This window comes from Balaenoptera physalus (genome assembly GCF_965194825.1).
Source record: "Balaenoptera physalus genome assembly, chromosome: 16".
Taxonomy (NCBI): domain Eukaryota; kingdom Metazoa; phylum Chordata; class Mammalia; order Artiodactyla; family Balaenopteridae; genus Balaenoptera; species Balaenoptera physalus.
This window is the reverse complement of record NC_138898.1, coordinates 699,759-756,240: the sequence shown is the minus strand read 5'-3', so window position 1 is coordinate 756,240 and position 56,482 is coordinate 699,759. Positions and strand designations below refer to the sequence as shown.

The following is a 56,482-nucleotide window of genomic DNA, read 5'->3' as shown; positions in this document are numbered from 1 at the left end:
AAGAGGCTGCGGGGCAGCAGTCCAGGCCCGGTCACTGCCTCTCAGGGTCCTGTCCTGCCGAGCTGCTCTTCCCACTCAGCTGACCCCCGGGAGGCCCGGGGAGGGGGCCAGTGGGGTGGAAAGTTCCAGAAGGCAGTGGGCAGCAGAGCTACACACACACAGGCTCAGCTCACCACCGTGTCTCAGACCCACCCGCAGCCGGGCCCTCGCTGCAGCCCTCTGGGTGGGAGATGCGATGGCCTCACCCACCACCCTCCAGCCCCTCCCCCCGCTGGAGAGAAGGTATGGGCGCATGACCGAGCAGGTGCCACGCCCAGCAGGAGGGGCTCCGAGGACATCGGAGCCCAGGCCGGGCACTAGCAGCGAGTTCTGGGTCTCCACCCACCGTGCAGACCCACGTGCGCGGAGGCCAAGCCCGAGAACAGGGCCCCGCACACGGGCACCCCACCCACCATTTCCTGAGGGCCCCAAGCTGGAAGGTCCGGTCCCAGGGCCCCTGCCGTCCCAGTGGTGGAGAGAAGGGCCAGGTGGGGAGCGCGACGGACTCAGGCCCCAGGCCCAGCTCCGTGAGCGTGGGTTTCTGTTGTGTAAGCCACTGGCTTGTGGTCCTTCATTAAGGACCTCAGCAGTGCCCAGCGCCCTCACCCTGGAGGGCGGAACCCTGCGTGAGCCCTGCCACAGGCCAGCAGCCCCGAGACGCAAGGAAAGAGACCACACACTGTCCAGGTTGAATCACTGTGTTTTACTAAGTGCACAGGTCCACTGGGCATCCAAACTCGTCCCCGTGGCGGTAGAGCTTTCCAGAACTTTCCACATGCGTCCCTGCCACCAGATTCCACACCTACAGTCCCCCGGCAGACCCGCGCTGGGCCCTCCTGGCGGCACAAGTGTCAACCTGACAGTGAGTGGAGTGAGAATCTCGGCTGGTCCATAGAAAACTAGAGTTCTTTCCCTGGGCGTCTGTCCCTAGAAAACGGATGGCGCACACGTCACCTGTCACGGGGCGGGGTGTGACACATCCAGGAGAAGAGGCCCGGCTGTGCTGCAGGGACTTGAGTGAGACGGTGCTCATCAGTACCGAAGGCATCATGACATATTCTTTGGAGCATGAACATGAACAAAAGTGCAAAGACAGCCAAAGCAACAGCGCAGATGAGGGGCTGCAGCCGCCTTGGGGCCGGAGGGCGATGGCTGTGAGGACGGCGTGGGATGGGGGCACAGGGACCCCCGGGCGGGCGGGTGGGCTGGGCCCCTGCAGGAGTGATGCCGTGAGGCCCGCCGCCCGCTCTGCGCTTGCTATGGACGTGGTCCTGCAGACCCTGAACGGAGATAGGCAGTGGGGTCCTGTGTTGGTGCCTGGAGGAGGCCAAGGGGGCAGGGGGTGACCTTGGTGAATTTTCATCAACGTGCATTAAGGCAACAACTTCATGAAACCCAGTCAGAGCTGGACATGCGGCGTTTGGCAAAGTCCACGCACCCACCTGGAAACCCCAGGACCGAGGACCACCCCCCAGGAGGGTCCTCTCCTCTCCTGGCACCTGATCTGCCCGTCCCGAGGGTGCCTCTGGACAGGGCCATCCAGCCACCCCTCTGTCGGGCGGGGGCACCCATGCAAGTGTCCAAGACAAGAGACCACCCAACTCCTCCTCTGACCCAGAGGGGTCTCTCCCCCGTGGAGCATCTCTTTCTCACGCTCTCTACCGGCTTCATAAGCTCCCCTCCCTCCAGCGTCCCCTCCTCTGGCGTCTGCCGCCAGCCCCCACCCCTCACAAGATGGCAGAATCCAGCCAACTGTGGGCCCCACTCAGGCGGGGAAGGTCCCAGGGACTACAGTATCCGGGCCTGGGCAGCAGCTCTCCCAGATCCCTTGGAGAGAAGGCAGGCATGAGCCCCCGATCCCAGCACACCGCCTCCTTCAGGAAGCCCTCCCTAGTTGTCTCTCCCACTTGGCACTTGGTGGCAAGCGGCCCCACTGGAGCCTGCCCCGGGGGCAGGAACACAGGAGGCAGCTGTCCTGGGACAGCCACGCAGGCTCCCCTGGGCACCACAAGCAGGCAGCCCAGCCCCGCAGGGCCTCACCCAGCACCCCTGCCCCACACCGAACATCTGTATATCCAAGCAGGCGGCCTGGAGGTCTGCTCAGGGGTCTCAGAGAGCAGGGCTGTCCACACCACTGCTGAGGGCAGCTGAGGACCACGCGGGACAGCGCTGGCCAGGGAAGGGAGTGTTTGATTGGGAACCAGTGTGCACTGGGGATTACGGGGTCACGAAGCCCCTCCTGTTGCTCAGAACTCCCCGGGCACGAGGTGCACCAAACCCTGCAGGTGGGTCCTCACTGCCAGACCCGCCCTCTTCACACCTTGTTTATTCAAGGGTCTGACATGGGGGCAGAACCGATCTTGACTTTGCAGCAGGAAATCCGGGCCAGATGCCTCCACGAGCGCCCAGCACCTTCTTTACATTTGGGGCGAGTGCGAAACAGTACAAACAAGGTTCCTACGGAGGCCTCCCCGCAGCCTCCACCTTTCAGGGCTTCGGAAGCATCCAGAGACGTCCCAGCGCCTCGTTCTGTCCACAAACAGCATGGACGGGGGGGTCTGCCTCACGGGGCGGGGAGCAGGAGAGGACAGGACGCTTTCCCCTCTCTCTCCCGTGTTTACGTCTCAGATCAGTGACCACCAGGGGACAAGCCCAGGGAACGGAGAAGTTAAAACAAACCAATGTGTGAAAGCTGTGAGGAACTGCCTAGCCGGTGCCTCTGCTCCGGGCTGGACGTGGTGATTACAGGTCAGTTGCTGGCTCTTCGTTCTAACCAGGGGGGCCCCTCGTGATGTGGACTCACAGGCAAGTACCCCCAAAGGAGGGTGGGGCCGCTTTGGTCTCCCATGGGGAAGCGCCAGGCCCCTGCCACCTGGCTGAGGTCCCTCCATCCTCCAGGAGAGCCACAGCTCACGCTGTCACACGGACAGAAGAAAGGGATGTTGGACCGGAGAAGGGAGAGGGTGCCGGGGCCGGGCCACATGGCGAAGGAGGGCAGAGGGAGGCGCCAGAGACCCCGCGTCACAGCTGGACGCCCACGGATGCCAGGACCTCCTTGGCCCAGCCAAGCTATCTTGGCCTCTGGCTGACCCGACATCCTGGACGGCCTCCAGGGCAGCTGAGGAGGAGGAGGGGGCAGGTGGGACCTGGATGGGCTCGAGTGGACCGTCTCCGGTGCTGCCCAGAGGCCTGGGACAGCTGGAACCCTGACCCAGGGGTCAACGTCCCAGGACCGTCTGCAACTCCAGAGTCGTTCATTCCTCTGACTTAAAGCAGGCAGAGACACAGAGCCAGACGAGGTGTCTGTGCACGTGGGCGTGTATGAGTGTGTGTGCGTGGGGGGGTGTGCACGTGTGTGGGGGGGTGAGAATGCGTGTGCATGACTGTGTGCCGGCATGTGTGCGTGAGTGCGCGTGTGCTGCACGTTCACAGGCGTGAGTGTGAGCACAGGCGTGTGTCAGGGGCTGGGGGGCGGTGCGTGCTCTAGTAACTAAAACGCTTGTCCTGGGAAACGTTCGCCACACCTGCTGAGGAGCAGGGCGGGTGTTCAGGCACAGTCACACACACGCGCGCCCAGGAAGCACGCCGACTTCCCAAAGCGCCCAGCCTCTTTCCTTCTCCACCTCCTGAAGGTGGGGACCCCGGGGCAGTGGACGGACGCCGGGAGGGTCACGCACTGCTCGGGTCGGGGTCTGGGGGCCCCTGAGAAGGAGTCTCTACCCCATCATCTCCCAAAACTGCACCCCCAAACCGTCCCTCAAGCAGAGACATGGGTCTCCTGTCTTCCAAGGGGCCGGGATTTCACAGAGGAGACGTCACAGCCCCCTTGCTAAGTGCAGCACGTCGACAGTCTAGCCTCAACCCCTCCTGCCGCAACCTCAGAGACCCTCCCTGCAGTGGCCTTGGTGCCCGCGTCTGGCTCAGCAGCTCTGGGGACAAGAGGTATGTCTGGGCTGGCACCTCCCATCACCAGAGGCCCACGGCACAGGGAGCGTGTGGGACAGGACACGAAACTCTCTCCAGTGGCCAAGGGCCCCTCCTAGTAGGGCCGGGCACCCACGCCCACCAAGATCCGACGGGAGGGTCCCTGCTGCTGGCGGCCTGAATCTGACTCTCCCAGGGCCAGAGAGCAGGGGCTGGGACTGGGCAGGAAGTGGACGTGCTTGGCCCAGGGGCCTGCAGCTGGGGCCTCCCTCTCCCGCAGCAGGAGGGCGAAGGGGGCTCAGACCTCACGCAGAGGAGCGGCCGCTTGCCGGGGCCCCTTCACGCCAGCCACACCAAGCACTCGCATGTCCACACTGGGAGGGGCTCTTCTCACCACTGAGGGTCTGAGGTGGAGACACATTGCCTTCGAGAACAAGAGGGGGCGGAGCGGACACGCCGGGCGGAGGGGGCCGGGGGGCCGCGTGGAAGGTTCCACGCCCAACCCCTCCCAGGAGGCCGGAAGAGAGGGGTGTCCTCGTGCTGCGGCCCTGAGCACAGACCACGGTTTCCGACTCCGAGCCTGGGTCCTCCTGCACTGGGCCCAGCCCACCCTCCAGCCGCCTGGCCAGCAGCCCCAGCAGAGAGGTGCGCTCGGGTGGGACCCTGGGTGTCCCAGCGAGGGCGGGGGCCACGCGCAGAGGCTACTGCAGACCCTGCTCCCCAGAGATCTCAGAGCGTCAGGACCCTGACAGCCAGGGGCACGTGATTCTGCTTTCAAAGTCCTTCCCAGAGAGCAAGCGGATTCCCTCACCGACCAGGACGGACACACGCGTGCTGAGGAGACAGTGAGGCTCTCCCTGAACCTCGTGTTTCGGGGCAAGTCGCTGTGTGGGGGGCTCAGCGGGCCCAGCCCTGGTGCACAGGTCACTGCCCCAGAGGGCGCTAGGGGCCCAGGCTTGCTGTCCTGTCACCCCAAATGCCAGAGGCCCCCGTGCACTGACAGCTGGGGGCCCGGGACGGGGTCCGCTCCGCCTCCTGGGGTTGGAATCCCAGCTCAAAGCTGCTGCCCCACAGACCCCGGTGCCCGGGACAGGAATGATGGGCGCCACTGCTTCCCAGGATACAGGGTGGGGATGGGCGTCTCTGACCCCAAGACACCAAGAGGTCACAGCCAAGGGGCCGGTCAGTGGAGGGGAGCAGGTGGGGGACAGTGAGCTCTGCGGGGACAGGAGAGACACCTACAAGACAGCGCTGCCTTCGTCTCTGGGCGGCGCGGGTTGCGCTACTGAAGATGTCCCCGATGGCTGCGGCACTGTCCAGCCCGGGGTCCATCAGGGGCCGATGGGGGCAGGCGAGGCAGGGTCCCCAGAGGAGGACAGCGTGCACACCTGCTCACCACGACCCGCCCGGCCCAGGGCCCCAGAGCACAAGGCCAGCCTGGGGCAGCGCCCCGGCCGCCCAGCACCTCTCCCCGCAAGCAGGTCCATATCGCAGGGCTGGCCACAGCCTGGCGACCCGCACCCGGCCAGGGCAGGGGGGAGAGGACACGGGGCACACCCGCCATCCTCCACATCTGGAAGGGACCCCAAGAACCCCCTTCCAGGTGCCTGTGGGGCGGGCCCCTCCCCCCAGGAGCTGAGTTCGGGAGGCCCGAGGGTTGCTCTGCTCTGGGGTGGTCCCAAGCCCCGCCACCCTGCCCCCTCCAGGCCAGGGCACTGGACTCGGGCGGCTCCCATCACAGGACACTCAGAACCCACGGGAAAGAGGGCGACACTGACCAGCAGCTCTGGGCGGGCACCCAAGACAGATGGGGCAGGACAGGAACGGGGGGCGGAGACAAGCCACACCCGAGGGGCCAGCCAGCGCCCACCCAGGCCTCAAGGCCGCTGAGCCTCACGAGACAGGCCTGCCCCTCGCTGCCACCCTCACCCGGCCCTGCTCCCAGCCCACGCCCCGACCCAGCCGCCAGGGGCCCGTCCCCAGCCTCGACCCCGGCCTCTGTCACGTGCAGGCCAACAGTCTGCAGAGTCTGCAGAGCGGGCGCGGCCAGCCTGGCTGTCCCTTGCTGGGAAAGAACTTCCTCCGACCTTCAGCGCGAGAGGCCAAGGGCGCGCCTGCCCAGCACCCCACACGGGCGCCCGCGCCGCGTTACTCTAAGCAAAGGGCCCCGGAGGGTCCGCCTCGAGACCGGGAGGCCAGGAGTCGGGGCAGGCCGGCGGGCGGCCTCACTTCCGGGGCCCGGCCCAGCCCATGTCGCCGAAGGGGCCCTCGCCCGTGGCAGAGCGCGGCGGGGGCCCGCACGGGGTGCAGAGGTCCGAGTCCGTGTCCGACTCGCCCTCCGCGATGTAGGGCCTGACTTTGGCACACGGTGCGACGGCGGCGTAGCAGCTGCCGAGGGCGTCCAGGTTCTCCTTGGACTGGGAGATACTGAAGCCACTGAAGGAGCGCTCGAGCTCCTCGTGGTCCACGGACGGGATGGAGATGGACGTGTCGCTGTCCCGCAGGGCGCCCTCGTGGGGCCTGCAGGCCGGGGCGTCCTCCGACCTCAGGAACTCCGTGCTGGCCCGGTGGCCCCCGCTGTAGGCGGACAGGGACCGCTCGTGGGCAGGTGGCGGCGGGATGCGCACCAGCGAGCCGTGGTCCCCCACGGGTGAGGTGCCGTGGCCCTGGCGCGGGTGGCACTGCTGCTGCCACGAGGTGGAGGGCGGGCACTGGGCGGGCGGCGCGGCTGGGGGTGCCGAGAAGTTCTTCTGGCCCATGGAGCTGGCGGAGCGGATGAGCTTGATGATGCAGCCGTTCCTGCCGCCAGGGTCCCGGCTGTCCTCGGGGCTGTGGTACGGCGGCGCCGGCTCTGGCTCCTTGGCCCCGAAGTAGGCCTCGGTCTCTGTCGGGGGGACGCCCATGCGCTGCGTGTAGATGTTCACCAGGAAATCCAGCTTCTTCTCCATGGACAGGACCTGCAGGAGGGGCTGCTGGGCCACGCTGGGCTGCTCCCCGAGGGGGGGGACCTGGGCTGCTCCCCGGAGGGGGGGGACCTGGGCTGCTCCCCGGAGGGGGGGGCGGCCCAGGATGTTTCCCACAGAGGTGCAGAGGCAATGGAGGGCAGACCCCCCCCCCCACAGCAGCTCAGCCTCTGACCCCACCCGTCAGTGTGTGTGGCCTCAGGAGACTTCAAAGCATGGACCCTCCTGCTTGTCTGGGCCGCCCTGTGTCTGCTGTGGGTTCACCCCTTAGAGCAAACTCCACAGAGGGAAAGAACTGGCCATTCCTTGCCTCAGCTCCCGTCAGGGAAGTGCCCCAGGCCCGGGGGGGTGCTCCTGGGGGCCCAGGGTCCCAACACAGCAGCCCTCCCTCCCCCCAAAACTCAAGCTCCCTCCCCCAGTGTCCGTGCCGACGCCCCAGGACCCCAGCCTCGCCCACCTGCTTCTCCACCTTCCCCAGCCGTCCCATCATGCTGGGGTCCTCGGGCAGCTCCGCCTCAGCCGGGCCCTTGCCTCGGTCTTTGTCTGCTATCGCTGGGCCACGCCCCACGATTTGGTCCACTCTGCCGGGAAGAGACCCCGTCCCCAGCGTGAGTTCAGGTGGGATCGGCGGAGCCCGTGGCCCCCTCCTCCTGGGCCAGGCCGCAGCCGCCAGATCCAGGCTCCGGGCTGAGTCCAGAGCCGACCGGGGGGCAGCGAGGAACCAGGACAGATGGACCCTGGGCGCCTGGTCCTTGTCCTGCTCTCCGCCGCCCCCGGGGCCTGTCCCCCGACCATTCCATTCCAGTGGGGCTGGCACATTAGCAAGGGGTAAAGAGAAGGGAGTTGGGGCCAAGCACCCCTCAGCTCCCCCGCCCCCACCCCCGAGCTCTGCTCCTGGATAACGTGCCACTGTGGCCCCTGCCCACCCGGGGTCTGGAGGGGACCGAGTTAAACGTCTGCAGCGGGAACCACAGAAGCAGGGGGGACGTGAGGACTTCGCGCCATGCGCCAGACGGGGGAGGGGACACAGACCAACACAGGAAACCAGAACGCACAACCAGAGGAGGGGACGGACAGAGCCACTGGCAACCAGAGAGGGGGTCCGTGTGTGCCCGTGCGTGGGCACGTGTGTGCTGACTGCGCGTGCCTGTGCGTGCACTTGTGTGAGTGTGTGTGGGCCTGTGTGTGCGCACGCACGTGGGAGATGCAGAACGCAGCTGAGGTGACCTCAAACGAGGCCATCGATCACGAGTGCCAACAAGAGGGGAAGGAGGTCTCCTTCAGGGAGGGGGGCTTCTGCTTGACCCATGCGGCATCCCCTGTCCCCTGTGCTGAACAGGAAGGGCCACTGAGGGGCTCGGAAGGGACCTTGGGAGTAGCAGCGTGGGCGCCCGACACTCTGAGCCCCAGAAGTGCAGCCACATGGACGCTGGGCAAAGGCACCAGGGCCAGGGTGCAGCTGGGCGGGACGGCCACCCAGGCACAGGCCACACAGCCCCGCCGCTTCTCTGGAGCCTCATGCATGAAGTGTGCCACCCAAGCTCCCGAGTGGGGAGGGGCGCCGGCTCCTACCCCCCCAGGCAGTGCCACGGGGGCTGCCGGCCTGCTCAGCTGCCGTCCTCACCCACAGGACCGCCCTAACTGCCTGTCGGGGCTCAGGGTGGTCTGTCCTTTCTGTCACAGGAAGCAGGAGGGGATCAGGCTTGCGTCGGCCACGGGGCGTCATGCTTGATCATGCGGCGGCAGGGCGGACGTGGGGCCCTCGGGCTCCACGCAGACGCCAGTGGGGGCAGAGCGGGAGGAGGGTTCTCTGGTGTTCCAGGCGTCTACACAGTCCAGGCGCAGGCACGCAGCGCCTTCACCCCTGCCACATGACGGGCCGCCCTCCTGGCCGCTCCCCTGGGAGCCTTGGCCCAGGGTCGGCCTGGAGCTGCCCCTGGTGGGTCTTCCGTGGAGCCTGTGCCACCCCCCCCCCACCCCGGGCCTCAGGCTGAGGAGTCGGGCTTAACCCCTGTCCTCTGGCTCCTTCTCTGTGGGCATCTGGCTGCAGTGGTCTGGGAGGCCTGCGGGGTTCCAAGGGCTGGCAGGGCCTTCCCAGCCCGTGGCTCTGAACGCCCAGCCCCTGTGCCCTGCAGCAATGCCCAGGAGGGTGGGCTTCTGTCTCAGGGTACAGCTTCCTTGGGGCTGGAGGACACGGGCAGAGTGGGGGACGCGGCAAACACTGTCTGGGCTGCCCTGCTCCCCCGGAAATTCCTTTCTCATGGGAGAGCCGCCAGGCTGAGATGCCCAGAACACACTGACCCTTGGCCTCACGCACAGAAACCCTGGCACACAGGGGTCAGGCACCCCCAGTCGCTCCAATGGCCCAGCTGCCAGCATCCCTGCTGGCCTTCGGGACGCCCCTGAGCCCCTCTGCCCGCTCGGCCAGGCGTGTCTGCCCTCACCCCACATCCTTGCCCTGGGCTCTGCTCTCCCAGACCTGCCAGGGGGGCGGGTCACAGCCATCATCTCCATAGTCCAGGGGAGTAGGAAGGCTCCGAAGTCTGAATTCATCACCAAAGAGCCTGCTTCTGCTGACTCACTGCCCGCCCCCCACTCTGCCCATTGGCTGGGACCGTCTTCTTCAATAACCCTGACCACGGTGAAAACTGGAAAGAGAGCCACCAAAGCTCTGGGGACTCCCCGGGGGCTGGGCTCCCGCCAGGACCCTCTCAGTCCACACAGCAGCCCAGGTCGACCCACCGGCAGGTGGTGGCGGGGGTCTGGGTCGGTGCTGGGGCAGGGCCCCACGTCTGAACACACCTGATCCTTGGGGGGCTGCCGCCCTTTTCTGCCCAGGGAGCCCCCACCCCCCGCGGACACCACACAGGTGTCGGTGGAAAGGAGCCCCCCGACAGCCTCCGCAGGACCCCGCCAAAAGGAGCAGCTCAAGGGCACCCCACCCAGCCCGCCAGGGCCTGCAGAGGACGTCGTTTTGTCAGGGACAGAGAAAGAGCCCCTCCGTCCCGCGGAGCAGAGCGGGTGCTGCCGTCGTGTGGCTGGAGCGAAGGGGGCTGGCCATTCCAGAGACAGGCGGGACGCTCGGCATCCTGACCTAGGTGAGTACTGGGGTGACTCTCTCGGAGGGGCCGTGGGTCCTTTGGTGGGGTACTTCTTGTGCCGGGGAGTTGAAGGGGGTGGGGGGCCCACAATCATATCTATCCTGGCGAGTAAACAAGAAAAGAGACACCAGGAAAATGCATCGTGAAGCAACATGAAAGGGGAGGCAGCCGGAAACTTGCAGAGACAGAATGCACGACCCGCTGAGAGCAGCCGTGACCTTTCTTACAAACGGGACGCAGGGACACTGCGCTCCCGTGACCTCAGATGTGGTCAAGCGAGCACTGTGGGAGGCCACGAGCTCGCGGCGCCCCGTCTGCCCGGGCAAGGGTGCACGTGCAAGGACACGTGGCAGCTGGCAGCAAAGTGCCAAAGGGCCCCGGGAAAGACACCAAGGCCCTGCCAGCAAGCGACAGACGTCTGGCTCCCGCGGGGGTCGGTTTGTCTCGTCTGTTTTCCAGACAGAAAGGGAGGGAGAGGGGACGGTCTAGGACAGAAGAGCCTTGTGAACAAACACCGCTGCCGTGAGCGGAGGCGGGCCAGCCGTCGAGACCCGGGGCGGCCTCTCACGCACACACGTGTGCTCACACCTGCACACACACGTGGATACATGCATGCTCACACACATGTACACACCCGCAAGTTTACACGCACAGGCACATGTTTACATACTCGTGTATACACGTGCACGCTCTCACACGTTATTTACGTGTGCACAACTGCACGCACATTTGCGCAGACACACAGGTCTACTCGATGCTCCAGGAGGATGCTGGGCGGTGGGCCTCCCGGCCTGAGCCTGGGGACAGGAAGGGGTTGTCCCCTGGCCTCACCCAACGGGAGCAGCTGGAGGCCCAGAGGGGCCCCTCCCCTGGGACGCTGAGCAGGACGGGGAGACGCCACCTGCCACGGGGCCGGGATCCGGGCTGACCCCCAGGACTGCCCCCACCATCCAGACCCCCCACGGCCAGGGCCCAGGCTTCCGGCCAGAGAACTGGCAGCCGCCTCACTGCAGGGGCCCTGGCCGGGAGGGCTTGACCAGCGGGAAGGTGGGGTCCGTTCCGGGAGAGACCCACGGCAGCCACGGGCCTCCTCACGGGCACCAGACACACGTGTGTGCGCCCGCCCGTCTGTGTATGGATGGCGTGTGCCTGTGAGCACACACGTACTAGGCGTGCATGTGTCGGTCCTACAGGACACACACGTGAGCACAAGCCTTAGAGCATGGCTATGTGTGTGCACATGCGTGTTGGCACACGTGGGCATGTGGGAGCGGACATGGGTCTGCGTGTGTGCATGTCTTGGGTCCTTGCTGAGTCTGTACACACGTGTGTGCGCCCGCCCGTCTGTGTATGGATGGCACGTGCCTGTGAGCACACACGTACCAGGCATGTGTGTGTCGGTCCTACAGGACACACGCATGAGCACAAGCCTTAGAGCATGGCTGTGTGTGTGCGCATGCGTGCTGGCACACGTGGGCATGTGGGAGCAGACATGGGTCTGCGTGTGTGCACGTCCTGGGTCCCTGCTGTGTGTGTACACACGTGTGTACAGCTGACTCCTGGGTGAGCAAGCCAGTGCTCACGTGGGGCCAGAGATGGCAGCGTCAGCATGTGCCCGGCCACGGCCCGCCAGGCACACGTCCAGCCCCGCTGCCTGTTCCGGCCGTGGGAATCCCTCTGTGCGGTGGGGAGGGGGGACCAGCCCCTCTGTTCTGGAGGAAGAGGTGCCACGTGGCCTAACTGCTGCCTGAGGGGCCCACGGAAACCTGCACCTTCACCTCTCAACAGAAGTAACTTCTCTCCCCAACACACACGGGTACACATGGGCAACATACGTGCATGGACACGACACACATGGCACAGCACAGACACGCATGCACCCACACGTTTGCCAAAACGTGTTGCACCCGTGTGCGCACATGCACATGCATGCACTTGTACACATACACGTGTGTACACACACGTGCACCTGAGGCCTGAACACGTGCAAGCACACACGTGCATTCACACATGTGCATATGCACGCTCGTGTGTGCGCACAACACATACACGCTTGCCCATCGCAGCACAGGCAGGAGAGAAGAGAGAGACAACAGAAAGGTTAAAAACAGACCACACAAGCACATGGCAGAAAGCCCACGCGGGGCCGGCGTGGGGCCGGAGAGGAAGGGCCCAGATGTGGCAGCTAGCAGGGCCGGCCGCTGCGTCCACAGCGCGTCACCGCCCCACCTCTGGCAGGAGTGTGCAGCTGCGCCGCGCCCGTCCCCAGCCCGCACCCGGCTTTGGCCCAGAGGACCCAGCTCCCCGCCCCCGGGGCCAGGCAGGCAGGGGAGGTGCTCTTGCCTGGACTGCAGGTTTTTGATGCGGGACAGCATGTCCAGGTGGCCAGCCGAGTACTGCTCAATCACGTCCATCACATCGTAGGGCCGTAGGCTCTCCTTGAACTTGCGCTTGGACACCAGGAACCGCATGACACTAGAGGGGGTGGTCAGGAGGCTGTGAGCCCTGGGCAGAGACCACCAAAGGCAGCCCCCCAATGTCCACCTGCCTTGGGCCGCCCAGCATCTCCGAGAATGTCTGCTGGATGTCTTGGCCCTGTCATCGGGGCCACCCACCTGTCTCGTACCCCAGCCACCCTTGGGCCCCACTGCGCAGAGGACCCTTGTCCACCCGGGAACCCCTGTGCAGTGGCAGCTCCCAGCCGTCCACTAACAGCCTTGGGCACCCGGCACCTGGGACAGCAGGTGCCTTGCGAGCCGCGGGGGCCGGACTGAAGGGGTGTCGGCCGTGAGGCATCCCTCCCGAGCGCGTGCCCTCACTCTGGCCCCCCAAGGCCCCGCGTCCGTGGACGACTGCGAGGGAGCGCGCCGGGTCCTCACCACACGGCCCGGATGCTGACTTTGAGGCCCGGGGTCAGATCCTCCGTCACAAACTCGCAGTTGCAGCTCTTGTTGTCGTCCACAATGTCCTCCCCTGGGAGACTTGCTTCTGGGTGGAAGGACACAGCCCGTGAGGGGCCGGGCCACCCCCGGGATGGAGGGGGCCTAGTGCTCCGGCCCCGCAGCGCACGCGTGTCCGAGGGGCCTCCGCCGGGCACACCCACACTCCAGCCCGCCCCCCGTCCTGCTTTCCCAGCCTGCTCCCCTCCACTGTGCTCCTCAGGGAGCGGCCACCACGAGGGTGTAAGAGGGCATCCCTGTGCACAGACAGAAGGACAAAGTGGGCTACGTCCACACAGAGTACTCGGGGAACGTCAGCCGTAAAAGCAGCGATGCGCCGGCACCAGCTCCACGGGTGAGCCTGGAAAACACGGAGCTCGGCGAGCAGAGCCCGACGCGGGAGGACAAGCACGTGTGGCTCCATCGCATGGAGCTCCGGGACAGCAAACCCCCACTCGAGGGCTGCCCGACCTACCTTCCGAGTTCTGCCGGGAAGCGGCGCCCCTGGCCCGGAAGGCCTGCCGTGCGCGGCCGCGCTCCCCGAAGCTCCAGCTCTTGGGCACCTTGCTCGGACTGTCCTCCAGGCTCTGGTCGGCGCTGGGCGACCGCCGGACGGTCTGGGCCTGAGGGGACCCCTTGCCCTTGGCAGCCACGCCGCGGGGGCTGGAGAAGACACGGTCTTTCAAACTGACCTTCTGACTGCTCCCGCGAGAACCGACAGACGGACAGACACACAGAAAGACAGCAAGAGAGGTCACTCTGCAAAGAACACTCGCTCCCGCTGGCTCCTGGCGGGTGGACGGGGTGCCCTGGCCATGGGATGGAGCACGGGCCGGGGCGGGAGGGTCGCTAGGGTGAGCGGGGACCGGTCAGCTCCACCACAGGCCCCCCGGGGCCCGCTCAGCGCTCAGCCTGGCCGGGGAGTGGTCAGTGGACTCTGAAATCACCTTCAGCTACCACCAAAAGGTGCCTGAGACCTCGCCACACTGTCAGCAGGGCTCCCTCTTCAAACGCCCTGGGCGATGACGGCTGTTCCCTGGGCACCTCCTGAGGGCCCCCGGCCACTCCAGCAGTTACCGTGCCTGCCCCTCCACCCCCGTAACTGCCCCAGGTCAGGAGGGTGAGGTCTGCAGCTGACCCCGGGCTCCTCGGCCGAACCCCAGGGAGCTGCCTGGCGAAACAGGTCGGGGGGAGGGGGAGCACGGAGGGCCAGGGTGTGCCCACCTCCCCTCCACCCAGGGCGGCACAGGCTCCACCCCCACCAGGACACGTCCGGGAACAACGTCCACACTTCCGGAGGGATGATACGGGTGCCGGCAGAGCCCCGGCCCGAGGCCGCAGAGAGGGGGCAACCACGGCCATCCAGCCACAGCCCCGTGAGGGTCTTCGGGCCTCGTTGCCCCGTCTCCCGGTAACCATGGAGACGGGTCTGACACCCCACGTTTGTTGCTTCTAACACCCTCCAGGCAGCAGGCAGGAGACAAGGGTGGTCTCTGGTCAGGGTGAGGTCAGGCCCGGGGCCAGGCGGCCACTCATTTCCTCCCGTGGACAGTTTCCACCATCTGCCCAGGAGGAGAGCGAGGCCCCCATGAACCGTGGACCCACTCACGCGACCACGCTCAGGGGCCACACTCAGAACCGCCCGAGGGGCCTCTGCGCTGCCCTGGGGCCTGGGACCAGCCCACAGGGGTGCCTGGCAGGGCCTCTACTGTCGCTGGGAAGCCGCTACCACCAGCTAATCCCTCAGACAGCGCCAGCCCCACCGCAGATGGCCCAGGTCAGCTGCTTCCATCGGCCCGAGGGGGACCCACAGCAGAGACACGTCGTCAGACGGCGCAGAAGTGACCCACCATGGACAAGAACCGGCCCGCACGTGGCGGCCCAGGTCGGTGCCCCCGCCCCGCCCCCCCAGGCAGCTAAGGCCATCTGCGCTAGTTCTCGGGCCCGAGGCATGGAGCTCACTCAGAGGGGTGGCTCCTCCAGAGACCCTGGGTGTCCCGTGTCCCCAGGAACACAGGAGCCGGGGTGTCTGCTTGCTCAGGACGCTGGCCCCAAGCCTGTAACCGCTGCGCCCGGCACGAAGCCAAGACAGGGCTGGGGGACCGAGGGGCAGCCAGAGCCAGGCTACGGGGGCTGCTATGAAGATACCCCTCTCCTTCCTTCGTTCCCGAAGGAGACCACCAGCTGGTCCAGGGAGACCATGAAACAAGGGCCCCACCAAGCCAGGACTGCTGGGGACCCCTGCTGGACCTGCTGTCCCGTGCACAACAGGGACCCCCAGAACTCGGGCCCACGCGGCTGACCGCGATGACAGAGCCACAGGAAGCAGCCTTGCCTGGCCTTGGCCCGGTCCTGCGTCCCCGGCTCTCAGCCTGCTCAGAGTGGGGAGGGGTGCCCTGCTGGAGGAGGCCACGGGTGGCTGTCTGGACTTCCACGGTCATCACAGCTCAGGGCTCCCAGGCACACAGCCCCCAGACACCCCACGCCTGCCTCAACTCCAGATGCCCGACCGCCGACGGTCCTGCAGGTGTCGAGAGAGACCCTCCCTCACCTCACAAGCCAAGGACAGAAGCACACGCAGGATGGGGCCCTGGCAGCCTGCCCCCAGGGAAGGAGCACAAGGCCAGCCCACCCTCCGAGTGGGAGGGCATTTACAAGGGGCCAGGGGGCAAGCTCAGGACGGTCTGGGAGAGGAAGCGAGGCCCAGCCTCTCCTCCCCTGCCTGCCACCCTCCCCAGGGCAAAACTCCCAACAGGTGAAGCCAGCCATCAACAGGGACAGGCGAGCGGGGGCCCCGGCGGAGCTCGGCTGCACCCTGGTCTGCACGGCCGGCCGGGGCCCAGCTCAGCGGGGAAGGAGGCGGCAGCCAGAGAGAACCGCCCGGCCCACAGCTGGACCGCGGATGCCCAGGAAAGGCGGGGGTGGCGGGGAGATGAAGTGACGTCCGTGAGACGCACACAGCAGGGCCAAGTGAGGCCTGGGCTCCTGGCCCGGCCGTGGGCACCTCTGGCCCTTCTGGTTCCCAAGCAGCCTGAGCACAGCCCCAGACCCGACCGGCCAGCCTGCGGCCAGAAGCACCCTGGACGCCAGCGCTGGGCCAGCAGGACGGCTTCTGCCGGGGCCCCACATCTCCCCTCCTGGGGCTGCAAAAGCCTCCCCCACGGTGCCCTACGTCGGGAACACACAGGCAGCACGGGCAGGTGGGGGCAGGCGACCCTCCGGGCCCCTCTCGAGGGCGAGAAGGATTCAGAACATGCACGGATGCAGGTGTGCCAGCATGCCGCCGCCCTGGAGCCCCGACCCTGCTGCCCGGCCCCTCCCCATGCCCGCCGCTCGGCACCCCTGCTTCCAGGGCCATCACGGACCACATGCACACGATGACCGGTGAGTGCAGCTGCCAGCGCCTGCAGGGCCGCACGGGGCAGGGAGGGGCGGGCAGGAGGGGGCCCCAGAGCAAGCAAGGGGACAGACGCTTCCACACCCCCGAGAGCAGAGAGGGGACAGAGAGAGGAAACGTGCCGGCAGTCAGGGAGCCCACGGGGCAAAGATCGGGCGGCCTTTCACCGACCCGCTTCCAGCCTGCCCTAAACCAGGCCTGCACGTGGGAGGGGGAGCCGTGGACCTCTGGCTTTCCGGTGTGTCTGGTGTGCCAGGACCGCGGGGAGCGGGCACACACACGACAGAGCTGCCTCCCGGTGGGCGGCCGGGCTCCGGGTCGAGGGCAGTGGCCCTCCCGTGCGTAGTAGAGGTGCTAGATGGATGAGCCGCGGAGCAAAGGCTCGCGGGAGAGCAATCAGGCCCCTGAGGGCGCCCTTTCTGGTGTTCAGAGCCCCTGGCCGGCCCCCCTCCTGCTTGGAGCACAGCATCGTTTGGCATGGGGAGAAGGAGAAGGGGTCAGCTCCACGGCCACCGTCACCCAGGCGGTCGTCTGGAGTCAGAGGGGGCCGAGGGCTCCACCAAGGGGCCGGGAGGCGAGCTGCCAATCAGAATCGGGGCCTGGGGGGCCGGGCGGGCGCCAGCCTCTCCCTGGCGCATCTAGAACCTCTAATAAGCAGAGTGCTTGGAGCGGGAGGGGGCAAGAGCCGTGCAGCAATGGCCGCCCGAGCGGCGTGTCTGGTACCTAGCGCGTCCTGGGCAGCATCCACACAGGGGCTCTGTGCGCCGTCTGCCTTTACTGGAAATGAGGAGAGGACAGTTAGTCCCGGGGGCGCCGGCGACCGGACGCGACCAGAGGGAGCCCGGGCCGCGCGCGCGGGCAGGAGGCGCAGGGACACGAGGCCCCGGCCCCCCGGGGCGGCTCTGTGCTCAAGCCGCACCCGCTACAGAGATCGCGTCTCAGCGAGAAGAATGAGGGAGCGGCGCGTAAAGTCCTCCGCCGGCCTGGAAAAAAAGTGGTCCCTATTTTTGGAGAAAAAAAAAAAAAATTCCCTGTTTTTTACTCCAAAAATACCTTTTCCTTCCAGCATCAGTTTAGGGCCACATCTTTCAAAAGATGTATTATTTTTTTGCTACATTCATGCCAACAACAACAAAAATAATACATGGGCTGAGGCTGTGCTGGTTCCAGAGGGCCAGGATCCCAGAAAGCTCATGTTTTCAGAGGAAAAACGTGCAAGTTTGGCTGCACAAACCAACCCAGCCAGCGGCCCGATGAGAAGTGGCCTCGGTTTACCCAGAAGGCAGCAGCTGCCCCTCCCTGGAGGGGAGCTAAGGAGAAGAGGGCTTGGGGCTCCTGGACGTGAAAGGGCCGCCAAGGTCGGACCTGGGGTGAAGTCCACCCCGTGCTGAGGGCAGAGACGGACCTGCGGGCGGCTCTTCAGGAAACGCTGCCCGTGGTCACCCTGCCCAAGCACCTCCCCAAAGGGCCAAGACTCAGCGCTGCACTAGAACCTGAAAACTTTTAAGCAAAAATGAAAAGAACCAGCAAGAACTTCAAGAAACCCTTCACTTCCCTGGGGCCTCGCTCTCTGCCCCCACCTTTGTAGCTGTTGCTGCTGAGACAGTGGTTCTCAAACTCTGTACCTGAGGAACCCAGACGCGGCCAACGGTCTTGACCCACAAGTGTTCAGTGTCCACACGTTCACTTAAACACCGATGGCACCTGCCAGTGTCCGGACAAGGATCTCCCCGCTAAACGCCGGCAAGCCAAGGTCAAGTTTCCTCGAGGAACCCTCGCTCGGCTGGCCCGGCCTCGCCCTCCGCGGAGCCCCTGCGAGCGTGTGTGCCTCCCCAGCGGGACCTTCCCCAGTCACTTCGGGTTGTAGGACAAAACTAAGTAGAGGTCGATCCCGGGCGGAGGGAGCTGGGGTCCAGCTGTCCACCGAGTGCACCCACACAGGGGCAGACCTCCCCAGGACTTGGACCCCCCGCCCAGCAGGGGCCCCTCAAATTCAGGGCAAACATGCTCTTCCAGGGTGCACCCCCGAGGCAGCCACGGTCCCACCAGGGCCTGCAGGACAGATAAGGACCCTAAAGACCAGGACCCCCATGGCCAGCTCCCCCCAGGGGTCCCCAGGCCTGCACACAGGACCCGCCCCGCCCCACCTGGAGGCTCCTCCCCTGGGAAAGAGGACCAAGCGGGGCGGCGTCTTTGCCCTCCGCCTTGACCAGCTTTGCTGCCTTTAAAACTCCCAGCAGTCGCCTGCCCACAGCCCAGCACCGCCAAACCCACCGTCTCCTAGGCGACCGCCCCACGCCTGGCTCCCAAGCACACGAGACCGGGGAAAGGCTCTCTAACCGCAGTGACTATCTTTAATGTTAACGAAAATATAAACAGTCTCACATGGCCAGCAGCTCCTGCATGAGACAGCGCAGCCTGAGAGCGGGACAAGAGCGGGGGGAGGTGGGCTGCTGGTGGCCTGGCCCCCCCGAGCACTGCCCCTCCGCTTCGGGGGGGTGAGGAGCCCCAACTCCAGCCCGTTGCCTCTGGGTTCCAGGCTTGTGCTGGGGTTTCCTGCCCACAGCAGCCAAGTGGAGCTTCACCCCATCAGAACTGCCGGCAGGCAAGCCCGGGGGGCCCGGGCTCGAGAGGGTGGAAGAGGCGCCCACGGACACTCACGAAGACCAGACTGGACAGACACGCACCCGAACACGGCACACAGCCCCCCGCGACGAAGAGGGGGGCCACAGGACAGGGGCAAAGCGGCTGGGGCACAGGGGTTCCTCCAGGCACGGGAGGGGCGGGGGCAGTCAGAAATGGGGTGGGTCAAAGGGCAGGTCAGAGCCACACCCAGAGCAGCACAGCCCGAGACCCCCGCCTGCCCCGCCCCCAGCCCCACGCCTTGGTCTGACGCCCACACAGCCACGGGGCGCGTCCCCATCCTGAGCCGGGACCGGGGGTCTCACGGCAGCTGAGGGAGGGTCCCTGCGTCCACCCCGTCCACCTGCGCTTTACGGAACAAGGTCCCCTCACCAGGCAGCCCAGGGACAGGCCCACCCTGCCGTGGGTCCAGTGGCAGGATCATTTCCTGCAGATCTACTATGCACTGGGTGCTACAAAGGGGCTCATGGCTGCTCCAGTCAGGGAACAGAAATGCCACCTGTTACCTGGCTGACAGGTGTGCATCCAGGAGAGGCAGGCCCTCTGTCCCAGGGCCTCAGCCCGGGGCCCCCAGGGGAAGCCGCTGGGTCACAGGCAGGGACACACGGACACAAGGGGAGGGAGGGAGGAGCAGGAAGCGGGGGGGCAGGGGGTAGCCACAGAACGTGCCGGAGAGCCGGGGGGCTCCCGCGTATCCTCACCTTGAGTCCTGCTTTCAGGGTCAGCCACCTCATCCCCAAAGACAGAGCAGACGTGAAAGGGGCCCGAGAAGGGCAGTAACATGATTAAAGGCACTTGGGGGGCAGGCAAGATTTTCCAGATTGGGGGAGGGAGGGCAGGAGAGGAGAGAGAGAGAGAGAGAGGCTGAGACGAAAATTGTCGGGAGAGGAGATAAAGCAGGGCGACGAGCACAGGAAGCCGCGTCAGGCCAGAGGGGCCGGACGGGTGGGCGGGCCGCGCTGAGGGCCAGAGAGGCGCCCACCCTGGCAGAGCCAAGGGCAGCCGCGCCGCCCCCCCGGCCTCAGGGTCCCGGGGCTCCCGGAAGGGGCAGATGGCAGCACCGACAGGATCCCACAAAGCACGCGAGGCCCTGCTGCACGCCCCTCCCAGCCCGCCCTGACCACAGCCCCGTGTCGGGCCCGCCTCGCTCCCAGCCTGCCCAGGTCACTGCCTGGGCCGAACCCACTCTGGTCCAGGTCTGCCGCTCTTCGGGCTGCTTCCGGGCAAAAGCGCTGCCCACCTTTCCAAGCCTAGGCCCCAGCTGACATCCCCCTCTGGGGACTTGGGGGTGGGGACACGTGCCCCCTTCCGATGGACGCCGAGGGTGGGCTCAGCCCAACGCCTCCCCAACCGGGCAGCCAGCCGAGCCGCCTTTGATCCCGGAGGGCACTAATGTGGGCAGGCAGCGTCTCTGGCCCACGGCCTCAGGGACAGGGCTCCCTCCGCAGGTGTAGACGGGGCGCCGGGGGACCCTGAGCTCAGAGGTACACAGCGATACACAGACGGGCTGGAGGTCACCAACTTGAATGTTGTGAATTGATCTGGATTTTTTTCTCAACACTAGGAAAACAGCAGGGTGCTATCGTCCCTCCTCTGCCCCCAGCAGAAGTCATCCCTGGGAGTCCCCGTTCGGGGTCCCAGTCTCGAACTCGCCTAAAGCAAACAGAACCGTAGGGGCCTGGACAGACCCAGGGAGGGGGAGACCGGTCCTCACCGAGGGGTTGTAAAGCAGGGCAGGAGACCCTGCCCCAAAGGGGACCCTCTCCCACTCCTCCAGAAACCTTCCACAAACCAAGACCTGACAGGGGTGATGCGAAGACCCCTCCTCAGAGCTGCCCCTCCTCCCACCGTCTGACCCTGACCTGCAATGTCGGGGGGACACCCCGTGGGAGTGTCCACCTGGGTCACCCTCGGCTCAGAACAGCCCAGGCCCTGTGCTGGAGCTGGTAGGACTGCTCCCCCAGAAGCCCCCCGCGTCCGGTCCGAGGGGCTACAGTCACGGGAGGGCAGGAGCTGCCCCTCAGCTGCCGAGCAGGCCCGGGGCCTGGGAGGGGGCGTGGACCCAGGAAGCGTGATTTAAGGGCCCACATCGCCAGCAGGCAGGGGTCCACCTTCAGCAGCACACAGGAGCATGCACAGCCCCGAGGCAGCCCGCGCTCCCCGAGGACACACAGGGCAGGCGCGGAGGCAGCGGGAGAAGGTGGCACTGACCTTGGGGATGGCTCCGGCTGGGGCTCCTTCCTGCAAACAGAAGCACAGGCCTGTTCGCGGCCAGCCCTCCGGCCGACCCCGTGCAGAGCCCAGCTGACCCCCCCCACGCTCCCACAGGCCGGGGGCTGCGTGTGCGGGGGCAGGAACAGCCCGCCCACCCCGAGAGCCCCCTGGGGGCCGGAGGAGGTGGGTCCCAGGGGACAGGGGATCCGGAAGGGGTCACGAGAAGTTCTGAGGCTGCGGTTGCTACCGCCCCGTGTTTATGGACACGCGCTTTCATCAGAATGGCCGACATTAACAGACTTTCAGAGAGGAAGCTCCTCCACAGCCGACGCTCAGGATAGCTGAGGCCCTGCGCTTCATCATACCCACGAAGACTTTTCCAGGTGAGGTCACGTTCACAGGTTCCAGGGCATGGATGTGTCTTTGCGGGGCAGGCGGGGGGGCACCATTCAACCCGCTCCAGCCGCTCCGCCCACTGAGAGCCCCTCCGTGTCGGCAAACAGGCCTGGTCACGGGCACCCTCCCCTGCCCTCTCCTGCGGCCCAGCCCGCCCCCTCCACACGCCCCTCCCCGCGTCGAGCGCTCGAGGAGCCGCAGGGTTTGCGACTGGGAGAACCAGCCGGTGCCACCGCGTGTGTCCACCCGACGCTCCAGGGACATGCCGGGTCGGACTCTTCTTCCCGCCCGAGGCCAGAGCGCCAGCCTCCCGGCCCCACGTGGCGCTCCCCTCTCTGCGCCCACCCCGCAACCGGCCGCCCTCAGGATGGGAGCCGATACCGGGGTCAGCAAAAGCGGAAAACCACCAGCGTCACCGGGTCCCACGGCAGCCCGGCCACCAGCATCCTGCAGCTGCCAGCGCCTTGCCAAGCCCAGAGACGCCGTGCCCCGGGCGCCAGCCCAGGCGCCCCCGCTCACCTGAAGGTGAGTCCAGACTTGCTCTTGAGGTTCCGAAGCAGCTCTAGCTGGTTGAGCGGCGGGATCAGTCTGCGGCAGGAGGACAGGCGAGTGGGCCCCCGCCCGCCAGAGCCCCGGGGGCCCTCCGTCCAGCTCTCACAAGCACCCGCGTCTCACACGGGGACACGCGCTGTGGCCCGTCACAGGCAGAGAGGGGAGGAGCGCACGGCGGCGGCAGACCCCGGGGAGCCCGGGCCTCCACCTCTGGGGCTGGGGCACTGTCTTCATCTCTGGGCTCCCTCGCCCCGGGGACCCCAGCCATGGGAGTGCACGGGGCCCAGGCCATCCCTAGAGGGCATGCCCACGTGGAGCCGGTCCTGCAGGGAGGACGGGGGTCTCCCGCCCCTCCCCCTTCCCAATCCCTGAACACCCCCAGGGGAAGCACAGTTGCAAACCCAGTCCCCAACATAGTGGGGCTCCCAGACCCCTCTCTGCAGAGCCACTCTCCCTGCCAAGGCTGAGCGGGGCCGAGGTCACAGGAAAGGACTGTGCCGGGCAGAGCCCACAGGGCTGCAAGCGGGCCTCCTGCACGGCTGGCCTGGCCCTGCTCCGAGCCCCTCCTCCCAGACGCACTCACACCTACCAGGACAGCCGCACGCCAGGCCCGCCTGCCGGCCCAGCATTCAGTGCCGCGGCCACCAGCCAGGGAGCTGAGAGGTGAACAGTCCCCCTGGGATGCCAGGCAGGGGTTTGTATACCTGGGAGGTTCCTGGGAAAGCCCAGGCCTCCCACCTCCAGCTGCAGGAGACTCACCCGAGACACAAGTCCCCACAATGTCTGGGGACACTTCTGTCCCCCACCCCACCCCACTCTCCACCCTCCTCTCGGATCCTGGCCACCTTCGGCCCTCACACAGCTTCCATGCCATCAGTGACCCTGTGTGTTTCCAGGCACTGGTCTCTCTTTCCTGACTCAGCCCCCACCTGCTGTGACAACTCCGCCTGCTCTCTGACACCCCTCCTACCCTGTGACACCCCACCTGCTCTGTGACACCCACTGTCTGTGACACCCCTCCTACCCTGTGACACCCCACCTGCTCTGTGACACCCCACCTGCCCTGTGACACCCACTGTCTGTGACATCCCCACCTGCCCTGTGACTCCCCACCTGCTCTGTGATACCCCACTGTCTGTGACATCCCCACCTGCCCTGTGACACCCCACCTGCTCGGTGACACCCCACTGTCTGTGACATCCCCACCTGCCCTGTGACACCCCACCTGCTCAGTGACACCCCCGCCTGCCCTGTGACTTCCCACCTGCTCTGTGATACTGCACTGTCTGTGACATCCCCACCTGCCCTGTGACAGCCCCCACTCAGCCCCAGCCCCCAAACCCAGTCCTGAGCCTCAGGCCTTCTTGACCCTGGGGACCCCTGTCCCTCCTGGGCACCTGTGTCCGAGCCATCCTGGGCACCCTCACCCGGTCCACAGCACCACCACCCGCCACACACACAGCCCTGGCTCCAGCCCTCACCCGCTCCTGTCCCCTCCCCCATCCCCCCCCCCCCCGTGTCCTCCTCTCCCTGGGTGCCCGCCCTCCTCGTGTGATGCCCCTGCACCCACGGCCCCGCCCCGCCCCGCCCACCTGCCAGTCCGGCTTTGCTCTGGTCCCTCCCGACACCTCCTCGACCCAGCCACGCCCCCTAGCGCCCATGCGAGTGCCCCCTCCGCCGGGCCTGCCCCAGTCACTGCCATCTCCAGGGCCCGCAGGGGCAGCCCCGCCCCTCTCTTCCTTCTGCAGCCCAAGCCCGGCCAGGCCTGGACCCTGGGAACGCTAGCCCTCTCTCTCCCCCTCCCCACTCCCCCTCCAGGTCTCTCCTGTCCTCGTAGGTCCTGACCAAGCAGGAGGCCTGCGCAGTCAGGTCGGCTCACGCCATGGGCGCAGCAGAGCCCCAGGACTGGACACCAGGACAGAGCTGGCCTCCCCATCCCCTTGGCCACCCACCACGGGGCCTGGAACAGAGACCCTGGGCAGCTGGCCCCACTCGGCCGCCACACGCTCAGGTCCAGGGTAGGGGCACGCAGTTAGGACGCCATGCCTTGGACACACAGAGGCAGGGGACAGAACACGGACGGGCGGGGCCGCGGACAGGGACGTGCAGGCACCACACACGTGAGGGCCACGCCCACACAGCCCCAGTCGTGGAGGACGAGGGTGCAGTGGGCGATGGGAGTGGGGGACACATCGGGGGGCATCCCCAGGAGCGAGCAGCGGCTAGTCTGGGGTCAGACGCCTCCGGAGGACGAGGCCAGCCCCCAGGCCTGGGGTGGGGATGGGGTGCTTCCACAGATGTCGGAGGATGGGGGGCTGCTGGAGAAGATGGACCGAGGGGGCCACCGGGTCTGGGAGGAGCCTGTCGGGCTCTGAAGCAGGGTCCCCCCAACTGCCCGGCAGCCTGGAGCCCCAGAGGTCCAGGGCCAGCAGACGGGAAGGATGCTGTGCCCACTGCCACCTCCGCCTCTGAGTGAAGCCCCTGGGGCCCATGGCCAACGGTGAAAGGCAGGTACCGCTGGGGCGGAGATGCCGAGGGGTCAGGACCCTCCCGCCCCTGGAGCCTGGCCCTACACTGCCCAGCACGGCACCCTCTTCCCTCCTGGGAGCGGAGGGGTTAACTTTCTAACACGGTTCCCACGCAGGGCGCCAGGGGAGGATGAGAGACCGCCCCCCGCCCCGGCTCTGCAGGGCGCAGCACGGTGCCACCACTCTGAGGGGAAGGACAGGGCCTACAAAGGGACCTGGCCCCGGGCATGGGGGTCCTCGTGGAGCAGTTCAGCGCCCGTCTGGGCACGGGGCCCCAGACTGAAAGTGCAGCAGGAAGAGAGCCGTCCGGGGCAGACACGGTCAGTGGGGCCACACGGATGGACCGCAGGCCCCCTCTGCCCAGGGCCTCACGTCTCCCTCTCGCTGCAGTGAGAAGACTCGATGCAGAGAGGGAGAGCCCAAGCCCAGAGCTGCCTTCCAGGACCGGGGGCGGCTGGCTGGGGTGCCCCCGAGCTGGGATGGCCGATGCCCCACCTCCACCACCTCTGCACTGGGAGTAAGTGGGGCCCGTGGGGCGGGACCCCAGCCACTGAGACAAGGCAGGAAGCAGGACAAGGAACGGAGGACACCTGGACAGACAGACCCAGCACGAGAAAGCAGCTGGTGGGGAGGGGGCGGTCGGGAGGGGGAGCCCGGGCAGCGAGGAGGGCGCACGTGGCTCCAGGCGGGGGCCACAGGCTGGGCGGGGGGGGCTCGGGGTGGGCCCGGAACAGTCCCCAACAGAACAGAACCACACCACACCACACGCTTTCCGCCCATGCAGTCCTACCTGGAGGCCCCGTAGGTTTGAGTTTGCGAGCTTTTTCAAGTGTTTTCACACACACACAAAGGGAAAGGAATGAAAGATTTTAAAAGAACGGGATAAAAAAAAGAAAATGAAAAAAAAATAGTCCAGGAAAGTGGGGGAAACAACAGAACAAAGAAAATTAGCACGAGGGTCAGTCCTGCCTCGGCCGGAGGGCTGAGGGCGCAGTGCCTTCAGCATTTCCGGGAAGCGGGTGGCACCAGGCCCCCACCACTCCGAAGCTGAGCGCCCCCGAAAGTGCCAGTGGGACGGTGCTGGAGGAAGGAGCGGGCAGATCCCGAGAGAGGCAGGTGGCAGGTGGGGACCTGCAGGAGGACCCTGGCCCAGGGAGAGGGCTCCGTGGGTGGGCACCCCCAGGGGCAGGTAAGGGGACTCCCCGGGCTGAGAGGCCCCAGGGCTCAGCGTCAGCCCCTAGCGGGGAGGGCGGGCTGGCAGGGCAGCGCCCAGCCCGGGGGCACCTGACCTGCATGGACGCTGGCCAGCCCTCGCCCGTCTCACCTCAGACCTCGTTCCAAGCCAGAGCCTGGCACAGACAAACCCCGGGGGGCACAAGCAGTGCCTGGAAAGCCGCCTGCTGACCACGCAGCCCCCCAGGGAGGGCTCCCCGGCCCCCTCCTCTGCCCCTCAGGGCGCCTGGGGGTGCCTGTGCTTTGTCCTGTCGGGACCTCGCTGTGGGGTCTGGGGTGCTCTACTTCCTTGAGCAGAGACTCTTGCCCTCGCTGGGGGTCAGGGGGTCAAGGCTATCCTTTTGCTTCGAAACGCGGGGCCCCCTGGAGGGGCTGCGGTCCCCGGAACCAGCTGGCATTTACCTCCGCAAGCTCTGGGGGGCTGTCGTCACAAGGTTTACACACTACGCACCTGACAGCAAGGACACTAAGCAGGGGGCGGAATGAAGGTGAAAAATAAAAGCCGCAAACTATAAAACAGAGAACAAAATTAATAAAATAATCACGCACGATTCCTTTTTGAAAAGTACATACATTTTAAAGAAAAAGAAACAAAAAATAATCAAAATGATGAACGACAACCAAAAATGGGGTTTAAGAACAAAGGGGGCTGCACACAGGCAGTGCTGGGGAGGTGCAGGAGGTACCTGTACATGGGGACGGTCACCGTGCGCTCATAGTACTGCCACGTGGAGTGCAGGTCCGTGCGTGACAGGTTGGTGGCGTAGAACCTCCAGGCGGACTGCGGGGAGGACAGGACGTCAGCTGGGCACTAAGGGGCCCCACCGGCCTCCCCCAGGGCCTCGCCCCTGCACATCCCCGTGCACCCGGCGAGTCTGCAGGGAGCTTCGGTTCTTTCCTTCCATCTGTCCTACCTGACGCTTGGAAGCCGTCGCCCGGCATCGTGGTCACCTTCCTTCCCTCCCCGGGGGACGGGGTGGAGGGCAGAGCCAGGGACAGCCCTCATCCTCCCCACTTTGAGACTGAGCCCCTGCCAGGCGCGGGCCTGCCCTGTACACCAACCTCGACCCGGCCTGGGCTTCTGCTCCTCACTCTTTTTGTTAACTGGGGTAAAATACACATTGACTAAAATTCACCACTTTAAAGTGTGCAATTAACTGGCACTGAGTCCATTCCCGTTGCTGTGCAACTGTCCCCTCCAGCCAACCCCACATTTTTACCACCTCAAAAACAAGCGCCCCCAACCCACCAGCGTGGCTCCCCGCCCCCTCCTGCCCCCGGCCTGCCACCCTCAATCTGCATCAGTCCCTGGGGCTTTCCCTACTCCAGGCACTTGGTAGCGATGGAATCGTAGCGCGTGGCCTTCTGTGTCTGGCCTCCTTCACTTAGCACATTCTCAAGGCCCATCCCTGCTGGAGCCTGCGTCCGGGCCTCGTTCTTTTTAAGGCTGAGCAATATTCAAGCGTATGGATGGACCACATCTGTGTATCCTTTCACCCACCGAGGGACATCTGAGCTGTCTCCACCTTTCAGCTCCTGTGAATAGTGCTGCTACAAACACCTGTGTGAAGCTTTTTGGCTGAACACCTGTTTTCAGTTCTGTTGGGTGTATACCTAGGAGTGGGATTCCTGGGTCATGTGATATGTTTAACTTTTTGAGGAACCACCAAACTGTTTTCTACAGTGGCTGCACCATTTCACATCCCCCCAGCAACGTACGAGGATTCTGATTTCGCCACATCCTCATCAACACTTTTTCTTTTCATTTTAGCCATCCTGGTGGATGTGAAGTGCTTTTGATTTGCATTTCCTTCATGAAGAATGATGCTGAACATCTTTTAATGTTATTAGCCATCTGTGTATCTTCTTCAGGGAGATGTCTACTTAAATCCTCTGCCCATTTCTTAATTGGGTTGTGTGTCTGTCTGTTGTTCAGCTGTATGAGTCCTTCATATATTTTGGATACCAGACCCGTATCAGATATATGATTTGCAAATATTTTCTCCCATTCTGTGGGTTGTCTTTTGCTCTCTAAAGAGACACTATGAATAGTGTCCTTTAACGTACAAAAGTTTTTAATTTTGCTAAAGTCTTATTTATTTTTTCTTTTATTGCTTGTGCTTTTGGTGTCATATCTAAGAAACCAAAGTCATAGAGATTTACATCCACAATTTCATCTAAGAATTTTAGTTTTAGCTCTTATATTTAGGTTTTTAATCCATTTGGAGTTAATTTTGTATTGGTGTGAGGTAAGGGTCAAACTTCACTCCTTTAAACATGGGTATCCAGTATCCCAGAACCACCGTCAAAGAGACTGTCCTTTCCTCATTGGATAGATGTGGCACCCAACTATCGAGACTTGTTTTGGCCCAACCCATGGTCTATCCTGGGGAATGTTCCACGTGCACTTGAGAAGGATGTGTTCTCTGTGGTTGGTGACACATGTCTAATGACAGATGTCTGCAGGTCTAGCTGGGTCGTGGTTTGTTCAAGTCCTCTGTCTCCTTAGGATCTTTTGTCTGGTTTTTCTACCCTTTTTTTTTTTATGTATTTATTTTTGGCTGCATTGGGTCTTTGTTGCTGCCTGCGGGCTTTCTCTAGTTGCAGCGAGCAGGAGCTACTCTTCATTGTGGTGTGCGAGCTTCTCATTGCGGTGGCTTCTCTTTGTTGTGGAGCACGGACTCTAAGCGCATGGGCTTCAGTAGTTGTGGCACGCAGGCTCAGTAGCTCTGGCTCGCAGGCTCTAGAGCGCAGGCTCAGTAGCTGTGATGCACGGGCTTAGTTGCTCCACGGCATGTGGGATCTTCCCAGACCACGGCTCAAACCCGTGTCCCCTGCATTGGCAGGTGAATTCTTAACCACTGTGCCATCAGGGAAGTACCTTTCTACCCATTTTGAAAGTGGGGTATTGAATTCTCCAGGTATTACTGTAGAAATGTCTATTTCATCCTTTAATTCTGTCAGTTTTTGCTTCATATATTTTTAGGACTCTGTTGTTAGTATATAAATGTTTATGATTGTTAATCATCTTTATAAATTGACTCTTATCAATACATAACAGCCTTCTTTGTCTTGACTTGTCTATTTTGTCTGATACAAGTGTGGCCAACCCGGCTCTAGGTCACTGTTTGCATGGAATATCTTTTTCCATTCTTTCACTTTCAGTGTATTGTCGTCTTTGGATCTAGTATAGTTGAATAGATTTTTAATCCATTCCTCCAATCTCTACCTTTTAATTGGGGAGTTTAATCCATTTACATTTAAAGTAATTACTTATAAGGCAGGACTTGCTTCTGCTGTTTTTTTGTTTCTCAATTCCTCCATTATTGCCTTCTGTAGAGTTTCATTTTTTTCTAGTTATTACTGAGTCCCTTCTCGTTTCCTTTTCTGGTATTTTTTAGTTGTTTTCTTAAAGGCTACCCTGGGATTATGATTAATTCCATCTTAAATTTATAAAAATCTAGTTTGAATTAACACCAACTCAGCTTCAATAGTGAACAGAGACTCTGCTCTTGTGTGGTCCGCCCCCTTTATGTTGTAACTGTTACAAATTACACCCTCTACAGTGTGCACCCAGATATACAGATTTATGATTATTGCTTTATGCCTTTGTTTTTAACTCATATAAGGGAAAAAATGAGTTACAAATCAAAAATATACTACTACTCGTTTTCACGTTTACCTGTGTAGTTAACTTTACCAGTGTCTGTGTGGCTTGAGTTACTGCCCAGGGTCCTTTCACTTCCGTCTGAAGAGCCCTCCTCAGCATTTCCTGTAGGGCAGGTCTATTAGCTACAAACTCCCTCAGCTTTTGTTTTTACGGGAACGCTGTGATTTCTCTTTTGAAGCATAATTTTGCCAGACCAGAATTCTGGGTCGACAGTTTTTTCTTTGCAGACTTTAAACATGTCATCCCACTGCCTTCTGGTCCCCATGGTTTCTGATAAGAAATCGGCAGTTACCCTCACGGAGGACCCTTGGGCACCAAGAGTCCTTTCTCTCCTGCTGCTTCCAAGACTCCCCCTGTCTGTGGGCTTCAACAGTTTGATCATAATGAGTCCTGGTGTGAATCTCTTTGATTTTACACTACTTGGAGGTACAGAGTCACATCTCTCATCAAATCTGGGAAGTTTTCAGCCTTATTTTTTCAGGTATTCTTTTTGCCCAACACCTCTTGTCTTTCTGGGACTCCCATTATGCAAATATCGGTACATTAAATGGTATCCCACAGGTCTCACGGGCTCTGCTCATTTTTCTTCCTTTGTTCTCTTTCTGCTCCTCAGACTGGGTGACTTCAACTCACCTGTCTTCAAGTCTGCGATTCTTCCTTCTGCCTGCTCAGATCTGCTGCTGAACCCTCTACTGAATTTATCATTTCAGTTATTGTACTCTTCAGCTCCAGAATTTCTATCTGTTTCCTTTATATTATTTCTATCTCTATGGACATTCTCTATTTGGTGAGACATCATTCTTCCGATTTCCTTTAGTTCATTTCCATGGATTCCTTTCGTCTTTTGTGCATACTTAAACAGCTAATTGAAAGTCTTTGTCTAGTAAATCAAACATCAGGGCTTCTTCAGGGATAGTTTCTATTCATTTTGTTTTTCCTGTGACTGGATCATGCTTCCTTGTTTCTTCGCACGCCTCACAATTTTTTGTTGAAAACTAGACATTTTGAGTATTGTAATGTGGTACCTCTGGAAGTCCAGATTCCTCCCTATCCCTGGAGTTTGTTGCTGCTGCTTGTTGTTGATTGTAGTAGTTTGTTAAGTGACTTTTCTAAGCTATTCCGTAAACGCTGTATTCTTTGTTGTGTGTGGTCACTGAAGTCTCTGTTCCCTTAGCTCAGTGGTCAGATGGTGACTTGACAGACGTTCCCTTAAACCCGAAGAACCAAAGGGGAAACAAATGCTCTCAGCCTCTGCAGACCGGCCCTGTGTTGGGGCACTCCTCCAACATCTGAGAAGGTCACTTACAGCTCTGCCTTGGCCATCACTTCCTGCTTGCATGGAGTCTAAAGATCAGCCTGAGGTGAGCAATTAGCGTCTCCTCCAGTCACTTCTGAGCCTGCGCCCAGCACTGGGCATGTGTGTGCCTCCTAGATCCCCCAGTGTATGGGGGTCCTTCCCAAGCCCTAATTCTTCCACGTCTCCTTCCCAAACCTCCGAGCTTCTCGGAGAGGAGGGGCAGAGGGTAGGTGCTGCGTGTTCAGGCCACGCTCCTTCCCTGGGCTACTCAAACCTCTGAACCACACGTAGTGCTGTGACTTTATTGTCGATAGTGGGTGGGACTGGGGGGCATTTTTGTTCTTCTTCACACTCTTTTGCATTTAAAAGAAGTAGCCATTTGAAGTTCTTATGGTGAAAGACACATGCATACATACATACACAAAAGTAGGCTGCACCCAGGGCAAGACCACACCTTTAAAAAAGAAATGCACTTGAGGGGCCAGGGCGGTGTCCAGCCAGCAGTAAAGGCCAGTCAACTCCAAAGGTCCGCTGGGTCCCCTGGGCTTTGGGAGGGGCTGCAGGAACGCTGGGCCCATCGGGCAGCCTGTGCTTGGGCCCACACTCTCAGGATGGCTCATGAAGCACTGCTGGAGGCCGAGTGGCCGCTGTGACCCCCAGCGATCGGGTGGGCAGTGTGAGCTGGGGCAGCACAGACTTTGCTCTGGCACCTACCTGCGTGGGGATCCCTGAACCCTGATTCCACAAGTGCAGGATGGGTGTCAGCGCTGTGAAGGGACACCTCGGGGGCACCTGTGACAGCCTGGCCCAGGACCCAGGGCCCACAGAGCGCTGGCCAGCACCCGCCTTGCTGCTGCCTGTGCTGTAGCTGCCAGACAGCTGCGGGCATCTAAGCTGGTTCTCAGCACAGACTCGAATCCCCCAACAGGGAGACAGATGCCAAGCAGGGCTCCACTCCAACACCGTGGGCCCAGGCCAGGGGCTCTGCCGGTCTACATGGAGGTCCACGCGGCACTCCCTGTGGGGGGCCACCTGGACTCACCTGGATCAGGCCTGCTGCAGGGTTCCGCCTCTTCTCAAAGTGCTTCTGACGGTGCTGCTCTTGAACCTTCAGGGCAAAGCCAGACCCCAAAATGCCCTGCAAGTCACTGGGGTCAGACGATGCCCCAGGGACCACAGCCCCACACTGAGCTCCTCAGGGTCGGACCACGTCCGGGGGACCGCACCCCCACCCCACCCTTGCCTGCACACTTCTGGCTCCACCTTCCTGCCTCCTCAGCCCCCAATGCCAGGAGACAGGCTGGGGGAAAGACTTGGATTTGGGGTGAAGGGAGCTTCAGGCTTCCAGGAGCCTGGCGGGGCCCACTCAGAACACATCTGGGCCCAGAGATTAATCCTCCTCCCCGATTCGTCCACACTGGAGTGAGTGCAGGGGTGTGGCCCGGGGTCACAGAGAAGGGCCACCGGGAGGACAGCATCGTCAGCCCCGCCCCCGCAGCCGCGGGTAGAGGGTTAACAGGGCCCCTGCCTCTTCTGAAGGAGACCTGACGGGGCTGTGTCACCGTACAGCACCCCTCCTGGTCACAAGGACCCGACTGGCCAATCCCACAAGGCTGGGAGGCGCTGACAGTGACCCGCAGACACAGGTCAGAAGGTACAGCCTGGGGCGGCAGGTTGTGGAGGCTGCCACGTCCACTCCTGGGGCCCGTGGACCTGCTGGGAGCCCTGCCCCCGCCCCACATGGCCCCGAGGGCAGCTGTGGTCACCAGGGGAGCCCAGACCCCATCCCCAGCAAAGGCAGGAAGGGGCACGACTCACAGCAGGAAGAGCAAAGAAGGAGACGCCGATGAGGGTGAAAGTTGCCGCCAGGAGCCTCCCGTTCCAGGTCTGGGGGTACTTGTCCCCGTAGCCGATGGTCGTCAGGGTGATCTGCGGACAGCAGGCCCCATCGCTCAGCCAGGCCGGACAGTGGCCGCCTGGAGGCCCAGGACCTGAGCCGGACCCTCCTCCTGAGGCCTCAGGGCAGCTGGACAAACCCCACCCTGCCACGCCGCCCTCCCAGGGCCCGAGAGGCCAGGGTCACTGTTGGCCGCCCTTCCCCCTCAACAATCACATCCAAACTCGGAGCCTCTGCTCCTTCCCTATGCGCTGGGCGGGGGGGTCAGGCTCTGCTCTCATTTCACACCCAGCCAGGAGCCAGGAGGCTAGGAGAGAGCCAGGGGCCTGAGAGGTGACAGTGCAGAGGGACCTTCCAGGGACGCGGTGAGGGTCGTGTGGGGCCCTTCGGAGGGAGGCTTGTAGGCTGAGGCCAGGAGAGCGGGAGGTGCCGGGGGTGGGGCTGGAGGAGGCGACAGGAGGGGAGAGACTGGAGAAGGAAAAGGCCCCTCCCCAGGGTGTGGCAGGCAGGGCCTCGGAGGCGCTGGGGGAGCCAAGCGTTTGTGTTTAGAATTGCTCTGCAGCCGGGGAGTGGGCAGGGAGGAAGTGGGGCCCGGATGGGCCTTCCCGGGAGCCCAAATGGAGGGGGCCATTTTCAGGTAGCTCCCACAAAACCCGCCAAAGTGGAGACTCAGGCCTGGTGTGCAGGACCACCAAGGCCACACACAGAGGCAGGCACGGAGGCTCAGGACAGACCACGTGGCCGGCTGGGCTGGGAGGCGGGCCCAGGCGGGCCCTGAGTTGGGGGGGGGTCTTAGCCAAACCGCGGGAGGGGCCGAGGTGTGAGCAGGAGCGGGGGCTGGGGGCATCGGCGGCCCTGGCCGGGCAACGGAGAGCAGCAGCCCTTCCTCATCGGGGGACCCGGACAGCAGGGTCAACTGGCCCACGCGCCACCGGCACGGACACCTCTCCACCCACCCACCGTCCACCCTGGGAATCCATCCCCCCGACTCGGGGGTCATGCAGTGAGTCCACGCAAAGCCCACTGTACAGTCTGAGAAAAGTCTGCAAAACGGGGCTGAGGAATCATGGCTTCGCCAGCAGGGACTTCTGTGCCCGTCACCTGCGAAATCACAGCCAAGGCATTCGGGCCTGCGTAGAAGGTTCTGGGAAGGCGCCAGCGAGCTGGGCGCAGGTAACAAGGAGCTGGGTGGAGTGAGAAGGACACTCGCTTCTCACCAGAAACCTCCCGGTGATTGGGCTCCTCTATTCGACTGCTTTCAACAGAAACTAAACACATTTTAAAGACGTAAAATACTGAAAATCACGCCTCCCCCCAGAAAACTCCACAGCGCGACAGGAAAGGCTGTGAAAGGACACAAGCTGAGGGCGAGGGCAGCGAACCGGGCGAGACGGAGGCCGATGCGGGCCTGACTCAGGGCCAGGAGGTGGAGAGGCCCCCAGACCTGGCGCTGATGTAGGCGCAGGGCACGCAGGGCAGGACGGCGAGTCTGTGCCAGGGTGCCTGCACCCGCCCCAGGACCGCAGACCCATGTCCTCCCAACACCGGCGATCACTGGGGCAGTGAGAGGGGAGACCCTTCCCCTCTTGCCCACCCACCAGCAGCCGGGCCTGTATGCCCCATGCCTGGCCCTACTCTTGGGACCCCAGAGCTGGTCAGAAAGCCTCCAACGGGGCAAAGACTTCCTAAAAATTCCGTTATCCCTGCACAGAGAGAAGAAAGTGTATCCATAAAACAAAGAGTCTTGAAAACGAGACCCAAATCACACAGGCTCAGGTGGAAGACACCTCCCAGGATGTAGGCAAAGAGATGAGGAATCCAGACAGGACACGTTCCACGGTCCAGCGCTCTCACCAGCGGCCTCGGAGCCCCGGGAAGGAGGGAAGGAGGAAGCTGTAGACTTCGAAGCCGCAAAGGGCACCAGCCTCCTGGAAGGAAGCCCCCCCCTCCACAGGGCCCACGTTCCAGAAAAGCGTCAGGGAGGGAGGGGCACGGCCGCCAGCGGGACCGTGGAATTGGGGCACCTTCAGACACACGCGTCTCACAAACTTCCTCCCTCAGAAGACTGTGACCTCCAAACCAAGGGCAGACTGGGGGTGGTGCCGGAAGACTCGGCACCTGGGGGCCCAGCATTCGGGGGGCCCAGCCCTCAGGGGTCAGCATTCACGGCCAGCGTTCGGGGGGCTGGCTTGAGCGCGCTGCAGTGGGGGGACTCGCCCGACGCCAGTGAGGCCCCTCCGAGGGCCCCCGGCCCACAGAGCAGAAGAAAGGGGGGCTCGGGCAGGACGCTTTCCAAAAATGACAGGGACAGGGAGGGGGCTAATCGCACCCTATCACGGAACAAAGTGAGCCTCTTAAGTCTAAGGTCACAGGGGAGGGAACTCCCTGGCGGTCCAGCGGTTACAACTCAGCGCTCTCACTGCAGAGGGCCTGGGTTCAACCCCTGCTCGGGGGACTAAGATCCCGAAAGCCGCGAGGCACGGCCTAAAATAAAATAAAAATAAAGCTCACAGAGGAAATCCTGGTGGTGTAGGTGAGGAATACGCAGAAGGGTTCCCCCGTCTTCTGGGGGGGGCACCACAAGGGGGGGATGGGAGTGGGGCACATTTTCACTGTAACACTCAGGCACTATTGGGCATGTTTAAGATTTTGATTCAATTCTTAAAGATGGGGAGGCCCCCCCGGAGGGCCTGGGCAGGGCAGGCCAAGAGAGCGGCGAGACCCGGGCTGTCCGGTCAGAGGCTGGGTGCACAGCGGCTGTGGGCCCTGATGCGCGGCTCCCGGTGCCCGGGCCTCAGCTCCCCTCTCCCACCGAGCCCCGCACCCCCAGGCTCCCGATCACCCTGCTTCCCACGTGGTCGGTAGAGGGACACAGACTCCGGGCCTCGTGGCAATTAATACAATAACTACAAGTAAGTTGCTCTCTGGCTTAAAGGCCACGTGAAAGCAGGCATCCCTCTTGCCAGCGACTGGATTTGCAGCATCTGCCCGAGGTCACGTGGTCCTCGTTTTCGGAACTGGGTCTGGGGTCCCAGGAGACAAGGGACTCTAACGTCCCACACCCACGGGACCCTCCACACGACCCCCGGCCCAGTGCCCCCAGGCTGAGTGTCCAGTACCCCCAGGAAGAGCTCGCAAAGGAGGGCACTCTGGCCCCCCTGCCTGGGGACGTCCATGGCGACGGGGAGGAGGAGCCAGGCCGAGGTCCATTCAGCCACTGGGGCCGAGGCCCGCGGGGCCCAGACTGGTCTCCAGAGGGCACACTCGGAGAACGCGGGGCATCGCCACTCAGAGCAGGAGGGGCCCTGCAGAGGGGGGCCCAGGAAGGCTTTTCTCAGAAGAGGCCACTTGCACCCGGTGACAGGAGAGGGTCCCTCGAGGGGCTCAGGAGGTGGGTGGCCGTGAGCATGGGCTGAAAATCCACCAGCTCCGGACCCACCCTGGGCGGGGGCAGCCTGGGAGGTTGAGCTGGGAGAGCCAGGGCGTCCATTTCCCCTTTTTCAAACTCTCCTGCCCATCAATAGGACCGCAGGACCCCCCTGCCCCCATCACCGAGGTCACACAGGTGGTCAGTGAGGAAGGAGGGAAGGTGACTGGCCATGGCTGGGCACAGGCTCCCTGGGCCCAGGCCTCTCTCCACCCCACACAGACCAGCGCGTCCCCTGCCCCCACCCCGCCTGGGCCGCCACGTCCACGTGGCATCACAGTCAGCAGTGGACAGCAGGAGGCCCCAGAGAGACGTCTCTGGCCAGGCCAGCCAGGGAGAGCCGTGCGTCTCCTGTCCAGGCCCAGGGGTCAGGGGCTCATCCTGGAGTGGGGAGCGGGGGAGGGCAGACAATGCACAGGAGGGACCTCAAGGAAGGCCACACCCGGTGAGCGTGTCCTCAGTGAAGGGGAGGGGCCCCAGCGGCCGGGCACTCACCAGGCCCCACCAGAGCGCGTCCGCGTAGGTATCAAAGTGATCGTTCTCTCCCTTCTCCGCCAAGTACACCAGAAACGAGGCCAGGATGAGGCAGAGGAAGCCGATGTACCAGGCAGTGACCAGCTCCTGAAAGAGGCCCATCACAGCCGCTGGGCCAGCGTCCAGCCCGACTCACCCCCGGGAGCACGAGGCCCCGCCTGCCTGGAGGTTTGCTGGGCGCTGCATCCCCTGGGCTTCAGCGGGTGGGTGCCCCTCCCGAGAGCCGGCCGCAGAGCCCCAGCAGCCCCGAGCCCGGGGCAGGCGGGAGGCGGAGCGCGTCTTCCAGTTCCAGCCCTGGGTGGTCCCACACCTATGCACCTCACCCCTGGAGGACGGTGGGTAGGGACGGCTCAGGGCTGCATCCACCCAGGAAGGGAGTGTCCCCAGGCGGCCGTCAGCCAGTCAGGCTGGAGAATCTTGGGCCTGCTGGGACCCTGCCCCAACTTCCCTGAGCCTGGGCGAGACACCCCGACTGGCTGCCCTTCCTGGGGGACCACACCCTCTCTGTCCTGCCAGCCAAGCCCCAGCCTCCGGGCTCAGACAGGAAGGGTAGTGGGGAAGGGACTCTTGGGCCAATAAGCCCACCCACAAGAGGGCGGCCTCCTGGCAGAGCCTGGCAGGGCGGGGTCTGGGCGGGCAGGGCCCCTGGCAACACAGGGAAGGGGTCTGGACGGGACATGGGGCTGCAGCCCCCTTGCGGGTCCCACGGCCAGCGGCCACCACAAGCCTCAGCCTGAACGGGCAGGAGCCTGGGGGTTGGGGGGCAGTGGGCACCGACCCAGCACAGCCACCCAACCAAGGAGCGAGCCGGCTCCGGGGGGGCCCAGAGGGACCGGACCTGGCAGACAAGCTGGAGAGAAGAGGAAGATGGTCAAGTCATGGGAAGACGCCCGGAAGAAACGAGGGGCTGGGTCCTGCCTGGCCGGACCTCCTGGCCCCAGCCAGCCAGCCCGGCGCCGGCTCACCTTGCTGTGCGCGTAGACCACGGAGCCCAGCAGCTTCCAGGTGCCGCCGCGCCGGTCCATACGGATCATGCGCAGGATCTGCAGGAAGCGGAGGCTCCGGAGCGCCGACGTGGCGAAGACGTTGCCCTGGGAGCCGGCGGCCAGCACGGCGATGGACGCAATGAGCACCATGATGTCTGCGGGAGACAGCGGAGGAGCTCGGGGCGGCCCCCGCCGCAGAGGGGCAGCCCCCCGCCAGGGCCCCGGGAGGACGGACAGACGGACGCGCACAAAGTGCCGGCGTGGGCCTGGCTCCACTGTCCGCCCAGCCCGGCCCTGCCCTGGGCACGGCCGCCCGACACCTCATCGCCCTGCACTCAGGCCACAATAACCACGGGCTCTGACGCCAAGAGGGCAGGTGACCAGAAACTTCCAGAAGGAGCTGATCCTACAGTCCTGCCTGCCCCCACCTGTACCGGGTCTCACCGATCACACAGAAGGGCTTCCGCGCAAACTTGAGCCGCCCCCTCCAGCCGCGGTACCGGCAGCAGCAGCCGGCGGCCCAGATCCGCACGAAGTACTCCACGCCGAACACCACGATGGTCACGATTTCCTGCAGGGGAAGCCACAGCTGAGCCACTGCTGGCTCAGCTGGTGGGGGGGAGGGGAGAGTGCTGTGTAGCTGGTGTGGGAGTGGGGACCCCGTCCTGTGTAGCTGGTGTGCGAGTGGGGACCCCGTCCTGTGTAGCTGGTGTGCGAGTGGGGACCCCGTCCTGTGTAGCTGGTGTGCGAGTGGGGACCCCCGTCCTGTGTAGCTGGTGTGCGAGTGGGGACCCCCGTCTTGTGTAGCTGGTGTGCGAGTGGGGACCCCCGTCCTGTGTAGCTGGTGTGGAAGTGGAGACCCCCATCCTGTGTAGCTGGTGTGGGAGTGGGGACACAGAGGGCAGAGCCGATGGAGGGTCTCAGGTAACTGCCAAGGGGGTGGGGCTCCCATGCCCGGGGCAGCCCCAGGACACATCGCAGGGCGGGCAGGGGCGGAGGGCTCCCCAGAGGTGCGTCTGGAGGCGGCATCAGCTTCCCCGTGGCCCCGTACCTCCATCACCAACAGCAACACAGAAATTACCTGTGGTTGCCATGGCGCCTGCCCCGACCTATCATGGGGTTGCTGTGAGCTTCACAACCCCCAGCCCACGCCCACATCTGCCAGGGAACACCCCACACTCTGAGGTGCAGGGGGCCACCGGGGCCCTCAGGCTCTAGTGAGAACAGAAGGCGGGAAGGGGGGTGGGGACAGTGGGGGGGCTCTCAGGCACTGTGACGACACAGGGAGGGGCCCACCTAGGCTGGAGGGTAACAGGGTGCCAGGGGTGTTCGGGGGAGGGGCGGGTGGGCGCTGAGGATGCGGCAGTATCACCAACGTCAGGAGGGAAGGCTGGGAGGGACCCAAGGGCTACCAGGAAGAGCAGGGGCCCTGGGTGCCAGGAGGACGGGGGTCCCTGCCGGTGGGCGTCCGGGAGATCAGACCAACGGGACCGGGGACAGGCTGCCGCCCACGGGCTCCGCCGCCATCAGGCCCGTCTGCGCCGACCTGCGGGACCCACCAGGATGTAGAGCGCGCCCTCCGAGCTCTTCTCGTACTCCTTGATGGTGGAGAACACAGACAGCACGAGGCAGGAGAAGACCAGCAGGAACCTGGGGGCCGGAGCAGAGGGCGGTCAGCCAGGCCGGGCACCCAGCCGGCGCGGGAAGGCACAGGGCAGTGCAGCGGGCACAGGCAGCCCAGGGCTCCACAGTGATGACTGGGCCCAGCTGCTCTCCAGGATGCCCACCATGCTCCCCCCGCCAACGTCCCTCGCCAACATCCAACGTCCCTCTCAGAGGGAACACAAACAGGGGACACCGCCTTCTGGGCCCCTGGGCAAACAAGAAATGAGTGAGCCGCACAGCCCGCGCCCACGCAGGGCACCTCGTATGCAGTCACCCCTCTCCTCATCCACAGCTGTTTCCTCCCAGGCCCCGAAGTAGACACTCCCTGTCTCCCGGTTCACACCAGCCTCACACACACCGTCCCAGCGCCCTTGGCCGCCGGACCTGTGTCTGCAGGCGGTGCTGGCGGGGGCACCAACGGAGCCAGGGGCTGATGGGCAGCAGGTGTCCAGCCAGAGCGGACAGGGTGGGGCTGGGGTCCCAGGGAGCAGAGCCCCCGAGGGCGGAGGACAGGGTCCAGGCCTCCTGAGGCACAGGGCACCTGGTACGGGAAGCTGGGCGGGGACCGCACACCACGCCCCTCCCACTTCATCACCACTGGGACTCCCCCATCACCCCAGGGTGTCGAGATCACCATCCTCCGTGGTAGTGGTGGAAGAGGGGAGACGAGACCCTTCAGAGCCAAAGCCACGTGGTCCAGCCTCAGCCGGGCCACAGCGACAGTGACTTGGGCCCTACCCTGCCCAGCCCAGCCTGCGTCACTGAGCGGCGGCCCTGCCCATGTGCCCCAGAGGCCTGACAACCGGGCCCAGAGAGGCGCAGACCCGCCTCCACATGCGGCCCCTCGCCAGAGCGTGGCCCCGAGGATGTCTCCGGACGCACCTCCAGCTCCAGGGCAGAGGCGCTATGGACGGATAACGGAGGCCGCTGGCGCAGACAAAACGCACGCAGGGAAACGGTCACGTTTCAAAACCTCAATTAATTCCCTTTGCTCATTAGCCAATTTATTCAATTAGCTGAGCCCTGGGGGAAAAAATGTCCAGATGTCTCATGTGCCTTATACTCGTAATTCTCTGCCTGCGGTGGGAAGGAGCCCACGTGCCCAGAGAGGATCTGCCAGGGTCAGAGGAGATCCCAGGGTGGTGAGTCAGGACCCCGGGGCCTGGGCGGTGGGAGGGACTGGCAGGACCCCCATCTCAGACAGGGCACCTGGACGCAGCTCAGCTCAGCACTGGGCGTGGGAGCCGGGGGGCGCATAACATGGCGGGCTTCCCTGAGGAGGTGTCCACAACACTGCAGGATGAAGAGCTGGTGGGGCCAACAGAGAAGGGAAAGTGTTCCTGGCAGAGCGAAGGGCAAGTGGAGTGGCGCCAGGCGGGGGGGCGGGGGGAGAGGGGGAGACAGTGTGTCCAGGACCCGGCAGTGGGCAAGTCTGACCAGACTGGAGATCGGGGCCCCGGGATGCCTGACGCCATCATCACCTGTCAGGGAGACTGAGTCCAGGGCTGCGCCCACGAAGGCCAGCTCCTCATGCTGTATAAAAACATTCCTCTAAAGAAAAACAGGAAAGACCCAGGTCCCAAGGTGACCAGGCCCTCTCAGCCCCGCCTCCCCAGGGCACTCTGACCAGCATCTCGGAACCTTCCAGAATGGCCAGGGCACGCTGCACGAAGCGCAGCCCTTCCCAGCAGACAGCGGGAGCCCCACCAGCAGTTCAGGAGACAAACCTGTGGCCCAAGCTGGGAACCTCCCCAGCGGCCTCACCCCAGGAAGTGCCAGCGACATTCCAAGTTTTGTTTTTGATGTTTTGGGACAGATGGCCACAGATGGCACCGCCTGGGGTGTGCAGGGGATGCAGCAGGATGGACACTCCAGAAAGAGGCCAGCACACCCACACGACAAGGAGGAAGAAGAGGCGGGCAGCAGACTCCCACGGGCAGCGGGCACCCCAGCCATGCCTCCAGGTGCAGGCAGGGCCCCCGCAGATCAAGAGAGGGACAAGTCCAAAGGGCAGCGATGTTCCCCACCCCTCGGCCACTCACAGGCAGCCATGATGGGGAAAAGGCACTTACTTCCAGGTCCCCTCCTGTCTGCGGGTAACCCTGTGACCGGCGACCACCCCTGCCCAGCACACAGCCGCATCCTGGGCCCAGAGACCTCCAAAGCCCACCCCCGTCCCGCAAGGCTGGAGGGGGCTCCGCCTCTGGCCTCGTGGTCCCCGGCACGGCGTCCTCCATTACAGGGGACACTTCCCTGGGGCCCAGCGCCGGGGCGCCGGGGGGTGGGGGGCCAGCCCTCCCGCATGACGACGCAGGTGATTACCCCCAGCCCTGAGGCCCATCGCGGGGTCGCCCGCTGCAGTTATGCTGAGGCCCTGGGCACTGGAGCGTCCTGGAGACCCTGGGGAATCTGAGCCAGGCAGGGGCCTTCCTTCCCAAAGACCTCTCTTGCCTCGGTGACCTGGGTTCTGGCTCCTGGCAGGCTCATGGGAGCTGGCAGCTGTGGATCAAAGGGACCCCCCCTCCTCCCCTCTCCTCCTCTGGAGAGGCACTGGGGAGGTGCAGGGTGGACGCCGCCGGCACCACTGGGAGGCCCCGCAAGGCAAGCTGTGTGCTGAGCACTGACCCCCCAGGCCCCAGAGGACGTGGCGGCTAGTAGCTGCGTCCGCTTTCTTCCCAGATGGGACCGGTGAGCAGTTCCACCCGCCCATAGGCTGGGAGACGCGTCCCCCTGCTGCAAGGTTCAGCTCAACGGCCAGCACCGTCCTGTACATCTCCCCAACACCGGGACCGAGGCCCCAGGGCCCTGGGGGAGGGGAGTTCTCTCGCCCTCCAGCCTGGGAACTGTCCAGGCTGCAGGAAAAGAAAGGAGGGGAGGCAGGAGGTGGCTCCAAAGGCAGAACATGGTGGCTAATTATGATAATGAATTCAACCTCAGGATGCTTCCCTGGCAGTGGTTGCCAAGGAGACGAGCAGCTCCAGCAGCTGGTCCCCAGCCCCAGATTCCAGGGGCTGTGACGGGGGTCAGGCGGAGAGGCAGGGCAGCCAGGGACCTCAGACCTTGCTCACCTGGGTAGGGGGGAGGTAGGCCACCCGGAGAGTGAGCGACAGAACCACATCCCAGATGCACACCCAGGCCTGCGCCCCCCAGTTCACGAGTGGCCACAAGGTGGGCTTGACCCCAGCACTGCAGGATCCACAGCAGCAGGACAGACCTCAGTCAGACATCAGGAGGGACTTCCATAGCCTGAGCTCTGGGCAGAGATGGACCCCTCTTTTGAAACAGATGGAGGCACGGCAGGGTCCTGAGTGTAGGGATTTTGATGCATGGAGAGACAGGGCAGGCGGGAGGTGACGGGAGGGACTGAGGGTCGTGGAGGCTTGGGCATCGGCCAGGGGAGCCCCCCAGTCAAGGCCTGACAACACCCCTCGAGGCGTTCAGCCCACCCACAGCCGTGCCGCAGGTCCTGGGTGCACACGTGTGCGTTCTGCCTGCCCCGCCATCTCGGGAGGGGGCAGCCCCCACCTCCAGAGGGAGACCCCACTGCTTTCGGCTCTCCCCTCCCACCCCGGCCCCCCCATCTGACTGCAGGGAGTATTTCTTTTCCGGAAAACGTGACAAAGCCTCTGCCACCTCATTCCCACGTCTGGTTTCCACTGTTGGGAGGGCACCAGGGTGGGTGCCATGGTGCTGGCCCACAGCCCAGACTCCCTCGCTCCCTTCCAAGACTAAGTTGGGAGATGACTGGGATTATTCATCTCGTTTTACATATTTAGTGAAATACACCTTTTACAAGCGAATGGCAGGGTTGGGAGGAAGGGAAGTCGTGTTATCAGCACCCCACTTGCTCACCCCCAGCCCCTGGCTGGCAGAGCCGGGAGAGGAGGATGGGGAGGGGTCCCTGACATCAAGCACCACCCCCCAGGCTACAGTTCAGCGAGGCACCAGGCAGGCGACAACCCAGCGGATTGGAAGAAGACGCTCATCCGTTTTGCAGATGAGAAAACAGAGGCTGTGATGCAGCTCACCGCGGCCGCGCGGGGCCGAGCCTGAGCACCGCTTCCACTGGCGGGGTCCCCCCAGAATAACGTCCATCCCGATAAGGCCGGGTGGCCCGGGAGCCCAGGGGAGGCCGGGGGGAGGAGCCGCCAGCGTGAGGCCCGAGCTCCCGCACCGGGTCCCCGGGGAACCTCCCGCTGCCTCGTCCATCAGGACTGCAGTTGGAGCTGCAGCCCGGAATCTAATTTCACCCCTAATGAACTGCTCTGCCTCCACTACCTGGTGCCACTGCCAGTCTCTGGGGGGCAGGAAGCCCGGACTCCTGACGGCTGCTCCGGGCGCAAACCAGACGCGAGGAATCACTCCGAGATCCCGCCACGGCCGGAGGGAGCGGGAGGCCGTGTGCAGACCCTACCCTGGAAACGAGCCCCGCCCACAGGGCAGCCCACCCAGGCCCACTGCAGTCCCGCCAGGCCCTGTCTGAGCCTGCTGACGGGAGAATGGAAGGTTCTCGGAAGCACCCACCCGAGCCTGGGCCGTAGGGGGTGAAGCAGGCGGGCACTCAGGACCCCCGTACGCGGCAAGTAAGTGCTCAGTAAACGCCTCAGACCTTACAGGCCCCAACCCAGGAAGTCCCAGATCCTGGGAAGGTCCGGCTCCGGCCTTGGCATTTGAGGCCTCCCTTGAATTAAATTAAATTGAATAATTGCACATTCTGTGGATTTCACCTCAATTAAAGAAAAAAAGAGAAACAGGCCAGGTTGTCAGGGACTGAAGCAGAGGGTAAAGCCCATCCGCCCATCTGTGCCCAGGCAAGCCCTCTCCACCTGTGCCTCAGCTCCCCTCTGCGTCAGCACAGATGTGGGTGGGAGAGCCCACCCCTCTGCCCACACTGCTCCCCACACCCCCTGCCGGCAGGGGACCTGACCCCATCCTTCAAGGAAGGACACTGCTCCGAGGCCTCTTGGGGGGCAAGGAGGGCCCCAGCCTCCCCTTGGGATGCCTCAGCATGCACAGGTGGGGAGCAGGCAACCACTGGCTGGGTGATTTCCTGAGCTGTGGGGCGGGGGTCCCCCTCCAGGTGTGTTTTCTTCCGTGGTCCACACTGAGCTCTTCTGTCCTTGTAAGTCCTGGTCTCCCCCGGCCCCAGCTCACTCTGGGGGTCCCCGTCCTGGGGTGCGTCCCCCAGGCCTGCCACACACACCCCCAGCGCAGCCACCTTTGGGGTCCCTCGAGTGCCGGGCTCTGTCCAGGGAGCTGGCCTGACGGAACAGTCCCCGTGGCTGACTCCGGCCCTGCGGGTCCCGTAGCCCCACCACATGGAAGCCTGCGCAGGAGCGGGGTGAGGAGGGGAGGGGTCCCCCGAGGGAGGCACTGCCGTGGACAGGCCTCTGAGGTCAGGACCCAGGGCAAATACCATCTTCCGGGGGAGAGGTGCTCCTCCCCCCACGAGGGGTCAGTTTGGACCACCCCCGCCATCTGACATCCCCTTCGTGAGCACAGGACCCCATGCAGGTGCTCAGGGTACCCCCACACCAGGGACCCTCACAGACCCGCCTCCCCAGGTCGACAGCACGGCCAGGCCTGCTCCCCCGGACTCTTCCTGAACACCCTCCAAGCGGCTCTCGGGCTGGCCCACTCCCCCCGTGCCCCACGGCTCACAGCTCAGTGGTCTCCTAAAAACACTCCTGGTGTTCTGCCGGCCTCCATTTGTACACCTCCAGCGACAGCGACGGAGGGCTCAGCCACGGGCAGGACCTCGTTTCAACAAGCCCCCTCCTGGACCAGCCCTGGTCCTGACCCCGGGGGGCCACCAGGCATGGGCTTGCCTGGGCTCCTTCTCCAGGCCACAGGCGCTGTCTGCTCCCCAGCCGTAAGCCACCGAGGGCGTAGGGTGAGGGTTCAGTGACAGGGCCACCTCATTCTCCCCCGACCCCAGGGGCACCAGCAGCCCTGACGACAGAGACAAAGCCCAGCACTCATCCAGCAGAGACTTGTCTGATTCCACGGGAAAATCCCCACCACACACGGTTAGCACGGAGGAGGATGACAGAGCCTGAATCCGATCTCCTTTAAGAAACGCAGAGACAGGCACAGATGCTCGGAAGTAAGTCGGGAAAGACAAACGCTCCTCCTCAGGTTTTCTGCATCTCCTCCGTTTCCTGCGGTGGACGTGTGTGACTTTCATAGTCAGAAAAGATAAGGGACCATAACCAGGTGTTTCTCTAAGAGGCCGCCAGCCCCTCTCGCTCAGACCACGCAGGGCTGTCTGCCCACCGCCTGGCCTGAACACTGGATTTCCGTCCACACGCTATTAATTCAGCTCTCGGCTAATCACACCACACAAATCGGAGAGGACCGTCTTGGAGAACATTAACCAAGGAGGAAAGAGCTCTGTGAGCACAAAAGGCCAAATCGGGAGACGGAAGCAAGTGGTCCAGACGAGGGGTGGCCGGGCGCCTGCCCCAGGAGCCCCTTCCCCAGGCCAGCCAGTGGTGGGCAAATTTCCCCACTTTCCATGGTCCTGCACGGAGCTCACTTGGAGAGACGGCCGTGGGCTCATGATCAGGACCGTGGCCAGCGCCCTGCACACCAGTCCTGCATCGGCTCACCCGGTTCACCCCCGCCAGAGACTGAGCTCCAAATGCTCTCACTTTCTGTTCCTCTGGGTGAAAGTCGGAACCCCGGGTCGGGCCCTGCCCTCCTCCTGGAGGGCCCATCCCCGTGCTGCCACCACATCCCACATCAAGGCTTGGTCTCTGGGGAGAACAGACTTCTAAACGCCAGTGGACCAGCCGGGCCCTGCTCAGAGCCCTGCTCCCAGGAACAGAAATAGATCAGCAGGTGCTCACCCAGGCTCCTCCCACTTCCACATCCCACTGCCCCCCACCCCCACTTCCTCCCCCAAAGCCTGGAATCCCAGGAAGAATTGGCCTTTTCCTCAGACAAACCCTTCAAATATTTTTTTCCAAGCCTAAATGTAAAAGCAAACTCAAAAGTTCTAAGCTCTCTAGTCAGGTCAAGACTGAGGCCCCAGGGAAGGAAGGGGCGGACCAGACAGGACCTGGAGGAGGGAGGGGCCTGGGCGGGGGCACACGCAGCAGACAGCCAGGAACAACCTGGGAGCTGAGACCTGTCACCACAACAGACGATTAAGGGATCTCTGGAGACGCTGTTTCCAGTGACTCCGAGTAGGACTTTCTGGAACAAACGCGGTTCTGTACATTTACAGAATTATTCCAGGGGCCTTCCCTGGTGGCGCAGTGGCTGAGACTCCGCGCTCCCAATGCAGGGGGCCCGGGTTGGGTCCCTGGCCAGGGAACTAGATCCCACATGCACGCTGCAACTAAGAGTTCGCAACTAAGGAGCCCACGTGCTGCGACTAAGACCCAGCACACCCAAATAAATAAATAAATAAATATTTTTTAAAAATTATTCCGGGTAATCTGAAAAAATTAAAGACCTAATTTTACTCAAGCCGGGTAGCCGGCAGAGTCTAAGGACGCTCAGCTCTGAGTACATCCTGGAGACGAAGGTCAGACTCAGGGCTGGCGGCTGGAACACACCCACCCTCACGTCTCAACCAAGTGGAGCCAACACGGCCTCTGCAAGGAGCTGCCGGAAAAGGCCTGCCCGCTCCAGCGTGCCCTCCCTTTGGCCGATCCCAGCTGCTGGGCAGTGGGACCAAGGCTCTGGGCAGCTGGTGGTCGAGAAGAAGCGAGAGCCCCCTCGTGGGCGGGTACCTCCCCAGATCAAGGGTCTCCCCACTGTCCTTGGGGCTGCTGGAGAAGGCACAGCCCTCACCCAGCCTCTGCCGGCCTTGAGCGCTGCTGGCCCCGCTCACCAGCGCGCTCTTGGGTCCGTTACTCAGCCCGGCTCTCCTGCGCCCCGCCCCGCAGCGTCATGACACCTGGTAGAAGTCCTGCCGCTGTCCCTGTTCTCCCTTCGGCAGGCACCATCCTGCCCGTTCCCCGGGGAACCCCCTTTGCATGACGGAACCCTCACTTGCCGAACCCAGGCCTTCACAGTAGGGAACTCTGGGGCCTGCATCCCCCGGGGCTCTGGCTGGGCTGTGGATGAAGCCACCCAAACGCACTAGGGCAAACTGAGGAATGTGGGCCCTGCAGCCCCCACTGGGAGGCACGCAGGCCCTAGAGCTGCCCACCCAGGGGCTCCAAGACCCAGGCATCCCCAGCCCTGCTTCCTCCTGGATGAATTAAAAGCTTGGTGCAGCCCAGCTTCAAACAACAAAGACCAGCCCTCTTCCTAACTCCAGACCGTTTGCAAAACAGCCCCTGGACCACCTCCCTCCAACTCTGGCCATGGCTGTCTTAATTCACACGAGGAACAGACAGGCTTTAGAAATAGTCATCTCTCTGCCCTGACCCCCTCCTGCACGCACCCACCTCACCAAGAGGGGTTTTGGGGGTTCACCGCCGCCCCACCAGCTGCCAGGGGAGCAAGCTGAGAGCGGTCATCGGGCCACGGCCGCCTGCAGAAAAGTGGAAAGAGGGCCTGGGGGACCGGGGGCAGCTTCGTCAAACCCTCCCCTCAGCATGGAAGGCAGAGTCCCTGGGGGACAACCTCGGGGCTGCACGCCCCTCTTCTTTCCACCAAGTGGGCCCGGGCTTGCTGGCCAGGTGCCCCACAGCTGGGAGGGAACGGCATGGCACAGGTGAGGCCCATTTCCCGACGCCGCAGAGCTGTCGGCAAACCGCTGTTGGAAAGCGCAGCGGGCACCAGCCTTCAGAAGGGAGTGGCCGTGCCAGAAGGAGCCTCCCATGCTCCGGGGCAGCGCCGTCTGCAGGTGGGCTCAGCCTGGCGGCCCACGTGACGCTAAATCATCACACGACAGCTTAGGAGGGGGTGCAGCTCAGCAGGACGTAGCCCATGTGGAAACCTGAGGTCCCCTTTATGGTCTGGGGGTCCATTGGTACAACCCGTTCGCAATGGTCCTTTCCAAGCCAAAACCGTTCTGGCCTCCATGCTTGGAGGTTCAGGGTGCTGGGACCCTTCAGCCGTGGAAGGAAGACCTCTCCCAATACCCGGGCAGCTGTAGAACAGTGAGGTCCTTTAGGAAAACGGCCAGTCCTCCTGGACAAACGCAGCTTCAGACGGAGGCCCCGTGTCTAATCACGCGGCCACGTTCACAGCAGCCCCAAACACCTCCATCCAGGCCCAGCCACTGGCCGATGGGACTGAGAACGTACCCGGGCCGCGCAGAGGGCGGACGGCCCAGGGTGCTGTCCCGGACGCGCCAACCTCCCTCCGCCTGGTCTTCCTCCTTGCTGAGTGACAAACAACGCGGCCAGGACCCCATGAATGTCACACGCTCCGAGCACTGTGCTGAGTGATTCACAGGAGACAAGCACAGAACTGTGTCCCCACGTCCCAGAGGAGGGGACACAGGGCCCTCAGGCCAGGAGCGGCAGTGCAGGCCGGATCCCCGCCAGGCCCACCCAGAGCCCACGGTCCCCATGGCTCGCCACCCTCTGCCCACACGCGCCCTCTGAACCATCACCGGTTATAACCTCACACCACACCTGACGGGGGCGTGGGGGTGACGAGGTGACGTCTGTGACTGAGGCACGTACCCGGCGGTTTCCACGCAGGGAAGACCTCCATTTACACTCGAGAACGTTTCAAATGACCCGCCTACGAGGTAAGCCAGGCAGCACGGTTTATAATGAGGCTATCGGACACAGGCCAATGTCTCTCACAAGCCTTGCCTCAGGAAGGGGCAGAAGCCTCCAGCCCAGGGCCCACCCAGCGTCGTGAGCCCCAGGCCTGGCCCCCAGCCCCACCCCTCCCGCCCACCGCAAGGAGAGGAACGGCAGGCCCGGAATGCCCGCAGCACGTCCCTGCCCGTCCTTGCGAACGGAGGCTCGGCCCTCCGCGGGGTCCCCCACCGCCACCCTGGCCCTCAGCACCTTCCATGAAAGGCCCCAGAGAACTCTCGGTCCTCGGGACCCTGTTCCTTCTCCGGGGCATTCAGAATGCAGCTTCCGGGGGTGGGGGCAGCCTGGTGGGCTCACCAGGACGGACTCAGGACACCTTGTGAGCGATGCCCAGGAGCAGACGCCGGGCCTCATCGCGGGCAAGCAGGAGCGCAGAGATTAACACAGCCTAGGATTCATTTACTGACGAAAACGAGTCGGGAAGAACCACCCCCCCTCCCCAGACACTCTCTACACCACCAGACTTGGGCTTCGCTCTTGGAAACAATCCCGTCTCTTCACAATCATTCCGGGTTTAGGTGTTTCCAGAGGCAGTGCCCACGTCGAAGACCCCGCCGAGTCTCCGTAGAGACTAGTTTCAATGTCTGACTTGCACTGGTTTCTAACAAAACGGAGATTTTTCTTTGTTCTGATCTGTGAAACTGTCAAGAACGGAGCTTCCTACGGACCCCATTACCTTGAGGACACAGACCGTTTGCGGGGATTCACGACAGTGTAATTAGACACCGTGATTAAGAAACACTTCATTGTCTTATTGTGGGTGAGAAATCCTACAAGGAGGCCTGAGGTCTCCAGACAGCCGGCCGGGGACGGTCTGCTGAGCCCTGGTTTCCCTGGAAACCACAACCCTCCTACCGTTTTCACCTTTGGGGAAATTTCCATAAGATTCTCCAACTCTTCAATCAATAGACATTTCCTCCCCAGGATTGCAGCGAGGTCTGGGAGCTGAAAGAAGCTGAGAATACAGCCATTCAGACCCCAGTCTCCTCTCAGAAGCAGACACCCTGGCCACTTGCTCTGGGCACCCCCATGCCCCCCCAATGCAGTCACACCGAGGAAAAGAGAGGCCAGCACGTGGGCCCACACTTGCCCACCCGAGGGCAGACAGGTGAGAGGGGGCAGCGGGCGGCCTGCACGTGACCAAATGTGGAACCCCACTTGGGTTATCCGAGGCCACGCAGGGGACTGCAGCAGGGCCCTGAGGCCCCAGGCCCCCATCCCGCTGCCCCAGCCACAGGCCCCGAAACGTCAGAGGCCCCCCGAGACCCACCTGGACGCCATCCGAGGACGGAGGGGGCTCGCTGGACAAGCCCGAGAGAAGGCAGCTCACAAAAGTGAGCCGCTCAGGCGAGCCCCGGCCTCCAGGGGCCAGTCCCTGCCCTGCAGTCACCGGCATTTTCCATCCCGCCTATTTCAAACACAGTCTCATCTGGCAACTCCAAGTGGCTTTTGGATGTTGGAAAAGTCAACCGATCTGCACCCCAAGCTCCCATCACTGGGCAGAGACCCCTTCTGTCCGGCGTGAGTGGGGCAACTCAGGAACTCGACCATCTCAGCTTCGGTTTCCTCACCAGTGAAAATGGGGCCACAAAGTGAGAAACCCCTGAGACCAGCAGACAGCGGGCCGGCCCAGAAGACGTGCGGTTCCCCTCCCCTCCTAACTTGAGCCTCGGGGAGATCCCCCCACCCCCCCACCATGATGGAGCAGCTGCCGCTCCCACCCGAGAGGGGAGGGGGCAGCGCGCCCAACCCAGGCTCTCAAAGGACCCCCGAGGGCTTGCCTGAAGCAGATGAGTAGCCCCTGGGGCCCCACTGGCTTGAACACGCACCCCTGAAGTGGTTTGGGGCCTTTTCTGTGGCTCACACCCCCTCTAAGAAACTCATGAAAACTCTAGACCGTAGCTAGAAAATCCTCTCATGTAAAGACGCCCTGCTCTAGGGGTGCACAGACCCTCGGAGCCCCGAGACCTGCCTAGGGGTGTGAAGGGCAGGCAATGGGGAGCTGAGATGCACCCCTTCCCCACCCCACACGGCCCAGCTCCTCGCAACAGGGCCCCCACTCACTGCGGACGACACCAGCCTGCCCGCCCAGAATCCCAGCCAGATCTGGGTGAGGAGTCATGCGGGGCGGGGACCTGCCCAAGCGGGGACTGCTCTCTCTCTCTCTCCAGCCGGAGCAGAGGAATGGACCCTGCAAGGGCCTCGGGGCTGGGAGGGGTGGCCCGGGCGGGCTCCCCTCAGCCTGGTCCGGGATCCCTCCTGACTCAGGGAAGCCTCCCGCCCCCAGGAGTGCTTGTGGAGCCGCTCACAGGCAGAAGCAGTGATGGCGATGGCTCCAGGCCCAGAGGCACGTCCGTGAAGACAGCCTCTTCCGCAAAGGGCGGGGGGCACCTGGCCTGATGCCCACCAAGCCCGGGGGCCAGAGGGCAGCCGCCTCCCTCCCCACCTCTGACAACCGGAGGGCTCAGCACACCTCCGCCTTCCAGAAGCCAGGCTTTGGTGGCAAAAGGCAGAGGAAGGTGGCCCAGGATGGCAGCACTGCCCCAGCCCTGGGACTACTCCCTGCCCCCATCACCCACCCCAGGCCCAGCTCAGGAGGGGCTTGAACTGGTTTAATCAACAAACCAAACAGACGAGGGCCAGTCCCTGCTGGGGGGCGGGGGGTGCACAGGGGAGGCCGCACCACTGGGGACCAGCATGGGGGCAGTGAAGGCCTCCTGAGTCCAGTGGGCTGGGCCCCAAGGATGGGCTGGGCCTGGGGACAGCTAGTGAATGCAGGCCCGGGGACCCGGGGTGGGACAGAGATGTCGCCGTTCAGGAGCACCCCCGGGCAGCGCCGGGAGAGTGGAGACCCCACGCGGTAGCCTCCACAGTGCCCTGTGGGCAGGGGCAGCTGTGCCCCATTCACCACCCCTGGACCTGCACACACTGCAGGCCCACCTGTCCCGACTCGGGCACTCCCGCGGGGCGGGCAACGCAGACCCACGCCCGAGAGCAGCTGCCTGGCCCCAGTCCCCACGCTCTGCTCCCAGGTCTGGAGGCTGCAGCTTCCAGGACACAGGACGCACAGAGGGGCCGGCCACTTCAGGCCTGGGCAGGGAGAGGCCACACAGAGGGGACCCCGGGAAGTGCTGCCGGCCGGGACCTTCGTGCCCAAAGCACAGCAAACACTCCAGCAGCCGCACCACAGGTCAGACAGGAGTGGGGGCACCGCTAGGCTGTGCCCACACACCAGAGGTCATGTCGGGCCAGGACCTGGCTGACCAGAGCTGGTCCCCGCCCGGCAGGGAGAGGAGGCACGGGGCTCTTCCAAGGAGGAAGAGCGCACCTGGGCATGTCCGCCCCGGGAAGAGTCAGGTCACCTCCCTGGGGCAGGCGGGGGCTGACACAGTGCCAGGGGAGCCTCTGCCTCTTGGGACTCCCGGGGTGGCTCAGCGCTGGGGCTGGGGACAGTGGCCAGGAGGCCTCCAGGGCTGTGGTGACCCCCAGGACACCTACCCCTCCAGCAGCTTGGCATTTCCTCCCAGGGTCTTCTCCCCCACCCACAGAGGGTCCGTCCAGAGCACACGCTCACAGGTCACAGGCACACTCACGGGCACACACCCCCTCATCCCAGGTGGGCACTTGGTCGGAGATGGTTTCCCAGAATCCACCCCTCACTCCCATCCCCAAATGCCTCTTTCTCACAAAATGGCCGAGTCCCGGGCCCAGTCTAGCTGGGATGGGAGAGAGCGCCTGTAGGCTCAGAGGCCGTGCTCGCCACCAGCACGGGCGCGCGCGCACACACACACGCCACACGCTCGAACACCCGTGTGCACACAATGCCGGCCTGTGGCCACCAGCCCTGCCTCAGGAGCCAGGAGTTCCCTGAACAATAGGCCCAGGGACACCGACAGCCCTCCCAGGGCCAGGGCTGGCGGCCCCAGGATGGTGGCACCCCTCTTCCTGGGGGTCCACTCTGCAATAAAGAGGGTCTGGAGCGCAGGATGCGCACAGGGGCGTCAGGCCTGCACCTGCTCCTCCAGCTAGCAGCTGCAGAGGGGCTCAGGGCTGTGCTGGGTGGAGGGGCGGGTGGGGCGACGCAGGCCAGGCCAGGGGTGGGTGCAGGCACCACGGGGCAGGACAGCCAACTAACTGCCCTCAGCCTACGGCTGGGGGAGGAGAGTAATGATGGGACCCCTCCGCCATTTCAGCACCCCAGAAGCTCACCCTAGAAGGAGAGTGAGCGGCTTGGGGGGATGGGGAAGGGTTGGCCAGCCCCTCCCCCCATTTCCCCTTCTTTGAGGGAACCCATCTAGAGGGGGCCCTCTAGGAGTCCAGATCCAGTGACAGGACGGGCAGCGCCGCCTTCCCTCCCTGGTCGGCCCTTTGTTCAGTGCAGTGGCCGTGGGGAGGGGCCTCTCAGGGCTGAGGAGGGGAGGCTGGGGCGCTGCACATCTCCCCATCCTGCGGGGGAGGGACTGATGCAACCCAACCAGGCCGCTGGAGGGCGCGGGAGGGGGACAGGCGCCCCCACCCCGACCCCAGAACTCCTTCCAACCAGATGTCTCCAAAATCGCTCTCCAGTCTCTGCCCTTCGCTTGAACCGAGGGACCCCAGGCACACGGTGTGACCGACGCGGGCGCTCGGACACACACGGAGGCCCTCGTAGCCCGCAGCTGCGCGCCCACGGGCCGCCAGCGGCCGATCGCCCGGGTGCGTCGCGACCCGCGCCCGCCGCCCGGGTGGGCACTCACACGTAGGCGTGGTAGATGAAAGCCCAGCCGCGCGGCCGCTCCAACACGTTGTAGAGGAAATTCTGCAGCTTGCGGTAGAAGGCGTTGCGCTTGGGGGGCTTCCCGGCGCCCGCGCCGCCCGCGCGCGGCTTACTCAGGATGCTGCCGCGCTTGGGGGCCTCGGAGCCGGCGATGAGCAGCGCGCCGTCTCGGGTGGAGTCGGGCGCGCCGGGGTCCAGCCCCACGAAGCCCACCTTGAGCTTCTTCTCCCCGCTCGGGCCAGGGTACACGCCGCCGTTGCGAGACTTCTGCACCATGGTGCCGGGCGGCGCCCGGGCGGGCGCGGGCTCAGCGGGGGCGGCGCGCGGGGGGCGGCGCGGGCCCGAGCCCAGTTCCCCGGCCCGGGAGCCGCATGGCCGAGGCGGAGGCGGCGGCGGCGGCGGCGGCGGCTCCGCGCTCCTGCCGGGCCCGGGCCGCGCGCGGGGACGCTGCGGCCCCCTCGCTCCGCGCGCGCCTGGGCGCCTGGCCCGCGGCCGCGCCGGCTCCGCCCGCCGCCTCGCCCCGCCCCACCCCCTTCCGTTAACTCCTGCGCCGCCGCCCCGGCCGCGGGAGGGAAGGGGAGGGGAGGAGGGGGAAGAAAGAGGAGGGAGGATCGGGCTGCGCCACCCCGCCGACCTCTTCCCGCTCCTCCGGCCACGTGTGCCCTGACGAGGGAATCCGGCCCCCTGGTCCCCTCTGGGGTGGGCAGGACCAGGCAAGCACACGCCTGAGCAGAGACCCCAGCTCTCCCTGGGATCCCCAGGCGGTGCGGTGCCAGGGCCTGGCCCCAGCTGAATTCTTACCTTGGAGCGGGGGAGGCCAGGCTCTCTGTTAGAAGGCCCAGCCCCCCGGGACCTTATGCTCCTGGCCTCTAGATGGACCAGGCATGAGGACGCTTTAGACCCCAAGCCCTTGGTTGTGCAGGGGGGCCTCTGCGGAGACTTCCTTCCTAAGAGGTAGCCTGAACTGGGCCTTGGAGAGGATGTCCCGGGAGGGAGACAGCTGGGGAAAGGTGGGGGTTTGCAGAGGCTTCACAGCAGGAAGAGGAGCAAGGAGGGTCAGGAAGCTCAGACCTGAGAGACACCCCGGGGAGCCTTGAAGTCCCCCAAGGGGCCTGGGATTTGTTCTGCAGACCCCAAAGAGGCCTGAGGCAGGGGCAGGGGGTTAGAGAGTGGGCCCCAGGGCAAGACCTAGGCCTCAGGCCAGTGGGGACGCTGGTGCCACAGCCCAGGACAAAGGAGGGCAGGCTCTGGACACAGATGGCAGGATGTCTCCTTGGCGGGGAGTGGGCAGAACTGGCCTCCCCTAGCCATGGGTGTCCTGGGGGGTCACTCTGGAACCCGCTGCTGGAAGACCAAAGGGCTCATTCCTTAGCCCCTGAGGGGCCCCTGCACACTCGATGCTGTCAGCTCCTCACCATGCCTCCCCCCGGACCCCCCATCTGCACACCTAGGATGGTGTTGGCTTCAGGGGCCCCTCCTGACTACACCCAGACCCCTCCCACGTTCACCCGGCATCGTGGGATCTACCAAGCGAAAGGCCCTGTTTAGTAGCTGGTGCTGCCCTCACCGGTAACTCGGCTGCTAACGCAGGACCCCTGGCGCCAGGTCAGCTGTGTTGTTTGCCCTTTGGGTTCCAAAGGCATTGGCCTGGTTTTGTTTTTTTTCAGTTGGGCAGAAGACACAATGGACAATGCAGGCACAGGGCTAAGTCATCTAGAATGTTGGGGAGACTGCAGCGCATGCCACGCCCACACCTGTGCACGCAGGTGCACCCCAGGGGCCACGTTCCTGACCCCCACCTCCCTGCCGCCACGCCTGGTCACTAGCTACAACCACCAGCGTTAGGTGGGCTCTCCCCCGCTGAGCCCAGGCTGCGAGAGGAGAAGGAGGGCCTGGATTACTGAAGGGAAGAAGGGACCACTGCGTCCCGCGCGCACTGGGTCTGCACGGGGGTGGCGTCTGGGGGACACTCATGCTCAGTCCTCAGAAACTGGGCGAAACACCTGTGACTCAGACGTGCAGACTCCACGAGGGCTGGGCCACCCCTCCTGCTGAGGGGAGGCCTCCCACACCCCGGGGTGCCACCTGGGCTGGGCATGGTCCCTCCCTGGGGGAGCCCCTCCCCAGAGTTGGATGGGAGAGCAACGTGAGCCCAATGTTAGTGTGGTCCACCGAGGATGAAGGTGTCACCTTTGCAGGGGCATTGAGACAGCAGCGAGGTTTGGGCTCGGCGTTCCAGGACACTGAGCGGGAAGAAAGGAGGGTACGTCCCTGAGGTCCAAGGGGCCCCTGGCTGCCTTCGTGATCTCCTGGGGGAGGCGGTGCTGAGAGGGAACCCCCACCGGGCTGGAAGGGGACTGGGCTCGGTTGCAGGTATCCCCCACCTCCCCGAGCCCCTGCTCGCTTGTCTACAGCGGCGCTGGCACCAAGAGCTTCACCGCATCTCTTGGAGGTTCTGGAAGGCGAACACCACATCAAGGTTGGAAAACCTCTGCTTCCTCTGTTTAGGGTGTCCTTCCCGTGATCATTTGTGTTTTCAGTTTTGTGTCTTGCACACCATGGGCTGTGCACTGTCGTCGGCAGT

The 56,482-nt window shown here is 63.9% G+C and overlaps 1 protein-coding gene across 11 annotated transcripts; it reads right to left on the bottom strand.

The window, feature by feature from the left end:
- Nucleotides 1-721: 721 nt before the first annotated feature.
- KCNQ2 (potassium voltage-gated channel subfamily Q member 2) lies at nt 722-54,240 on the bottom strand. Of its 11 annotated transcripts, none has more exons than XM_082429745.1 (18): nt 53,879-54,240; nt 39,300-39,390; nt 38,185-38,311; nt 37,720-37,895; nt 36,716-36,841; nt 32,715-32,825; nt 31,939-32,034; nt 26,616-26,710; nt 25,487-25,516; nt 22,136-22,204; nt 21,218-21,247; nt 17,087-17,140; nt 13,442-13,665; nt 12,907-13,012; nt 12,371-12,502; nt 10,021-10,128; nt 7,384-7,507; nt 722-6,920 (listed from the first exon to the last, which is right to left on the bottom strand). In XM_082429745.1, exons 1-18 carry the CDS (start codon nt 54,172-54,174, stop codon nt 6,189-6,191), a joined length of 2,727 nt encoding a protein of 908 aa, XP_082285871.1. In that variant the 5' UTR covers nt 54,175-54,240; the 3' UTR covers nt 722-6,188. The 11 variants fall into 11 exon arrangements, with proteins under 11 accessions (XP_082285871.1, XP_082285868.1, XP_082285874.1 ...); XM_082429742.1 differs by having other exon boundaries at nt 12,907-13,015; nt 53,879-54,239; XM_082429748.1 differs by lacking the exon at nt 10,021-10,128 and having other exon boundaries at nt 12,907-13,015; nt 53,879-54,239.
- Between the last annotated feature and the right edge of the window lie 2,242 nt (nt 54,241-56,482).

What these genes read in the sequence shown, in the direction of transcription:
- KCNQ2 (XM_082429742.1), bottom strand. Translation starts at nt 54,174, where the DNA reads ATGGTGCAGAAGTCTCGCAACGGCGGCGTGTACCCTGGCCCGAGCGGG. An exon ending in CAAACCTACGGGGCCTCCAG is followed by an intron (nt 22,205 to 25,486) that starts GTAGGACTGCAT and finishes CTCCTGCCGCAG; the next exon opens with ACTGATCCCGCCGCTCAACC. An exon ending in AAGTCTGGACTCACCTTCAG is followed by an intron (nt 21,248 to 22,135) that starts GTGAGCGGGGGC and finishes TTCTGTTTGCAG; the next exon opens with GAAGGAGCCCCAGCCGGAGC.